Below are 72,089 nucleotides of genomic sequence, written 5' to 3'. Positions count from 1 at the left end.
CACACACACACACACACACACACACACACACACACACACACACACACACACACACACACACACACACACACACACACACACGGGCACACACACACACATGCACACACACACACACACACACACACACTGCCTCACACTGCTCATTGTTCGCTTCCTTCCACATACTTTACATCGAAATCCTGTCTCCTGCAAGACTTCTTACCTTTCTCTCTATGCCTCTCTGTCTCTCAATCCTTTCTTCTGTTACCTCAGGTACTCAATAGTGGTGGAAAACCAGAGGACTTCACCTCCACCCCCTCTACTCTTTTCCTCTCTGCTCTTTCTCTACCCCTCTACTCTCTCTTTCCCCCTCTCTACTCTCCCCCCCCTCTACTCTCTCTCTCCTCCTCTCTGCTCTCTCTCTCTCTCTTTGCTCTCTCTCTCTCTCCCCCTCTGTGTCTCCGTGTTTTGTCTCTCTGCTGCGCCACTTCGGCTCTGATGGACGTTTCAGCCGGGCCCCATTGTTCAGGCAAGCTCCCAGCATGCCACAGGGCCTGGATGTTTTGAAACTCTCGCCATGTCAGAGGGCGCCGATCCCTCATCCAAACCCAGACAGCAATGTATGTTCGGTAGGAGCTATGCGGCTAGTTTCTGCTCTGGACCACAGTGATTTATTTTGGAGGGTTCCCAGAACTGCTCCTCCTGCAAAAGGCAAGGGGAGTGAGTTATGGTGTGTGAAGTGATTTTTTTATTAGCCGTGCTTTGTTTGAGGGCAGCGAAAAAGGCAATTATTCAGATGGAGAGTGCTGTTGCAAGGCAAACTTACCACCATAACACTGACATATTGGATCTATCCAATTACGGAGACAAGTCAACCCCCAGCCAGACAATGGAGGCAGAGGCCTGAGCACCACAAATTCAGAAAAACAAAAGATCAATATTTAAAAATGAAAAAAAAAAAAATAGCCACAGTACTATGTTGGCACAGGTGCAAATAAACCAACAGGATGTTCAAATCCTCCTGGTATCCACATCCAGGTCATGTTTACTGGATTAATGGGCATATCACTTACACTTTCCAGCTTCAGAACCACACCGCTGTCAAGTCATTCTGGAGAAGCTTTTATTTATCAGCCATAGACATTAACATGCACCGGTTTTGAACAAAGGGACATGGAAACCCATGCACAGCCTCTGGGTAAACAGACATATTTGGGCCCTTTTGTGGCTACAGTGGAGTCTGACATCCGCGGTCGCTCACAGAAAAGCAGAACATTTAGTGCTGGCAGTCAGCAGGCTGCATGTGACTGTAGGAGACTAATCTAAACCTAAAGGTAAAAAGGTAAGTCTCAAGCTTCCCATTATGGGAGATGCACATGTAAACATGTGTACATACCACGCACCCCACCCCCTCACACACTAGAACATGCAGAAGCACAGATGCATGCACACACACTTATTCATGCACAACTCAAACCAGAAGAAAATAAAACATCTGGGAAACGAAAAGCCAATGTTCCAGTGTGCCGTGAGATTATGATGAACTGTAATTTGCTGTGTGTGTGCATGTGTGTGTGTGTGTGTGTATGTTTGTGTGTGTGTGTGTGTGTGTGTGTGTGTGTGGCTCTGACGGACGTCACTCTCATGAATATACAGATGAGGTTGCACCCTGCTGTGATAACGAGGTTCGCTAATGCTGGAACAAACACAAACAACAACAACCACACAATTAATTGGCAGTGACAACAAAACAAACAAATTACGCGGCAAAACTCACAGCTGATGTCTTTGTCTGAACAGTGTCCTCATCAGTTCACCTCCATCCTCCCCTTGCAGATATGCATCTCCACCGTGTACTTTGTTCTCTCTCTCTCTCTCTCTCTCTCTCTCTCTCTCTCTCTCTCTCTCTCTCTATGTCTCTCTTTCTCTCTCTCTCTCCAACATCTACTGTTCCCATTTAAGATGCAGCGAGTCCACGTCTGCTTTCACTTCTTCCTCAGGAGACAGACAGCTGTGGACAGACAGACAAACAACTACAGTGGCCCTGGAGGAGCGAGCGTGCCTTTTGTTGTGCGTGCTGATGACTCGGCGAGTCTGGCCGGGCCTCTGTGATGTGTGTTGGGCTGGCGCTGTGACACAGCTGCTGTTTCACTTCACCGTGACATGCAGTCTACGAGTCATTGTTGTGCTTATTGAAAAATGACCAGTGGTCAATTGGCTGTGGTTGTAGTCTTCTGTTAGTTTCTAGGGATTGGCCAAGTGAACCCAGTTGATGTCATTGTATTGTTCCCCTCATTGCTACATGAGTGATCGTATTTCAAAAATCTTTTTACGACTGTTTTGGGATGCCATATCATGTGGATCAAAGATCCCACTGATAGGCTGCTGCTGTCTCTCTCATGCTCTGTGAAGTGTGTGTGCTGGGGCTTACTATAAACTGAGGAAGGGTGTCCTCCATACCTCCATACTGATGCCCCCAGTGGATCATCTTCACCCCACAAATATTTGCTCTCCCTCCCCCATAATCAGCACTCTGCTGGGTGCTCCGTGGGTAGCTGCACCCCTCCTGCCCCAGCCCCCCACCCTAGCCCAGGCCGCTCCCCAGGGAAGGAGCTCTGAAATCCCCAGCTCATTCCATCATCACAGCCTCAGCCGTGCTCTGCTCTCCTGGCTGGAAAATAATCTCTGTCATCTGGAAGAGCCTAAATTTGAGACCCAGCTCCACTACCAGAGGGTGGTTGTGCTGTGCACAGGCCAGGTGTAGAATCTGCTCTATTTTTAGCACACCACCTAAGAGATGGAAGAAATATTGATGTTGGTAAAGAGAGTCCAAAAAAGAAAAGTAGCCTGTAAAGATTTTTTGGAGAGAGATTTTCCTATTTGACAGTTGACATTACGTAACAGAGCACAGCTCTGTCCTTTCTTCCTTCTCCCCAACTCAGTTAATTGTGGTTGACTCCTTTTCAGCTTGACATTTAACACTGATTTTATCCAGTTCCCCTTGAAACCACATGTTGGTTTAAAACAGCTATTTTCATGAAGTCAATAGTAGCTGCCCACCTCCAGGGCCCTGTGGCCAATCCTGCTGTACACCTGGCTTTAGGATGATGGATGGTGCTGAAACCTCCTTCATTAGGCCGAGCGTCCACCTCCTTTGATGGTCAGAGGGGAGGAGGCTTATCAAGCTCCTCTCCCAGAAATAATCTCTCCTGTGTGGACAGTGATAAATCACCCCTCCCTGAGTCCCGCTGGCACCAGGGATAAATGATTATTCCTTATCGGTGATGGGGACGTGATCTGATGACCCATGCTTCAATGAGGTTCAGATGCTTTGGGAAAAGTTTGATGGCACCCCCCCCCCCCTCACACACACCACAACTTTGAAAAGGAATTTTCTGGAGGGACATGAATTTTAAGTTTGAAAGTGAGAAATCAGAATGACTCATAACAGGATGACTCACAAGGTGGGTTCAGCAGACTGACTACCGAATGGAACATTTTAAATTGTATTCCAGAAGGCTGGTTTTTGAAATCACATTCACGATAGACGTACATATGGCATCCTCAAATGTCACCATCTAAAAAATATCAACCCAAATATTTAAGTTTTTGTAGAACATTATAACAAAACAATTATTATCAGTCTTCATAAGAACTCCACTGAACACAATGTGGCTTGCAATACACTCTAAAACCACACAGAGGCACTCTGTCTTTATGAAGAGCCACATATTAATGACCAAGCCAGTTTCAGAGTCCCTGGCTGCTTTGTCTTTGAACCGTTTTTGACCAAATGTGACAGAGCTCACTGCTTACTGTAAGTAAAGAGCTACCTGCCTGGAATTGATCCCCTGATCCCCTGCAACTGAATATGGACTCACACAAAGCTCTAAAGCACACTTCGGCATCATGCCTTTAATGTTTATTTATTTACTGGTCCGAGGTGATGACAGATCAGCAGTGGGACAGGTCCTTGTCCCCCTTTCTGGTGACCAAACCAGGTGCTGAGTGATACACAGCCTCCTCTCTGACTGAAGTATACTCCAAAAGATCACTTGGTACACTTGGTTATTTGTGTACCAAAGTATACTAGTTTTGCTGATGAGGATAGGCTATATCTCTCAGTGCACAAGCTCAATCACTCAATCAATGAAGTAATACAGTATGTCTATGTGGTGTGAATCTACAAAGCCTGATATTTAGTATAGGTCTATAGTTTCTGTGCTTTCATAATTATTTACTCCTCTCTCTGTCATTGTTGTTAATCTAAGCTCTGATTTTCTAAGACATGACACAAACGAAACTGTCATTTGATCAGCAGGTCTCCATTAGTTTGATTCCCAGGGAGCTCTGGTAGCCCAAAGACAAGATAAGCCCCTTCTCAACCACTCTTGAGCCAGTGGAGTCCCACTGTATCAGGACAAAGAGAAGCATGGCTTTAGGAATGGTGCAATCCTGACTGACATCCAGCCTCTGATAGGAGCTCCAATCCAGAGCTGAGCTGCAGACTCCCTGCTGCTGCTGCACACACAGCTCAGTGCTCTCAAACGGATCATATGGGGGTAGAGAGGAGAGGACAGGAGAGGAGAGAGAAGGAGGTATTTTATGGCATATCAGGCACAGATTTGGTCCTCATCTACAGTAAGTATATTATGCATTATGTTAGGATGTGAATTAACATTAAAAAAAGGGTGATGCTATGGGAATGTCACACACACTAAATTAAATGGTCAAAAGTCAAAAGTCAAAGTCTGCTTTATTGTCAATTTCTTCACATGTCAAGACATACAAAGAGATCGAAATTACGTTTCCTACTATCCCACGGTGGAGACAAGACATATTTTACCAATTAGGTCCACAGACAAACATTCAAGTAAACAATATAAAAAGTACAAATAAGAAGGCACATACAATGAAGAAAATAAGAGCAGCAAAATTTGAGTTGAAATTGTGCAATTGTGCATACAGTAGACAGTCAATATAATAGTGATAATAGTAATAAAAGCACATTTATGTACATTTAACACATTCAGTAAAGGTGTCAAGTCACCACATCAAACACCTCCTATCTCTTTAATCGATAGCAATGAGATGTTGCACCGCATAAATAAAATAAAAAATAGAGGTATTTTAAATCGTCAGCCCAGTGTCTTCTTGCCAAACTCAGCATAGACACTGCCAATGAAACTATGCATTCCATTTTACCCAAGTCATAAATGTCCACGAGTACAGATTTAAAGCTTTGTGATTGTAGAAAGTGGCCCTATTGACAGAGACAGGGATTGTCTCAGCTGAGACTGAAGTTCTTGTAGGGCCATTCAGTGCTCAAAGTCCAGGCCAAGGGTCCCTGGCGTGGTGAAGGGGCCCCCTGGCGGCAGATTAAAATGTACCCAAGGACAACCATATGCTGAATGGAGTGCAAAGAAGAAGTGTTTACACCAGAAAGATCTATCTGTACGGCTCTGGTTTAAACACTCTAAACTAATTTGGTAACATATGAGGATTCTATAAAGGATTCTACAGAAAACAGGTAAATTGCTCAGTGCTAAACATGTGCACAGATTTTACACAAAAAACGACCCTTGTTCTTGTTTAGATGGGAAATCAACAGTCATCTGACCAGTGTGTGTTTGTTTGCTCCACTCTGCCTCTCTGAAGGAGCATTTTTTCTGAAGTGACAGAATTGTGTTGTGTAAAAAAAAAACTTATTTTAATCTGCCTCCTTTGAGTGGTTGTATATTTTCATGTCCTATCTTGATCACAGGAGGAAAGGGACTAGTTTCTAAAAATCATTATAGTTCAATTTTAAGGAACTTTAGTTCCCCCATTAATCTGACAACACAATAATAATAATAATAATAATAATAATAATAATAATAATAATAATAATAAATAGATTTTAGATTATTTTAATTATATATCACCACAAAAATATATTTCAAAATGAAACAGAAAAACACTTCACTCTCTTCTTGTCCCAGAACACCTGACCATATGGGCTACCTTGGTTGCCACTTCCATTTAACTAGGACAATATACAGAAGATGAGTGACATTGTCAGATGAATATCAGTAAGTCTCAATGAGAGTATGTTAACCACTGTATCATGTCCTGTCTCTTTTTCTTTTTCCATTGAAAACTGTTGTTTCTTCAGGAGATTCAGTTTCAAAATGAAGAGTGACTGAATACCACCTCCCACTGCAGAGAATTCGAAGCTTTCAAATGTCCTCAGAACAGGTATAGCAAACACTATATGGCCACCCTCCATAATTGCACATCTGAAACTCAATCAAAGTGTGACAAAGAGAGTGGAAGGAAGTATATTTCATGTGGCAGCAAAGCACGCATCAGTGCTGAGAACTGAAGCTGAGGTGCCAATCGATTGTGTGAGAACATGTGTATGTGTCTGCCTGTGTTTGTGTGAGTTGTGGGTTGGTGCATCACTGTCATTAGCTCGGTGTAGAGTCCCCTGCCAGGATCTTGTGGACGACAAGATCTTGTGTACTCTCCAGCTTCTTCACTCCTGGTATAAGACACAGCAGTGCACTGATGGACTACTTCCTGTCTGCTCACATTTCAGACTGAGTCCTTCACACGACTTTCACTTCATGGATGCAGAGAAAAGAGCTCCTGTGCTGACTTATTACCAAGCCATTACCACATACATGCATGCCATGTCAAACCAATAACTGTGAGGGTCTTCTTGCTGTTAAAAGAACTCTTAAGGAATGAGATGGAGCCCCCCTGCCAAGCTATTTTCTCTGCAGGTTAAACCTTCCTTCCATTTGGAATGTTTTTAGAATTCACTTAGGGGTGAAGCCCAACATGGCCCTTCTTTGGTACAGCTGTATGTGGTAAGTGGTGAGCGGGAGCTCGAAATAAAAGTGTTAAATCGCCTGTGCTCATTTCCGGGGACGTGTTTGTTTTATTTGCGCCATCTTTTGGACTCCCTCGTGTGCGCCTCCCTATAATTTACCTGTATGCGGTTGTTACGGCAGCTGACTGCGAATCATCATTAGCGTTAGTTTTCCTTGACTGAGCTGAGCCCTGAGTCACCGCCCAGACGCAACACAACACAACACAACACACCAATGGGCGCTGATGGAGATTAAAAGGCACAATATGCAGTCGATTTTCACAGTCCTTTTTCTTCCCTTCTGTCTCAGAGTGCCGCACGATCCTGTCAACTGCACTGGTTTACACTGGACACTGTGTCCTTGATACAGAGTGGAACATACACCATAAAGATACTTGTCTACAAGACACAAGACATTGCTCACAGTTTCCAGGTTTCACACAGCAACACCCCAGTTACTGGTGTGTCCGAGGGTTGGGTTCCAATACCATGTTTTACAATGGTTTCTATCAAATCAGGCTGATCCGACTTTATTCTTTGCCATTTTCACTTTAAAAATGTGTTCTTCTTTGACAGGAGAGAGGAAATCTACTGGAGAACAAGGAAATATATCTCAAAAGTCAACTCCCAAACTCACACTTCTTTGCCCAAGATAATTTCCTACACACTTTGTGTCATCGAATGATGGTGTTTTCATCTAATAAAAATATATACTCAGCTGATAATAGAGTGTGGTAGCGAGAAGCAGGACCAAGTTCCAATAGGCACCAGCAGATGGCAGTCTAACAGCAAATCTAAATGATTGGAGTTAAAAGGTGCAGAGAGATTCGCAATCATTGTAATTATATGTACTCTGCTCAGAGTAGCTCACTCATAAGAAGACTCCTTTGGTAAATGTCGCATGCTCAGGTATCAGTCACATTGACTGAGATCATTGTGTCTCTGTTCTTTCAGACCAGCAGACAGTAATCTTGCCTCAGACTTCCACTGACTGCTCAAAGTCACCAGACGATATTTAATCTCAGAGTTGTTTTTCTCCTTCATGATGATACTAGATCTATCAACAGAAGGAGATAAATTATCAACAAATTACCATTTGTTTTTCCTCTCGCTTAAGTTGTCCATGACTAATTCTGATTATATTTTATTTATGTTTTTCTTTCTCTCTCTTTGCCAGACACACAAGCTTCCGTGTGGGTGTTGGAGACAGACCATGAGAGCCAGGTGCTTGCTTAAATCCATTGGTTGCTCAGTTGTAAGGAGTTTAGGTAAATGCTTGATCCACCATCATTTCACCCACGCAGCAACCACTCCAAATAGTATCTCTATGTATACATATGAGTAATGTGTTTCAAGGACCCTCCCAGGATAGACATCAGTCTAATGTCTGTCATGGTAATGTGAATTCAGACAAATTATGTGAATCACGTGAATTCAGTTCTTTCAGTTTTTGTCTCCATGGGAATCGATGTGATGTTGACACATCTGTGCACTTGAATGTTCCATCTTCACCTCTCCTGCCGCTGAAGTGGGATAAGTGGGGTGCACTGACGTTGTGATTGCCACCTAGATGAGCTCAGAAACAATTCAGGAGTGAGAGGAAGAAATATAAAACACACATCACATCCACACGCTTGCACCAGCAAACACACACACACATACACACACACACACACACACACACACACACACACACACACACACACACACACACACACACACACACACACACACACACACACACACATCAGTGACTCCCACAGCACTCCCACTGTAATATCAGGAGAGCCTTTCATGTCAGATGAAAGGTAGCCCACTTTGCTGTGCCGACTGCCTGGATACACACACCAGTAACCAGGCGCACCAACAGTTAAACAAGTGAATCAGCCACACACTTGAGAGAGACAGACAATGTGAGGGGGAGAGAGAAGGGGAGCATTTAAGGAGGTACTGCTAGAGGATTTAAGGAAGGTCCACCTTTAGAAAGTAATGCTGTTTTTTCAGAGAACCCACACCTTGACGATAGCAACTCAACATCCACATGACACCGTTCCACTGCTCCATGATGTGTCACCAGCTACCTCCGTCATCATTGCCAGCTAGATGGCTATCCTTTATTCTTCACCCACAAGCTGTGCGTAGATAGAGACCCCAGAAATCTCAAGGCAACGGAAAACCGATGGGTTGGTGTTATACCTGCCGGGCCTCAGTGGAGAGAGTGAAGTCCCAGTGGGGCTCCCATGTGTCCGTCCACCTCCTTAAGAACCAGCTCATTGGGATGCAGCCTGGGCACTGGCACATGGGGCAGCTGGGCCATCCCCACACTGGTTAAGTTCCATTTGCAATGCATGGCCACATGCTGCTGCTTGGACACCTCACAATAACATGATTGACATGTTTGTTTAGCATTCACGGATGGCATGAATTAAAGTGCATTCAGTCGTGGGCTGATCTCCCATTCTATATTGTGTTGACTATCTTGGCATGCTGTGGATAGCTGATTTAGTGGGAACGTTCACGTCTTCACGTATTGACAGAGTGACTTGTAACAGATGCTACACAGTTGTCAATGGAAAGTAAACATGGTTGTGAAGACACCAAGTAGTGTGTTTGATTGAGGTAATGTGTAGAGAACACATGGTGACAGACTCCCATTACAGCAGATGAGGAACTGAACAACTTTACAGCGAGTCACACCTTAACCCAGACAGCACTGTGGATACCTAAGTGACCATAAGCATGATCATCTGTTTGTTCATGGGGGAAAAGTGAAAATACTTTGTGGCTAGGTAAAACTTGCAGACAAATTTCCATAACAGCATATAAGAAAGGAGGATAAAAACACTGAAAAGGGCTGGATGCTGCATTTTACTATAAATATGGATGAGGCTGCATAACTTCTGTTGTTTTGTGAAAAACCGAGTTTCCGTTAAAATGAAATAGCGAGTTTAATCTGAGTTTAATCTTCAGAGTCAGAAAGATCTTTAGATTCATTTCCATTCAACCCATGTTTTTTCAAAGCTTTTCAAAATAAACAATAAATAAAACATGAACACAAGGATGTTTCCATATTCATGCACATTCCTGGCATTCCAGGGAACCTATTATGCCTGTAAAACCTACCTTGGCTTGTTTCTAGTAATGGCCCTCCCTGTTAATCTTTTCCATGCTCACTATCTTTGTGCGTCCCCTGATACTAATGAGGGAGTGAAGGCCTTTGCTCCTCTCGCCGAAAGGAAAGGAGAGGTTTCCTGTCTCTTGCCGTTTAACCTCTGACCTTTCTATTCCCTGGTGACGTCACACAAGCTTGCACTGGGCCATGTGAGTCAGTGTCTCTTTAAAGTTAAGCTGTCATCCGCAGATGTCATTAAAAACAATGTAAGGAAACATAAAAACGCTGCCAAACGCTAGGCAATTAGGAGAATCTACCTTTTGATCAGAATGTAAAAGCCAGTGGAAGTTTAGGAAAAGTGTAACTCCATCCTTAAACATAGAGATAGAATACCTGAGCTTCATGAGGTGATACATTGTGTCCGAACAGAACATGTGAGAACCACACACACACACACTGAGAGAGAGAGAGAGAGAGAGAGAGGGAGGGAGTATTCTTAGACAATCCATAGCCCTTGTTATGGAAATAAATATCTAAATGTATATATAAAAGAAGAGCATTCGTCTCTCAGAGATGTGTGCATGAGCAGAAAGCCATCAAAGTGCTGAGTGGTGTGAATAAAAGATCAGACATAGCTGTGAATGAGATTGACCTTTCGGCTGTGGCCCTGGTCCCCGCTCAGAGGAGGCGGATGAGAGATGACTGATGGAGGAGTGAGTAGTGATGGGAGAATGCTTTATCACACTCCAGCAGTCTCCGTCTTGCTCTTCTATCGTCTTTACCAAGTCTATTATTCTCCCCTGCTAGCTTTCTCTGTCTCTTCTTCTCTCTCTCTGTCTCTGTCTCTCTCTCTATTCTATTACTGAGTACCTTTAATCCTTATCTCAAAGGTATTACCATATAATTCTGACCTGTCAGAAACAAACTGACAGAACCGATGCCGTTTGTACTTTTGGGAATTATGACAGTCCAAAGGATGATACCATATACATTTAAGGACTTTCTGTTGCGGACATGTTTAAAGGAGGGGTAGAACTGAAACCTGTGATTTACAACCTCTTTCGGCATGGACCCCCATGGTGAAGAAACAAAGACCATTTGTTGGTTTGTTTTTTAGTGCTGGAGGGCCAGCTTATTAGGTGTTGAAATCCTGCTTTACAGTACACAATGGATTCAGCAAATTACAGCCAGCCAAATACAATAGTAGAAGGCCTAAGCAGAAGTATATACAGCAGACAAGTTACAGCAGGAGGAGCACAATGAGTGTTCTAAATTAACAGCTTAACATTCTGGTCTTGTCACCTTATATTACTACTTCAAAAGCAATAATCCTTTGCCTAATTCATTGCCATATGGAAAATCCCAAAATGATCATCATTTGTTTGAGGCCATTTCTTTCTTAAAAAGAAAAGAAAAAAATATATGGCCCCAACACAAATAAACCGAACAAGGCTGAAAGGAGTCATTACAAATCTCATCTCCCAGACACCATTACATGAAAGCCCTGCCCAACAACCTGCTAGCTATTACCTCAACACCTCCACAACAGCAGATCTTCAATTCTTCTAGACTTTCGCCATTGTGTAAAGAGCTTGGCTCATGTCAAAGCAGGCACTTCAGGTAACTGCACTGATGTCAAGTGCCCACCCACACACACACACACACACACACACATTCATGTCTACAAAATGAGGTCTAAAGACAGAATATGGAAACCATTGATTAATGGTGAGTTGGAGTGATTGCCACATGTTTATCTTTCTGCCTTAAAAGCTAATTTTCACCATTTTATTCTCAGACTCAGACATATAGAGTTGCAAACACTAGACTCTAGAGTACTATACTGACAGAAGAACAAATGAAGAGTTTGCTTCCAAAACGCTATATCTTTGTTTTTAAAAACATTACAAAGTCATGTGTATTTCAGGTAATATCAATCAAATTGCAGCTGTGTTGTTTTGATTGAGTTATTTATGAAAATTCATTAAAATGATGGATATAGCATTTTGGAACCAAACTGCAAAAGTAGACCTGCTGTATGAAGACAGAGAAATAGAGACAGCAGAAGTAGAAACCACAGTTCACACAGAAACCATATAGCCAACTCCTTGGACTTTACCAACATTCTCAAACTGTAGTCTGCGTCCTGCCCCATAGTTTTCAGACAAGCCTCCATGTTGGATAATTTGCCTACTATAGATTTGAAATAATGCAGTGACATGGATCTGATAAGTAAGACATGGCTCTGATAAGTGTGATCAGGCACCTCCTCTCACCTCCTCCAGGTGAACGTGCAAAGAGAGGAGCGTAGAGCCGAGTCTGGAAACAGATTTATGGGCAGACTCGACGAGCTGGCTGGAGATCAGTCAAGTTGCCTTCCAGTGGCAGTAATGAGAGGTGCTGATGCATCAGTGTATCAAGACATTCTGGCCTCCTGATGCCTGTGTTTAGGAAGAGAGCACCTACACGACAATGTCCTCCGAGTCCACGTGCAGCAGGTGCAGCAGGGCCATCAGAAGCCAGGGCGCTCTCAGGATCTGATCAGTGCCCGTTCACGTCAGCAGGACGTCAGTCAGCACATGATGTCTGGCTGGAGCAGAATCAGAAATGTTGAAATCATTTTGAAACATTTGATTTGCTCTGATTTGATTTGTAATTGTCGTTAAAGGCTTTCATATTTGTGTGTGTATGTGTGTTTGTGTGTGTGTGTGTGTCTGTGTGTATTCATGTTCCTGTGTGTATTTAGCCTCATTCTGCTCTCAGCCCAGATGATGTCATTTTAGCACAGAGCCACACATTTTATTGTGCACAATCTGTAAATGGTTTGTCAAAGCTCTCCAGTTTTTCATGAACTGAAAAATTTTGTCATTGTTCAAGGCAATCTGATGTGGTGACAGGCTTCACGGAGGACATAACAGATTTCCACAAATGGCAGATGGGCAAATGAATGTTTTCTGTCCCTCACACTCTCACGGAAAATTACAGTAATCACTCTGTGTTTCCCACTCTGTCTTTAGTACGCTACCAGTAATCACCTCAATTAGTTATAACACTCTTCATAGTGCACAGCTGTGCTGTTTAATTAACCTAATATCCTGTGCCTCGCTCCGACTAATTGCCATTAAAATCCAAACACCGCTCTCCACTTGACAATGGACAATGTCTTGCAGGCAAAAGACTTAATTTGCGAGGCTTTTGCCGCTGCAGATATTCTTGTAGAGCCTTGTCCACGTCAATGGATCCGGAAGAGACGGAGGCAGGAAGCTTTTTGCAGTCTTGGCAGAGGATCAAGCCCAGTTTTGTTGCTGCTCCTCCTCCACTGTCACACAGAGTTTAAAATAGGGCAGTGTTTCGTCTTCACTCGGTGGCTGATGCTGAACCTGCGCGCACTTATGCCGGAAGATTTCACATCTGGTGGAGAATGACCGCCATTTAATAAATGCTCTCATCCTTCCGCATGTTTACCTGATGGCTGCATGTCCCTTTTTGGGGGAGTCCTCTTATTGAATATATAGAGCCATTAGTTTTAGCATGTTCCTCTGCCTTCCCAGGTGGCCCTCAGACATTGTGGAGGACAGATGCAGAACCAGTGTGTCTTATGTGGCTTGGATTTCTCCTTTTTGTGGTTAGGGCTTTAAAGAGTGACCAATGTTAGCATAGCAAATGTTTTTGGTTTGGTATTGTTAGCTGTTGTATTGCCAGAGGAGATTTGTATTGTTTGCATGGACAAATGTGAGTTACTCAGAGACATGTTATGCTGTATGGTGAATTGATGATTTATGAATTGATGAAGCTGGGCTCTGTAAAGCTCCTTGAGATTTATTCTTATGTTTAATTGAATTGGATAATTAGAATGACCTACATGTACATATAAGGATGATACTTTGGTCTCAGGAGGAGATTTCAGCAGAATAAAAATTAAAGAGTTTTTCTTATCAAAACATTGAAAGCTTAATGTACTATTACATGGTGCATAATAATGGTGTTAACTGATAACTGTCAGGGTAAGAATATTTAATTTCTAAATTGGTTTTCTGAAGAAGAAAAAAATAGTCAGTCATATATTACAGGGAATCTAATATTTATACAGTGCTGGTTTCAAGAAACCGATCTGAACTGTCTCTGCTCTTTAAAAAGCCATCACAAATGAGTATTACCACTTTGATTATATTAGCAGAACAATTATATCTACAATGCCTCTTGGCCTTTGCAAATAATGACTAAGATAGATCAATATTAGCACAACTAAAGTAAACATTTTCTTAATGAGACATCATTTTCATGCCTGGCTCATTAACTTGTCTAGTGAAGACAAACCTCAATATCCCTAATATGACTGACAGCCCACTAGGTCTGGTGGTGGGCCCTGCTAAACACTCAGGAAAATGCCATTTCAATTATATCATGACACATTGTGTTTTGGTGAAATGAGTGAAATCTCTGTGGCCCTTTCCCATCAGCCCTTCGCAACATTATCAGCCGATTTCTTTAGGCATTTCGGAGAATGACGTTTGAGGCTACCGCAATTAAGATCGTTGTGTCTAAAGATCGTTGTGGTCAGCTGGGGTCACTCGCCTCACATGGCGACAAAGGACCGTCTAACGTCACTCGGGTGTCTCAAGTGAAGGTCTCTCTTTGGACTTCCAAGTGAAGGACTCTCTGTAGGAGGAAAGGGCATTGGACACACTGTGCTGACTCGGGGGAGGTGGTAATTGCGTGGCTTTTGCACGATGATGGTGACGTTTATTGATGGTGATATCTTCATTGAGCTGGTTGTTGTGTGTACACTCTCTCTGTGAGAGTGTGTACACTCTCTCTGTGAGAGTGTGTACACTCTCTCTGTGTTCTCAGATGAGGTGTGTTGAAGAGTGGGGGCAGTGTGAGCGGGGGTGGGAGTGAAGACAGCATGATGAATTAGAAATAATCACCAGCAAGGCCATTTGTGCTGTTTTTTTTCCAAATGAGAGTAGAAAAAAGAAAAGGGAATGCAAATATAACGATATGAAGGATTGTATTTTTATTGATACAATAGCAACAACAGGTTGCACTTGCCTTTCGGAGTCTGATATTCTTCGTCATATCGGGCATGATTAACTCCAAATCACAGGCTGACAAGCTCGCCAGTGGTGGTAAATGCAGCCTGTCTGCCTGAGTGTTTAGCCTAAAAAATAAACCCCCTCTTATTCTGTGTCTCTTCTGATCCAAAACACACTCATTACACTTCATATCCAGACTGATGGAGGACTTCGGCTTCCACGCCCGGCTGCACAATCTCATTTGGGTGGTGATAATATAAAGTATGGAGATGTGCCACCGCGCATATTCAGCTTTGTCACCATACACACGTGGTGGGGAGATAAAACCAGGTGCCTCGTGCTAGTCCACCCTGCCCCCCCCCCCACGCTGCAGTTACCCCCCCCCCCCACCTCACTTCACATCACTCTGTTATTTACTTTTATTTCACCGGTGACATCCTCCACTGATTGACCGTCCCGTCCAGCCAATAGCAGGGCAGTCCGTCATGTTTAGTGGGCACTGGATTAGCGTGGCCCTGCCAGCGCCGTGTGGAGTGGGGGTCTCTGGATAGAGAGGAGTCACCTAAGAGAATAAAAGAGAATAAGATGTAAATTAAATGACCCCCGCCACACACACACACACACACAAACACTGATTCTCCCACACCCACCACTCTACACAAACCTCTCGCCTTTAAATGGATTCCTGGACGTTTGACTGTTTTATTATGCGCGGATGCTTGCTGATTGTGGCTTGGCAGACAGCAGAGACTCTGATGGGCTGTAAGTAGTGAGGGCGGTAGTTATCATTGTTAAGTATACTGCTGCTGCTACTACAGTAAAGCAGGAAGGATTTCATTGCCTGAGGGAGGCATGTTTGTGCATAGGATCTCTTTGGCCCACAGCCATACCTCTCTTAGGGATGTGAGTCACAGTCATAGTATCCACTATATCTACAGGTGCTGCAAAGGATGAATGAGCTCCGGAAAAGCTGGAGCATTATGGGACTTTCTGACATTAAAGTTTGTGTTCACTTACTCAAATTTTCTATGCATAACAATACGTGTGGATATTGAGATGTGTTATTCTTTTCTGTTCCTAGTTTTAAACAACGGATGTAATTGCCTCTTTCATTCCAATTCATTTATGAAAAGAATTTAATCTCAGTTTGATCATTCAACATAAATGCCAAAAGCTGATGGGAGGGGGAGGTGGAAAGAGCAAATAATCAAACAGGCTAGTTAATATGGGCCAAGCAATAGGCCTTGATTCATTCACCATGTATGACTCATGTAATAGGATGTAGATGAAACATCATTTCCATAATTACCACAAGCAGGAGTGTTGTTTTGTTCTTTTCCCATCTAAAAGCATGACTTTCCCATCTGTCTCTCCACAGGACGCCATTATAATCACAGGCTGCCATGACTCCCAATGACCTACAGGGAATACTAAATGAATGAAGGTAATCACCTATTAAATGGTATTCTATTGAATTAATGATACACTACGGTATATACTACTGCACAACGTTGATTCTTTTGTTTGTTTGTTTTCAAAGCAGAGGATGGCATTTTTGTGTGGACAAATGATTACTAAGGACTGATTTGCAAAGTAAATCAAAATAAAAAGACATTTTCGTTTGGACACAATGGCTATTTTTCTGATGTCGGTGTTCAAAATTTTTCTGATGTCGGTGTACAAAGCATGAAGCCAACGTCTTAAAATGAGTCAACATATCAGCACCCCAATGAATCTACTACTGTAGCACCCAAATTCATGCCATTCATAACAGCATGGAGAGTTTTAATTTAGAGAAAGATGATGTAGTATTTGCAGGAGGCAAAGAAAAAAATAGAACTGTACAGTGGAGTTTCGGTTGCCTGTTGCCTCATTGAAACTGCTGGCCATAATCTTTCTGTTTCAGATCAAATTTCCCATTGAGGAAACCAGAGACGGTTTCTTGGGTCCCTAATAAGGTGTAAGTAATAAGTCCCTAGTTACCATTTTGGAGATGTAGGCCTACTCATGCATTAAAAGCAGATTTTATAGATAGCTGGCTTACCCACTTTCAGCTGAAGTTGTTGTCGTCAACAAATGATCTTAGCTTGGGGTGCCGAAGCAATTAAAGTTTATTACAGTCATGTGAGGGAGCGCTGTGCCACTCCCCTTCATCTTTCAGTGGGGAGATGCTTCCTCAAGCATGAGCAAAACAGGAGAAAATGTGATCATTATGAAGCACTCAATTAAGGCACGGACACACATACACACACAGACACACACAGACACACAGACACACACACACACACACACACACACACACACACACACACACACACACACTCACACAGACACACACATCCATACAGACGCATAAAGATTCACATTTACAGAAAAAGAAATGTTTGCACAACCCCGTCATTCCCTTGGGTCATAGAGTCAAACAGACTGCTACTGCTGCAGACCACAGACCATGCAAAGGGCTCCTCTGTCATATTATATATTATTCCATCAAACAGAACAATCATCAACCTTGAAATTGAAAACCTCTAAGTCTACAGTACAGCCTTCTTTTATGCTCAAATAAGAGCTGATTATGATAATCAAATGTATCAGAGTAATAGCATTTACATGTATGATTTGAAATGAAATCATGAGCTCTGGAGAGACCAAGTGGAGGAAATAATTTGCCTCAGAGCTGCAACAGAGACGGTTTGAAAAGGTGGCGCTCCTGTGCAAGGTTTCTCACCTCCCCCTGTCACCTGACAGGACAGGTGTGGATGACCTGACCATGTGGCCGTTAGGCGAGCTCCCAAAGGTTTTCGCTTCTCACCTCTTGAGGACGCATGGCATACGGACATATGGACGCCCCACAGCTGGAAGCCTCGCCACAGTAAGACTGCAACATCACAAATCACAAACACAAAGAGGAGCGTCTAAACAACATGGTGAACACACTGCACACTAAAAGGCAGGAAGGGCTGTTATTAGGCTGATCATATGTCAAAAAGGACGTAAAGTTAGGCACCCTATTCTATCCATCACAATAGAGGTCTATACTGGGACATTATCACCTCCCCTCTCTTCTGTTGTTTTGTGTTTGTGTGTTAGGTTTGAAAAGAGAGATGTCTCTTTTTGTTTTGCTCGTTCATTGTGAGCAGGTGTAATCTCACCATTTCATTCATTAGGACTGTTTATGCTTGGCACTGTATTCTCTAAGAAAAAGAGAAAGAGGAAGACAAAGACAAATACAGAGAGAGAGAGAAAGAGAGAGAGAGAGAGAACTTGGCAAAAGGAGGAAATGTGCATAGAGACTATTTTTCAAAGTGCCTGCATTAGTACAGTGGTCTCATACCTCTTCAAAGCCAAAGCTAGCGACCTGTCTGTCTGGCAACATCTTCACATGAAAGGACGAGCTCCTGGTCTGGTTTGCTTGTGGCGGCGGCGGCAGCCAAGGACCCTGGAGAGGAGACCGGAGTGGGTGCCGCACAAGTGCGAGATAAGCAGAGAACAAAGTCGACTGTACCCACCATGTCAAAACAAAGCCTTCCCATCAGCCCTTTGGAGGGGGGCTGAGAGGCCTTGAACTAGACACTGGAGAGAGCGGGAGCAGAGAGGGATATATGGAAACAGGACCCACGCTAGACATAACTATTGTCTGATTGTTTTGGTTTCCTGTGTGCCACGGGCGGGACTTTAACAGCACATGTTTCTCGCCCGGGAGAGGGTGTGAGATGAGGGCAGTAAGAAGGGGAGCTTGGTAGTGCCCTCAAGGGCACTGGGAATGGAATGTCTCAGCACAATGGCAGAGAAAGGTGTGTACACTGTGCTCGCTCACTTGATACCCCTCAAGCACATCCATATGTATAGTGTATAATGTTACTCATCCGAGTTTTATTAGCTTGCAGCACTAAAGCTAAGGTACATAAAGTGCTGGGCTTGGACTTTAGACATTCTCTGTTGCCAATCCCCAAGAGGGGGGGGGGGCATGCTGCCATAGACAATGGCAACAAGATTTACCATGTAGAGAATACTTGACCTTCTCATCACGTATCTGGTTTCTCCATTATTCATTCTGCCCATTTCTGTATATGCTGACGATGGCCTTTTACTGTAGATAATCGACCGTACAACTACATCACCTGCTGTTTACATTGATATGACATGTTGATCATAATTGCTTAAAATCAGTGAGAATTGGATTGTCTACACCAGTGTTTCTCAAACTTTTTCAGACCAAGGACCACTTAATGAATAAAAATAAACTCACGGACCACCTAACCAAAAAAAAGAGTAGACCTACTTCAACAGTATATTACACAATAGGCCTACTCAATGAACCACCTTGCATATAGTGTCAGAGGATTCATATGATTTGAACTGGCATAGCTTACATAGGCAGTGTTGCAGAACTGTTTGGATTTACATACAAGTTGGTTCAATATTGCAAACAACTCATCTATATTATATTTTAGCATGTCTGCTTGTGAACCACTAGCTTGCGGACCACCAGTAGTGGTCCCCGGACCACACTTTGATAAACCACTGGCCTACACCATGGAGCCCCACAGGAATGTAATTGAATAGAGTGAAAGCCAATAGCTTCCCAACCTTTACTCTGAAGGGTCTTCCAGATACAATATGCAATCTCAAATAACCATACAGTTTGACCTCCTCCCTCAGCACCTTAAGAGCTTTGACGCCCACACGCCCTCCTCAGAGCCGAGAGAAGGCGAAGGCCAGGGGGCAGAGAGCACAGGTGATCTTACGCATGGCTCGAGATAATTGGGCTTTTTTCCCTCGTCCCCCTTTGAAGCAAACGAGGCAAAGAATCTCAGCCAACAGGTAATTTTGAATGGAATCCCATGTCAGTTTAATGAAAAGGAATAGCCTGTTGAGCATGTAAGTCTAACTAAGGCTGTCTGAGGCCATGTGAGTGGATTCTGATGTATAGCGTGATGGTGTTGGAAGGGATTTGGCTGACTAGAGGAAGCCAATTTTGTAGCGCTTGGCATTGGTGGAGACGAAGCTGGAAGCAGCGAAGGAAGCCTGTGTTTTTAAACCTCTGTTCTGCTCGCAGTCCTCCTCCTAACTCAAAACATGACCTTTGACCGTTGAAAAAAGAACGTTTAAAAGGAGATTGTGCTCTGGACCAGGCAGAGGCTTCATGAGCCGCAGACCAGGAAGGGAGATACCGTAGGTGGACCGCACCTGCCCTCCATCTCGCAGCCTCATACCGGCAGCAAGAGCTCTGCATGGTAAACAATGGAGGGAGTTCCCAGCGTGCAATCAGAGCGGCTGGCCTCTGGTACCAGCGGCCTGATTGCGGAGGGCAAGGCTGCAGCAAGGGGCTGCTTTATGGGGCGGGGGGAGTGCTGGGCCAGTCATAATATGAGTCACAGTCACAGACCTGCCTTACCCAGGCCATATGAGCTGTGGGTGGTATGTTTATGAGGGTGGGTGAGTGTGTATGTGTGTGTGTGTGTGTGTGTGTGTGTGTGTGTGTGTGTGTGTGTGTGTGTGTGTGTGTGTGTGTGTGTGTGTGTTGTATGTGTGTGTGTGTGTGTGTGTTGTATGTGTGTGTGTGTGTGGGCGGGCGTAATGTGTATAGAGGTGGTGTCATGTAAATGATGCTGTTAGAAATTTGTAAGAGGAAATCATTTAATTCATTTAATGTGTGAATGTGTGCTGGTATCTATTGTTGCCTGTGTGATGTGTGTGCGTGTAATGTTGGTGTGTGCTAGTGTAATTCAGATTCTCTGTGAGTGAGTCTGTGTGTCTCCCACACACGGACGACCTTATGTGTCGATGCTGTGACACCCGTGCGGCCGGCACGCTGACCCCCCCCCCCCTCTCTGCGTCCACTCTGTGCGTAATCCGGCAGGTGTTCCCAATAACCCGCCTGACATCATTGCCACAGAACAAAGGGAAGATGCACGGGGCAGCGGCCAAAGAAAGCAGAGGCCCCCCACACACAACCATTAAAGGCAGAAATACATCCCTGATCACAGGATGCACAGAGCAGGGGCACAGCCACAGGAAGTCTGTTTCAGGGCCTGTGTGGTACCAAACTAAAGGACATGCCTGGCAAACCAAAGGGATTTCATTAGTGTCCAGATATAAGGGACCAGGCTACATGGGCCTGCTCCTCAGCTCCTCCCAATTCCTCACCCAGATTTGGGCCACATATGGCAGGTATTAGTGGAAACAGGAATGCTATTACAGTCAATTATCAAATTAAGGAGCCTACATTAAGTCTGTGTTGGAATGGTCTGGTAAGATCTTTTTTAAAATGACCATACCATACCAAGAAGACTTATAGCACTACTATATGTATGATACATAATCTAAACCAGAGACGACACACAAATTGGTGGGTCGATTCTTGTTGATTTTTTCCCTTCCTTTTGTACCCATTTCGTGGCAAGCTATGAAACAGAGAGGAAATACTATGAAGAGTGTATGGCCATTGTTCTTTGTTTTGTTTCCTCAATACTGAAATTGTTTAGAAATATGAAGAGATAATATCTTGTTTACACACATACATAATACACTTGGCTACGGGGAGAGCTCATGTTAGGAGGTCAAAGTTTATTCTCTCTGCCTCTCAAAAGAGGTGGTCAAGATTCAGACGTGAGTACTCCTGGTGTAGTACATTTACAACCAGACAGCCATAGCCCACTGAGTGGTGGTGACGGCTGATAATTATGAAAAACATGAAAATATTTTGCTTTTATGGGTCAAGTACAGAATCCATGAATTATCAAAGTAAAGTGGAAACACTGCAAAGTGTTATCTTTCCTCTAAATGAAATGCAGGTGTTACAGAGAACAAGTAACAAATCCTCCATTATAATGCAATTATAGTGGGAAATATACAATATGTGTAATAATACCATTAAAGGGATCAAGAAGGAGCAAAAAGAGAGTGAGAAAGCTCTCTTGGAAAGATATTAATCTCTGTACAATTAATGTACAACACCCATTTATCTTCCACTAGATATGGTATGATGGTTCATTATTAATTCAGAAGTAAAAGGCAGTTAAGTTCTGGGTTAGTGATGACAATCCACCGAGTGTTAGACAATCCACTGAGATGTGATGAGATAAACATAATTTATTTTCACTCAGAGATTAATCTGACTACATCACTGATTTGGTGACTTATCCAGACAATCTTATAATGGAATTGAAGATTTTGGTTCTTGTTTGCCAACTGTAGGCCTATACAGAGTGTAGCACATCTAATTCTTTTAGCAAAGTCTAAACTTCCAAAGACTCTCAAAAGGCACAAGAACACCCATGAATTCATGTTTTCCTATAGCCTATATTGCAATGCTTTTGTTTCTGTTTGAACATATTCTGCACATCATGTCACAGCATGGTTCATTGGGATTCGTCCACCGATCGACAGAAATGAACATGATCAGCACATCTGCTGAATGGTTGTATGGAAGTGAAGAGGGTTTTATCAATGTCCTGATGCAGGTGAAGGAGCACACGTCTCAATGGTGTGGGCAGCATGACAGAAATGTGTGAAGCATACTGGTGCTGGAACACACGGAGCTCAAATGTTAGCCTATGAGCACGGTCGGAAAGGCAGGCCGAGGCATTACCCCTCTCACCCCCTCTCCATTAGAAGGCATACCCCATTGCCAGTGACATGGACAGCCCCATGTGCAACCGAAGACCTACTTAAACCTTCGTGGTGCAACCTCTGGCTGAACCTACCTCCTGCAACTAGATCCTTTGCCTCAGATCATTTCAGGACAAATGGGGGGAATAAGTGTCTTGCCAGGGAGGATCAATGGGGAGCTATAAGTAATGAAAGGAGGTAGAGTGGTTCTCTCTTCTGGCTACAACCTCTCTAGGTGATTGTTTTCTCACACTAAAACAATGATGTCTCTGATTAAGACTGGCAATAGGATAGTGGTTGAATGGCATATGTTTTCTCAGCTGATTCCAAATCCCCATGGCTCTTTTTAAACGCTAATGCACCAACATGATCCAATGGCATTTGTAGAGGATGCTTGCAGTCTACCATACACCATACTGTATGGGCATTGTATTTGGTACTGGAATTTGTAGGTAGAAGCAGTTAGAACTGGCACAGGATTTTGGCACTGCCTCACGGATGTCATACTGTATTTGCTTCACTGGGGATTTTCCTTTTTCACTCAGATGAAGGTGTTTACTGCATTGCATAGACAATGTGGGAGTACTGACATTTTACCCCTATTTCATTTTGATGGTAGCAGATGAACAGCAAAGATTTAAAAAGCTGCGACTGTTGCTGTAGCTGCCAAATCAGCCATCAGTTATCTTGACACTGACTGACTTTATTGTATTGAGATAGCATATGATTTGATAACCGAGTCTGAGAGCCACTCTTAGCAATATACTTTATGGATTTTGCTCTTTGTTGTTCTCACTTGCTGCCCGGGTTGTTAAATATCTAGTTTTGTGGTCTAAGCATGAAGCCCTGTGAAAATTAAGTAAAGCTTTTACCTCCTGAATGCCACCAAAGTGAAATGTGTTAGCAAGAAAACTAGCTTATCTATTCCAGGTGTGGTGTTTGTTTTTGCAAAAACAAAAATTGATGGCTATTAGCTAATTAATTTGGGTACCCAAGATTTACCTGCTGGGTCTATGATGTGTTACCAACTAAAATTTCAACAGCAGGTTGTTGATGGGTTATTCAGGGAACAACATGCTAGTGGGAGGGGTTGGACTGCTTACTCTCGAAACTAGTAGAAGTTAGCAATCAATGTTAAATATAGTTAGGAGATTTGTTAAAGGAAAACTGACATGTCTTGCCAATACAGTTCTACAGGGATTAGAAAGTTTGTAAAATATCTAAATATCCTTGTGTTAATGCAATTAGCTCAAATGGATTTGCTCAAATGAAGATCACAAGTCTATAGTTTTAGCTATACTAGCTAGGCCTATAGTTATAGCTTTTTGGTAGTCAACATTTTTCCATTCTTAGAGATGTATTGTAATGTTTACATCTTTAGATACATCTTGTTGTGTACAAATTAAATAATACTGCTAGCAGCTGGTTTCAGTGTTTGACCTTATTTCAGTCAACAGGAAGGGACAGTTGTTTTTCCTGTTACATCTTTATCAGGTCTGTCAAGTAGACATGAAGATCTTCTGATACTTGCCCATATCCAACTGTGAAGTGGATCAGTAATTTTAGGATAAGAAAACCTTGACTGTTGTTATGACTGTTGTTATTTCACTTGGCAACGGCAATTTATCTACCTTTGGAGTCTTCCTTTCCGATAAAAACAAAAGCTTTTCCAAGAATTTTTATCCTTTCTCATCTCGTCTCTATTCCTATCATCTGTGAGTTAGAGGCACAGCACCCAGTGCTCCAACAGGAAATGTTGTCCAGGGACTCCACAGGAAGCCCCTCCCGGCTACCGCACAAAAGCCAGAGGAAAAAGCCCCTAAAACATCGGCAGTATCGCCTATGTGCACTGTGAGAGGAATGTGACCTATAAGCCCCCCCCCCCCAACATACACACACACACACACACACACACATACACACACACACTACCACTACCACCAGCAGCAGCAGCAGAACCACCCATGAGTCGCTTTACTAACGGCAGTGAGGGCTATTGAGGGAATGGCCATTGAATGGCATTCCATAGGCTCTGTCATAGAGGTTAATGTGTTTGCTAACCTGACATGTGTCAGAAATGCCATAGGCTGGAGTGGGTGGCATCATGAGATTAAGCCCCTCTCAGCTTTGACCCCTGTGACGGGGCCATTAAAGTTCCTGGGGAAAGTCTCATTTCCCTTTGTGGAAAATAGCACACTAAAACAAAATGTGTGACAAATAAGCTAGTATGTATTTGGGTAAGTATGGTGAGCAAGGTGGATCTAGACTCACTACTGCTGATTCCCCATTCATTTTTTTTACATCAATGTACTGTGATTCTCACCTGTTATACGGAGTTGTATGGTTATAAGGGTACATATTTGCTAAGAGATGGCAGAATGCCTTGGCAACCAACAACCCTCTGGGACCTTGACATTTTGGGAAAAAGGAGAAGAAAACAGTTAGCTTTGTTACAAGGTCCTCTGGTTGTTGGAATGCCTTTTATATTCTTTGAGAAAAATTGAGGCCTGCTTGTGTGGTATGTGGTGGAAATTGTTTTACATACTAACTATTTTTGCCACTGACGTTTGATTGTAAGCATGATGAAGCCTGTGATGGCCATGATTTATTTTCCTGCAGAGGAGATATCTTGGGAATGTCTTCTTTTCCATTATCCAGGATAAGGGCAACTGCAAAGTGTTTGCATATATTCAGTTGCCTTGGTAACCTGTTGGTTTAGCGCTAAAGAGTTCTGAGGAGAAGGGACTGCAGTGAATGAAGGTGGGAGGGGATCTTTCATTTCCTTCGGGGAATTAGTACCGTGTTCCATTACATTTCTATCAGAGTGGTATTCTTCCCAGTAAAGCAACAGGAAATATTGTATGTGGGCATTTGCCATTGTTGTAAGGAAGGGATTGGATTTGGTGTGCAGAAGCCTGAGTGGTCGCTGTAGGTCAAAGCTCCATGATAGATGGAGAGTCAATTAAAAGTAAAATCACATGAGCAATCAGAAGGTCCTTCAGGCGGAGGAGGAGGAGGAGAGGTGGCTGTCCCAGAGGAAGCTGACCGTTTGAGGAGGACGGTTGGTGGGGGAGGGGTTGGAGAGATGGGCAGGGTGGAGTGTTTACACAAGCAGATCATCAGAGGGGCCAACCAAGATTACTGCCCCCCTGAGACTGCAAGCGAGGCCAAAGGTGGTGCTGAAGCCCCTCATCACGCCTCTGCTCAGAGGAGGAACCTCACACACTACATAATAGGGCTTGGGGAGTGGAGCGTCAGGTAGCTTGTTGGAGCTGTTGATAAATTAATTCAACAGACTGCTGCGCTGAAGCATTCCAGTCACCAGAGGACCTCTATGGCAGAGCAGTTATTACCAGTATATTAGACAGGAGGGCCAGAGCACAAACACCTGCGCACAAAAGACCAGTGTCTGTCACCATCTGTGTTTACGGTTAAACCTCATTACAGTTTGACCAAATACCTCTTTCCTATGTTACATTATATTCAGAAGATACTTAGCTTTGTTGTCTGCTTACTTTGCTTGTTCATGCATCTCCTAATAACCGGTCTCTCCTTTTTTTGGTCCCTTTTTCCCTCCCTCCCTCCCTCCCTCTCTCTGTTCCAGAGGCGCCACCCTCTCTGCTCCTCGGCTTGCTATAATGAATAATGAAAGGCTTGCTGAGGGGTTTGGGCGCGGAGCTCTCCTGAACACCTGTGGCAAAGCAAACAGCCCAACTTGACTGATAGCAATAATAAGGAGACATTAATGTGTCAGGTGGAGGAGGGGGGCTACAGAGATAAAAGTGACAGTGTGCAGTCAAAATCTGTGGACCTGGACTTGTACAGGAGCAATAAATCAGACCACCCTTAGCGTGCGTGTGTGTGTGTGTGTGTGTGTGTGTGTGTGTGTTTATGTGTGTGTGTGTGTGTGTGTGTGTGTGTGTGTGTGTGTGTGTGTGTGTGTGTGTGTTTATGTGTGTGTGTGTGTGTGTGTGTGTGTGTGTGCGCGTGCCTGTGCCTGTGCCTGTTCAAATGTAACTGTGTGTGTGTGTGTGTGTGTGTGTCTGTGTGTGTGTGTGTGTGTGTCTGTGTGGGTGTGTGTGTCTAAAGCTTTATGCCCTGTTGCCTGTAGCAGTCTTGACATGTCTTAAGAGCAGGAGAGGGTGGCATCTGGGTGCTGGAGCTGGTTGGGAGCTGTGGGGTTGACCCTGAAGGCCTGTGTCTGTGACAGAAGCCATGCCAGGGCTCTGATTTAGGGCTCTTAAGAAACAAAACACACATACACACACACGTTTGAATCAGAACCAAACACAGTTAATCGTGCAGAGAGACACATAGCTTAAGTACTGTTTTTCGGGGCGTCAGCCCTTTTCTTCGTCAACAATATGACTTGCATGGAAACTGAGTACAAAAAGCACTTTATGGCATCTTATAGTTTTTGTTCAACCTGATTCTATAGAACTACATCACAGTAGAGTGAGATTTTTATATGGCTTTCATAGGAAAAAACACGAAAAGTCAGTTGATAGAAGAGGTTTGTCGAGGCTTGCCTTTTTATGTGTGTCAGACTGGGAAGTATTCTTTATAGACATAAGAATAATTGGTCGATCGTTTTGTTGTCATGACATGCATTGTTGAGATATGCGCCATTTTTCTGTTGCACGTAATACTGCTGAATGTTTAGAATGAGGATGATGCTGCTGTGCACTCCAATATGTGTTTACCCAACAAAAATATCAATTGTTTTAGACCAAAGTTGTGTGGGAGACCATGGCAGTTGGGGATAAAAGGCTGTATTAATTCATTTTTCATATCTTGATAATATGTGACATGCTTTTTCAACAAAGCAGCAAAGTTGTACGCTGTGAGTAATCAGTTGCGTTTTGTGTGGTTCTCTTCATCTCCCCCTCCTTTCATCTCTGGGTAATTACCATCCGTCTAATGATAGAGCAGAAAAGGTCCAGCCAGATTTCACAAAGACACATAAGAGTTTGTAATTGCTTGGCTTTTATTAATTGCTTAATCTAGTGCAATGTTTGCATGAATGCTCGAGTGTCATGCTTAAATTTGCCTCGCATTAATAAGAAGTTAAGCAGACACAATGTACTGTCACAGTTTACGCAACAGCCATATTATTATTCACCTACTTAATTATTCTGGGAACACATTGGTATGAAGAGAATTTGAGATGAATAAGGCTGATTTTGAAGTACTTGACCGTGCAATTTGAGCTGTGGCAGTTTGATGAGGTATTTAAAGCGGCCTCTCATGTTTAAAAATGGGGGCTGAAATGGCAGCAATCTTCATCTTCATAAATCGCTCACTTCTTTGAGGACAAGAACATGAAACCAACCTTACCTTTAAAACAGGGCATAAAACTATTTAGGCAGTATATCTAGTTTTTATAGAGAGCATATGATGTGAATGCACTGCACAGTGGTGCCAGTGCCCTGTGTGAGGTAGAAGATGAGAGAGAGAGCGCCTCAGAGCTTTGGTTCAACACAAGGTGACTCAGACTGGTTTGTGGAACCGGGTAGACTAATTGCCAAGTGTGAAGATGCACCCAAAGCAGGGTGGGGTGAGGAGGGGTAAAAAATGACGCGGTAATTGCCATTTTGGCCACTTAATTACCAGTCTTATGCACGTGAATGACTCCTGGCAGGCCTCCTGTTTTCCCATGATTGCACAGCATGGGTAAACAAGTTGCCGTGGTGATAGCGGCCGACAGGAAATCAGCTGCCGGCCCGAGACCCGCTGCCTGAGCAGGAAGTTCAGGAAGCAGACGACATACTCTGAACAAAACTCAGGGCTGGGATTTGAATGCAATGAAGCGTGTTGAAGATAATCAAGACTGTTTTTGGTCAATATTAGACCCCCCTAACAACCCAGACCTGGGTGAATAATCTTGCAGAGGCACCCAGCCTGAGAAGGCAGCTGGGCCACTCACGAGGCAAAACAGTTCAAGAAGACGTGGGAATATTTGCATCACAAGGAAAGGAAATAGTTTCTATTCATTTAGAAGTGAGCAGCACACAATGGCCAGACAACATGTAGCCCCTGAAGGCTTTCTTGGCGAGTCTGAGCCACTGCATTAAGTTGCACGGAGGGAGCGTTTTAATGGCCTTGGCTTTTTGTCCGGCCAAAACACTCAAAGATTACAAGTGGAGGGAGAGCGATGCGGTGATCACTGGCTGAATGGAGGTTCCCATGTGCCGTAAGCCCTGGCCCTGCCCAGAGGAGGGGGCAGAGGGGGAATCTCTTCGGTGGTTTGTTTTTTACAATTATGTGGAATTAATGGAATGAATGTGGTGTTATCTTGTAATGCAATAGCAAGAAGTAGTTTCAACCTGAATGCCTGAGGAGAGAGATGTGATGGAAGAAGAGAGGAGGAAGATTTTGATTGGATGATAGGACAGGAACAACCTTACTACCCTGAATACAGCCACAGAGGGAATTAAGTAAATGATTGCATCAATTGCCAACATAACATCACATTAAAATGTGTATTAACTAATAATAAATTGGTTGTATTTCTTTTATAAGACATTGTGTTGTTCTTCTCTTACAGTTAGCAACAAAATTATTCATACCCCTGTCAAATATTGATTTAATGTTTCTCTGGACTAATATGTTTGAGCTGTGATGGCAAATAAAGATGTTTCCATTGATTATTTAAAAAGGGTAGGAATAATTTTGGATACATTTTTAAAAAGATGAAAAAGCTTCTTTTTCTGATTCCATGTTTCTACCACATTGTCTTACAACCTTTTGGCATGTGGAAGTGTCATTTTCAGTCAGAACAAACTGTATTGGTCAAGAGGAAACATTAAATCAATATTTGCCAGGGGTATGAATAATTTTGTTCTTAACTGTATCTCATATTGCATTTGAGTTTGGGGACTGTGCCAGTATTCCTATTACGTCCTACAGTATGTCCTCACTTTAGCCTTCAAGTTTTTACAACTATTTTTCATACTCTACACATAAATTCACAGACATGATTCCACAACACTGCAATGCCAGTATACCCAATAATAGAAACACAGAGAAATGCAGTAATGGAACGTTTATTGTCAAAATATTGAATAGGAGAACAATATCCAATTTACCTGAACACCCATACTTGGATCCCTAGGAGCAGTGAGTAGCCTTTTCTTTAACCACACGAATGATGTGCATGAATGTGTTGATTGCTCTGTGTGAAATGCAGCATAGTGTGGGAGGCCAGACTCTGGCTTTCAGTTCGCTTGATGCATTTCTCATTTTTAAATATATACGATTTGAAACCAATACACTATGTTACACATATATAATGAAATTCATACATGGGTGGTATGTTATTATTGAGGACTTGTCAAAGGTTTTTGAATGTCTGACATACAGCTCAGCTATAGTTTATGCCAAATGTATTCACCAAAATCATTGTAGAGAAATATAAGAATATATTTATGAATTATTAAAATAGAATTTTACACCATCTTTGTAAGCAAACCATTGTACACATAACATGATTTTAATTTGTTGTGCAATGTATGATCTAAATCTGTAGTCATACGAAAATGTTTTAATATAAAACAATGTCAAATTGGAGAACATAAACAGTATACTTCACACTTCTTTCAGAACTCTAAACACTTTTGTATATTTTACACCATTATCTTTTAACAGGGAAATATCTGCAAAGCACACACTTTAGAATAAACATATTATGAATTAATAATTAGCATTTTGGCAACATAAAACAGAGTTTACATAAATGTTCCATTTTTAACTTTATAAATATAAATAGAGCTTCCATTAAATGTTTATGTTAGCGAAGGGGAAATACCGGTCAAAAGCTTTTTAGAGAACTGTTTAAGGAATGCAAAAGTTGTCATATTAGCACAAAAGACATACACTGATGCTGTTACATGCCATGCACATTTGCTTTGTATTTTATGGCACAATATATAGAGGTTGAACATCCTGGTGAATTTCTGACATCCTATGTCAGTAACAAGAAGCCTCACACCATACCATAGAAGCCTCACACCACACCATAGTTATGGATATGCCAATTGAGTTCTACTGATTTTAGGGAAGGGACATGCACACAGTACACAGAGCTGCACTCAGCAGTTTAAGCTCATATACAGTAGTTTCTGGTTCTTTCAGTAGTTGTTCCAAGTTGCCTCTTAAAACAAATCTGAAAGCAAAATATTTGCTTTCCAAAACCAGTTACCTCGCTGATTGCGGTGAAACTGCACAAACTGAAAGAATGCTTAGGACAACAGCACCCAGTCATTAAGATTACCCTATCACCCACTTTGTCTGCTTGGCTAACACTCAAGTGCTTTTTCCATTCTAGAGAAAGAAAACCTACACAGCATTCCTGCATTCAATACAATGACCTAGAGACAAGTGGCAGTGTTTGGCAGTGGTAGCACACTAATAGCTGCATACCTCTGTCTGACTACAGCAGGCTATATCATGAGATTTTTATTCCCCTTCACTTTCATTTACTTCCGGTATGAGTGCACAAATGTACTGTACATATACGGTACATCAAAAAACAGTTGAGACATAAAAACAGTTGAGACATATGACCAATGAAGTGTATTGCTCCATGTCAATCTGCATCTCTGTTATTGAGTTCACACGTGCTGATTTTTTTCTGTGCCGTTTAGACATCCGTGTCCAGGGGTGGCCGGCGGTTCACCGTGGGCGAGAGGGAGTCCTGACTGTGCGTGGAGCTGATGCCTGTGTCTGAGTCTGTATCTACGGTGTCCTGCCTGATCTTATCCTCTCCCAGTCCCTGCTGCTGCGCCACGCTGCACTTGCCCTGGCTCTTTAGGGGAGAGGGGCCCGGCTGCGGAGAGCCTTCCCCCAGCTGCAGTGCGCTCAGCTGGGCTGCGAGGACCTGGCACTCCTGGCTCTTGGAGAGCAGCGTGCTGTCGTGACACTGCAGCTCCCTGTCCAGATCCTGCGTCTGGGAGTAGAGCGAGAGTCCGGCCCGCATGCTGCGCTCCAGGTCGGCGCGGATGCTCTCCAGCTCCGGCGAGTCCAGGCCGAGATCGAGAAGCGCCGCTGCCGTCGCCCCTGCTGTCGCCCCTGCTGTCGCCCCCAGTGTCTCCTCGTCCTCAGACGGCCACTGGCCGCTGCGGAGCTCGGCGTCGATGTCCCGGGAGAGCTCCAGGATGAGCTCCTGGTGCCGGCGCAGCTGCTCCTCCAGCTGCTCCACGCTGCCATTGGTGGGCGGGTAGTCCTGCAGGCGCTCCTCGCACAGCGATTGGCCCTCACAGCTGTCTGTCAGGCTAAGGCGGGGCGAGTCGCTCAAGGCACCTGCCCCCCCCTCTGCTGCCCCCTCCCCTGCCGTCGCTCTGTCCAGCCTGGAGAGCCTTTCGGCCAGCTCGATCTGCAGGTCCAGCTCGCGCATGCGCTGCAGCTGCTGCCGGATGGTTTGGTCCTGCGAGATGATGAGCTGCACCATGCCGTCAATCTCCCCTGACCCCTCCTGCTTGACCGGCGTCGTGGCTGGCGACGACGTTGCCGACTCGCTCTCGCGGCGGATCCGCTCCAGCTTGCGGAAAGCCTTCTTCACCAGCCGCTTCTGCCGCTCGGCCGGCAGGGTCTTGGCGTACTGGGCAGGGCACTGCTCCCAGCGCCGGGCCCTCCCCCCGGCGGCCGCCGCCGCCGCCGAGCGCGACCTGGACGACCTCTTCCCGGCTTTGGCCGGCGGCGCGCACTCGCTGGTCTTGACCAGCACAAACTGGACGGAGGGCTTCTCGTCGCCCCAGGCATTCCAGAGACGCAGGATGCGGGTGAGTGGCGGCAGCGCCCGCTCAAAGCCCTTCCAGCGCTCCACCAGGCAGAACTCCTTGGGCTCGCCGTGCAGCTGCCGCCGGCTCTCCGGGAGGCTCCCGTGGTCGTCCAAGAGCGCCTGGACCATGTCGGCGCACGTAGTGTGTTTGGTGACTCCACACACCACCTTCTCCTCCTGGCACACACATACCTGGATCTCCTTGCCTGGGGACTCTTCCGCCTCCTTTGATCTGGTGAAAAGAAACCACCAAACACTTGCTTAGTGACTACTGTGGTTATGCAGGATTCTACAAGGTTGTTGCCTCTTTAACAAAGATGTCTGATCCTTAGTTAAAGTACCGTTAATGTGAATGCCTCAGTGAATAATGTTTCATGATAATTGGACATACATTTTACATCATTAGCCATCTGTGCCTTTATATTCCCAGGAGTGTGTTTCATATCACCAAGCTCAGCACAGCCTGTGCATCAGCATGTAACAATTACACATATCCCCATAAGCCTTTCTCTTTAGACATGGCACATTACTCTGTCCTGTCAAACAGGCTTTGAAAAAGTGCCTCAGATGATTGTTCTATTTAGGAAAAAAACAAAAAAGACACCCCTACAGATTCTGAGTAGCACATCAATTAGGCCCTCTATTATATGATCATTCATCATGGTCATACAATTTCTCATTTACTGATTTATTAAACGTGCTCACAGTGATTCCACAATCTGTCTCTTTAACCTCTCTGCCAGGATCAAATGACAGATCCTTTTTAAATATGTTCACATTTTAAGGACTATTTCCCAACAGGATGAATATAATTGGCTGAGCTAAATTAGTCACCTATTGATAAAAGGTTACTCATAATAAGCTTGAGCAAAGTCTATGATGTTATGAACCAAAAGTGATAGCAATGAATGAAAATGGAGTTTATGTTAAATGAGGGCCTAAAGCTAAATTCTTCAGGTTTTTTTGGTCTCTTAAAGCAAAAGGGATAGTCTCTCAACATGGATACGCAGCATATCCAATACACACACACACATACACACACACACTTTTTCATTTCCGCACTTCCATTAATCACTGGTACAAAAGAGGACCATGGTGAACACATAACATCATCGGTATGTGTATCAGCGTCTCATAGCCCTGTGCTGAGTGAGCATGGTGAGGCCGGTTGGGCTATAAGTCACTGCTGCATGTCTGACCAAGGTCATTGAGAATAAGCTCAGGAGACGTAGCAGGCTGCTGCCCCTTCGTCTGGAGGGCGGAATGCACCCTAGGGCAGCACCACACACCAACACAGCAGCACCTTGCCAAGTTACACTGTTTGGTTGGGCTGGATAGTGTTTACGCGTCGTCTGATACTGCTGTATTTTGGCTTGCACGGGCCAAAGGAGCACAAACTGGCCTTTGTGTGAGCCCTTGATGAGAGCCCTCTCAGGAATGTGATACGTATGCAACAATGCGAGCGGCAGGTTAATGGTTAGGGGACCCTGAGAGCGGTATTGAGCAAAAGTAAACAGCAGAGGAATGCAGGTGGCAAACACAGTCGCACCGCCTGCATTTACGCACAGCGACCATGACCACTTTCAGCCAACCACGGCAGAGAACCACAGCTGTCTCTTGGGGCCTCAAGCAACATTTATCTTTGTGTGTGTGTGTGTGTGTGTGTGTGTGCGTGTGTGTGTGTGTCTTATGTATGTGTTTATGTGTGTGATGCTGAATGGCAAAAGAAGCTCACATACTTACAATCAAACTCAGTTACTGTCTCCCTGTTTACATGAAAATGTTAGCACCTCTCACATTCCTCCATAAACGCTGCATGCACTTGACTGCTGTATGCTTTTGACACGTTTTATTATATCCCTCCCTGAGCAGCCATGCCTCAAGCTGTCTAACCTGCAAGAGAGCGCTGCGTGTGATGTCATTCCCAAAAGCTCAGTGAATGGGCGCACGTCCCCCCAGGCGACGGCCAGACACATATATTTAGGGATAACTGGGAGATCACCTCATAGCTTGAGAACCAGAGCTGTAAGCCTCACCAGGCTGTCTGCGTGCAGGCTGAACTACACAAAGGCGGATCAGTTCGCTGCAGGGCGACCGAGAGGCCCTCTCTCTCTCTCTCTCTCTCTCTCTCTCTCTCTCTCTCTCTCTCTCTCTCCGGCGTCTCTCTCATTACGTCTCGCGCCGTGTCATCGCCGTTAAGTCTTCTTCACACCGTCGGCCCCTTCAGAGGGCCGAGATGAATGAGGTCACGACAGCCGCGTTCTCGCTCTCCAACCACGCGGGAACATGCATGGTCACGCACGCCCATTACACAAGCGCAGGGATTTGCTCACATTCAGCCATAGGTTTTGACACTCGCAAACACGCAAGCTGATAAATATAGTGCTCCACAAAAGTACACCCACACACCCACATGCACACATAAGGTAGTAGTGCACTCCAAAGGAAACCAACAGAGAGCACGGGGAAGCACCTGTGTTTGTGTTCTGTCACAATCACTGGTCACTGGCTACGTCCTGCTCCAAACTTCCTGCTCCCAAATTAGTCTTATTGTGACCGTATGGAAAATGAAATTCCATCTTCACAGTCATATTGCCACAGAGGCAGTTCTGTAATGGAAGCACAAACACGACTGCCGTATCATTGTACACCTGTGTTTTTACTGTGTGTACTGATCTTTATTCCACTACTCCCAGCTATGATAACAGTGTTTGTAATTACACCGGTCAGTTTTAACCTGCACAATATGATTATACACCAGAGCATAATTCTGGTGTGTATTTGTGTGTGTGTGTGTGTGTGTGTGTGTGTGTGTGTGTGTGTGTGTGTTTGCTGTACAAATCAGAGTACAGAAATGTTGCAAAACTCTGAGGAGTGCAGTGAGTCTGAACAGGATTGCTGTTGGATGCCAGTGACCAGAGGGGGACCACAATGGAGGGCCTGACCCAAGATAAGCCCGGATGGAGCACAGGTCATATCCTCCCCTCCACTCCTTAACACAACACACACCAGCAAGCAAGCACAAAGACTTATGGGGAGGCATATTCATTTCACCTTATTTGACATATGACCAATAAGTCATTAACGATCTCTCTACTATTTAATTAGCTAGAATGGCATGCTAATTAAATGTACAGTCAAAGATGATGATGGACTGGGGAATATTGCCCTTGTCATTCCCATAAGCCACCAGAGGTTCATCACAGACATCGCCTGTAGTGATACCCAATAAATCTGTAGCTATTGATTTGGCAGGACAAGGAGAGTGTTTGTCACAATGGAGGACAGCAACTATTTGTGTGTCTTCATTCGTGTGTGTGTGTGTTTGTGTGTGTGTGTGTGCGTGTGTGTGTGTGTGTATGTTTGTTAGTGTGTTTGTATTTGTGTGCGTGTGTTTGGCCTAAGACTGCAGAATCCTAAATGTGAGGCACTGAACTCCAGGTGAACTTGGAAAAGAGTTGGGGAGAGGCAATGTACTGTAAGAACCCAAGCTGAAGGAGCTGTAAGCACTAATGAGTCCGGCTCAGGCAATAAAGCACAGCAGCCTTGGCCAACAGTCCACAGTCTGATCTACATCCACACCAACACACAGCCACTCGACCGGCTCACAGGTGACTCCAACTGACCCCCCCTCCTTTACCTCACAGACCACAGTGGGAGTGGACCCTCTTTGTGCTGTTTATCATACTTTCACTGAAAGGCCTTGTGCAAGGCAGAACACTCTACCAAACACAGTCACCTGCATGTGATTTCAACATGTCGTTACACGTGGGAGACCTGACATGTTCACACTCTATGCGTCACTTCGGATAGCTGTGTTTGCCTACCCAAAGAGACCCTGAGAGCTCATGACAACATTTGGGAGAGAAAAGACTGTATCAATTATGTTATGTTCACCTTTTATGAGTATTTATAGTCTGTAGAGACCCTGACTATCTACATAGCCATATGTAATGAGAGCTCCCCTCTGTAATCATGTATGCATGCACTAATGCTGTACAATATACAAGTGTCTGCAAGAGTATTAGATATGGATGATTTAGCACATAGCCTAGTTGATGCTTGTTCCTTTTCCGAGAAGTATTAAAAGACTTAAAACTGGTATTGTGTAAACATCTCTTATGATTAAATGAGAGATTGAATTTACATGACAGATAAAAAGGAAAGTATATAAAAAAATATAAAAAAACTTGTTTGTGCCTAATTCCTGCTTAAACAGCTTGGGTCCCAGTGGAATACCAAAGGCAGTGACATCAACACCACAAAAAAGGGATTTCCTGACTCTTATCTGGGGAGGATGCAGGATTTTGATGAGAAAAACATAACATTTTTTCAAGAGGCCCGTTATCTCTTGGGAAACTGCCGTGATAGGCATCTTCATAAAGACAAAACACACACTCTTTCCCCCCACTCCCATAGCTGCAGCTCTCTAATGAGCTGACACAGGGGTGGTGTTCAAACACTCATCCAATTGGAATGATTTTGATGATAAAGTCATCACCATCAATGGTTCTCAATGATAATTGCTTGAGACAACACTAATATTCAAAATGTAAACTGTTCTTGAAACCAAATCCAGTTTTATCAAGGAAAAAGGAATTATTTTGATAATGCTAATTGATTATTTTTAACCGAACAAGATAGTTCTGTTAGCTTTTGCTAAACTCTTACATTTAATCCTCTCTATTTGTATGATACACACATAATCATGTTTACTGTCAAATCCATGTATTGTTAAAAACATTTCTTGCTGATAATAGTCTCAGTGGGTATGTTGTATCTTAATGATAATCAGAACTTCATGGCCAGACGTATCTTTGAACTGTACCACTCTAGCACTGTGCAGCGGACAATCCCTTCTGTGGTCAGGATGAAGGCACACGTTCCAACAGAGAGCACACTGCAGTGCTTATTATCACTAAATTATCACTTACTAAAATGTCCATCATCAGAAGATAAATGGATTCTTATTGCAGATGAGCAGATTCCACAGCTTCAATTAACCTGAGACTGTCTGACACAGTGAGCAGCGAACTGTGATCTTATTCATAAACCACAAGCAGTTGTTAGGGAACCTTTAATGTGGGCCAGTCATGGAGTCAGCTGGCTGTCTTTTCCACTGACACCACACTTTTCCAGACAATATCATGTCCAGCACCGTGCTGCTTAAACAAGCTACGGCAATTAACTTGTTTGAAATCACAGATATTAATTAGCCCCCTCAGTGGGTATGGTAGATCACATAGGGAAAGCTGTGCATATAGTTCAAAAGCATACCAGTAGATATGATAAAACAAACCTGAGCAAGTATGAGACTGTTTTCCAAAAACATATCTGAGAGCAAAGAGGGTTCAGTATAAACTGCCTCTGATATGCCTTTAGATCCCGGCACGATAATTACAGTTGGCTTCGGCAGCAAAAGGCAATTATGTTGCAACTTGAAAACAAACACAATTTCCCAAGCTATGAAGACCATTTGCAGTTATCAAAGGTGTGGAGATGGGGGCGTTCAGAAACTTCAAATATTGATGTCCACTGAGACAGCATAATCTCATTTTGTATCCTAAAAACAGTAAAAGCTGAAACTTCAAATATTGATGTCCACTGAGACAGCATAATCTCATTTTGTATCCTAAAAACAGCAAAAGCTGAATGGGATGACATGACATGAACATGACTGACTGACATAACAACATACATCCCGAGCGCTTACTTGGCAGATGCTCTCTGAATTTATCAACACTGATTTAATTATAGGCCATCCATCATTTATGACTCCCAAACACATTCAAATATTCAGACTAACACTGAAGCAAGTACATCTCTGACACCCTCAATAACCCCAATGGCTCTTGTGGGGCCATGAAACATCAAAAAGCTGAATTCAGCCAGGCATACAGGGTACTCCGACTGCACCGTATTTGTGAGTTCCATCTTAAAATAAATCAGCCAGTAATTACAGGCTTTGTGCTATACAAAACAAGCAGGTCAGCTTTCATTAGAAAGAAAATACTAAATGTGCTTTTGGCATACAGGGATATATGATCCTTGGTCTAATGTTTCACAGGGGTAACAATTTACTTCATCTTGACAATTAACAACCCCCAAAAGCTAAACTTCAGCCTTGAACAACAACTTAGGCTATTCAATATACCTTCAAGAAAAGGACCACTGACACGAGTCTGGTTATGAGTGATGCATTTGTGATTTTTATAGGCTGCAGTGAATCTACTTATTTTTGTCCCCTGAAGAATGGACACACACACACACACACACACAAACCACAAACAAGCATACAAACTCACCCACATGCATGCAAATGCTGTAATTATATTAACTACATGCAGATAGCCTTCCTTTACACTACATAGAACCAGTAACGTGATACTCAGCTACCATAACCACCAGCTTTAACTTAAGTAAGTAGACAAGAATACAAGAAGGCGTTGCTGCTTCTATGTTTAAACTAAAGTATACTTCTCAAAACAATACTGAAATAAAACAAAAATGCTCCATCTATTTCCAAATCATTAGTTTATATTGGCTGAGGAGATAAAGAGTTATTCTATCCATCTGGATGAACTCTTCCAAAACACACTGTTAAAAAACGAAGACAACACATCTGCTAAATATTGCCTAAAGAATCACATTCGCTTAAAAAGGGTAAATGTTAAAAGTTGACATTATGTCAAACTACGTTTTCATAGCCTATACAAACTTGACAAAAACATGGCACCAAAAGACGATGAAGTTGGCTACCTGTTTTTCAATCGCGCTTTTAAAAAATTCCTTCCAAACGGAGCCATTGCAAAACTCTGCTGTCGAGGTCCAAGGAAATTAAGTTTGTTGCATGGCGTAAAATCTGCAGTGACCTTAACTTCACGCGGGGTTACGATGAGCAACTGAGAAAAAGTTGAAGAACTCCTGAACTTCGAGTGATTAGGTTGTTGAAGCGCACTTTTCGGGAGGGCCGTCCCACATGAGGGTGGCGATGTCAGCGAAGGACAGAATGACTTACATCGAGTTGGTGCTGAGGACTGCCTGTTATCTGCCAGTTAATTTTGGGTGTTAGACTGTCATGTTGAAATCATACCTGAACAGACATTTTAAACGTCGTAGCTATCTAAAGTCCATTTTTGTCTCGTTTTACGACGATAACATCATATTGCTAACACATGTGTTACCACAAGTTACCATGTTGTTGCAAACTATATGCATAGCAAGTTTTACGTTTGTCTTCTCTCCACTTAATTATGAAATTCGCGTTTGATCGCAGTAATTCTGTTGCCAACCAATGAGTACATGTCTTCACTCAAACAAATGTAAGGTTAACATGGTACCTATGCTTGGAGTCGTTGTGGGCTGACTGAGGTGCCATTATTCATCTGGTCCATCTCTTTCTCCACTTGACATGCAGAAGCTGCTCACGAGCGACGTCCAGCGGGCGTGCCAGTGCACCACGCTGTGGAAGGAAATGTGGCTCTCCCGTCCCTGAAGGTGTCAGATGTGACTAATTCAGTCCACATTCACAACATCATTGTTTCATAATTTATTGTAAGTGAAAATGCTTATAGTAACTTTTCCCCTCTGGATTCTGTAATAATGGTATGAGATGACTTTGTCTTGAAGTTGCCACTGGCAATTGAATTGTTTGAAATAGCCTTGCAAATTCATTCATGAATTTATAAATACACAGGTACCATGCAACAAACACATGCTTAGTGTCCTTTTTGTCTCTCATCACTATATTCTGAAATTTCTTCCAACATTTTTAGGTTTCATGATGATAGATCTGCCCTAGCCAGTAGTTACACACCTTGCGGATTCTTATAATTTCAGACAACTTGGTTTCACCATAACCTTCCAACACTTTTATCACACCCCTATACACACACACACACACTTGGACAGAGAGAGAGAGAGAGTCAAGAAACATCAGAAAAGAAGAAGTAAAAAAAGAAGTAAAAAAACTGCAAGCGGCTGTGTTGATGAAAGTTATTAAAGTTTTGACGTCACTGCAACGCAGTGATGATGTCTGATGTCACAATGACACAGCAGAGGGCATGGAGAGCAAAGGAGAGAGAGAAAGATGGAGATGAGGTGAAATGGAGGGAGAGAGAGAGAGTTAGGGAGGGGAGGGATGAGGAGTGGTGTAGCCCCCAGAGATTCTGTAGGCTCTTATATACTGGGTGGAATGGAACCCTGAGCACTGCTCTCCACACCTGCACTGGCAGAGAAGACCAGGGACGCCACTGGATAGGACTCACAAGGACAACAAACACCCTCAGCGGCTCTCTCCTCTCTCTTTTTGTCTCTCTTTATCTCAACCTGTCTCTCCCTCACCGGCTTTTGCTGACCTCTAAACCTATGGACTTGGGCCCAGCCTAGTTGTTTGAGAATTGTTGGATGGTCACCAAGATGCGGATGCAGATAGTCTTTGCTGTTCTCCTGGTGTTCGTGAGTGATGCCTTGGGTTCAGGTAAGCACAGCCATCATTAAGATGGATTTAATGAAGATGTGAGATGAGAGCAGCAGAACTCATGTCAGCTCCCTGTGCAAGTTCAACTTGGAACTCTAGCATTAGCCCAGCTTATAAGGAAACAATATAACAGCATTATATTATATATATTATATTTTATATAATATTTAGATGTATTTTCATCTTTCAAAAGTGTAATCACATTTTCTGTCTACCAAAATGAAAAATGATTGTGACTAATTGAAATAAGTAGAAGATTTTTGAAGCCAAAAATATGTCTCAGAGGTTAGCTTAGAGGGTAAAATTTCACAGATATAACTTCCACTGTAATTATGAAATAGACCGTGCGATTAACAACAAACCTTTTACAGCACCTGATCAGAAACTACGTGTTGTGAACTGACAGCGTTGCAGACAGCAAACAATCAGTGTAGTTTTAAAGCGTCACGCGCGCTTGTGGATTACGCCACAACTTTGCGCTTTGAGCATCAAATAAAACTTTACAGAATGTGTATTTGTGTACTGTTTTAAAATCGCTGTGGTGACATTTTACATTAATCGTTCTCCAGATATCACTTGACATACACTGACATGACACGGAAAACTGCTTCATGCAACTTGGCACAACAAATCTTTGATTATTGTATTTGTGGAAACGCTCTCGTTCTCTTGTTTTCCGTGTTTGGGCATCTTTGAAAATGAGGTCTTCTGTATTTTAACAGATGTTGACCAGGAGAAGCGAACGATAGAAGAGGAGTTATTGAGCAATCTCATTACTTCAAAGGTACTGTGATCTATTTTTGCACCACTATGCTGCCGTGTAGGGTGCAGAGAACAAAGGCGGCAATGGCAGTCCGAGCGCTGCGTTGAGCGCTTTTTTGAACACCGAATATAGATTTGCTCTTTGGATACATTGTATGATCCCTTGCTCACTGCAGATGTTGTATAAAACACTAGGAATGTTTCTTTGAATGTCATTAATAGAGAATAGGTGGCTGTCAACTGCCAATATATTTTCTTATCCAGGTTTAATTGGATCACTAAATTTCAAACATGATTTATTGTATAAATATTAAACATAATTAACGTGAATAATGAAACATCCTATTAAAGCACACCTGATTTCATCCTCTGGCAGTGACAGAATAAAGGGAATCAGAGAGTGGAGTTAACTTCACATTACTTAAGATTTTATTACCAGAGCAAATGTGTTTAAGATGACAGTCTATGTTCTGCCTTTTTACTTCCACACTTACATTATGATAAATGACCAGAGTTCAAGGCATGTCACAGACCCACCAGCAAGACCAGTAAGAAGAGATTTATAATTCTGACCACTCACATACCTCATATCTTAATAATTCTGCAGGAACATGATACTTTGATATTACACAGACATGCACTAGCCAAAGAATAAACTGGCAAACTGATAGCTATATTAAGAACAATGCCCTCAAAACAATGCTTTGGCCTGAAGGACAGTAATTGCCTTGGACATTTTAACAAATTCTGAGCTAATGAGTTGTGGGACTGTGGGAAGTGGCACTTGCTGTGTATGTTTGAAAGCACTCTCTCGTTCATTTGCAATTCATTATTTATCCACTATTTACTCTGGCTGCTGGAACGTCAGCTGGCAGCTCCGATGAAACAAATGGCTCTTGACACTGGCACCAGCCATGGGCAGCTTTTTGGCGAGAGCTGGTGAAAACCGAGCGCTGGGCCGCCTCAATGCGCAGGCTCATCCCCACTCTCCCCCGGCGCCGTGGACAAAGACCAAAGTCATCATGAGCTCCATTACGCCAGATAACAGCAGCAGGAGTGGTGGGAATAAGAACTTCACCCATGTCCCTTCCCAACCCTCACCAGAGAACAGACCCCAAACAGCGCCGTGCTCTACCGCAGAGCCGAGGCTGATTAATCAGGGCTGGGGACAGACACTTGTAATGGTGCGATGTAAAATGTTATGCTCTTTGCTCCTTTACGCACCATTAAATTGGCTGGAGGGAAATGTTAGGAGCTGTGCAGTAATTAGGCATGGGGGGGGGCACAGTCCTTTTAAATGCCAGAGGTGCAACCGAGCAGCCCAGCTCCTGTCACCGATTGTCTCCAGGGAGCCTTTTGATTGGCTCCGCAGGACGATTTACACCGTGGCATTTCCCTGTCGATGGTTCCTTCTGTCTGTTCACTCTCCGACTGAGTATTTCCTCGTCAAAGATCAAGCCATTCGTCACTCTCAGCAACTCACAGCCACTTGATTGAGGGCTGAGGGAAAGCTGGTGTCTCTTGAGATCTTGAAAAAAGCCCATATGTTCCTTTGGAGGAAAAGAGAGGTGGAGAGTCTGAAAGAGTAGTTTCCGTGCTCTGTGTTCAGCTATTAAGGGGGAGGAGAGGACATTACATTTAGATCATGTTAACTAGGACATCCTAAATACTTAAATATCACATATGGTAGTTTATCACATCAGTAAGGCTGGTAGTCTGCTGTTTTTCTCTGGTCTGTGAGGTCTGACTGAGCTCTCTCCCTATCTTCTCTGCAGTTGAAGCAAAGCAAACACAGCGCCACCTTGTGGCGGCTGACGCTACTGAAAGTTTGTGCTGTGCTGGACAGTCTGGATGAGACGTGGCAGCCGGAGAGTGAGATCCCAGCCGAGGAGGAGGACGAGGACTACAGGTTCCGCCTACCACCTGTCAGCCAATCAGTGGATGAGCTTTACAACCTCCGCAACCTCTGTAGAGTACTGCAGCCCAGAGAGGTGAGAGGTTACACACAAATATGCATGTGCACACACATGCGTCCCCTCACACACACACACACACACAGTCCCTTTTGCACAGGGTGCTTGGTATAACTATTTACAGTATCCACTGCACATGCAAGAGACCAAGCAGATGCATATATGATCAAAAGAGAGCAGTTACAGTACAGTATGTATAAAACAATTGTATATATAACTGTGTGTAACTATTTTCTTGCTTGTAAAACACACACACACACACACACACACACACACACACACACATACACATACACATAGATTTAAGTGCCAGCCCTAACATAACACTTCTGTAAGACCTGTCTCTATGCACGGCAGACTAGATGTTATGCTTGCACACCATTTTCTGGCTTATTTATCATTTATCATTTTGATGCATGGGTCTCTGGAACACAGCCGTCAGGGACACTGACACATGGCTAATTGGAGCTCGGGGCTGGGCACGGAGCAGAGCCAGATATCTGTTGTGAACCTCACAGTTAATCATACTCACCTGCCCCCCCCACCCCCCTCACACACACTCACATAATACACATTGAGTATATCCATAGCAGTGGGCCTCTGAGGATAAGCAATGTTTACAGACGGCCATGTTTCTGTCCCAGGTCCAAGATGTGGAGGACTACCTGGACCTGGACCAAAGCAGCGACAACCCGCTGAAGAGGAAATCCCCTTACATCCTGAAGAGACAAGTGCACACCAGCAAGCAGGCACGGAGGCCTTACATCCTCAAGCGAAGCAGCCTACTTTACTGACACCAACACACACACACACTCTCTCTCACACACAGACACACACACACACACACACACACACACACACACACACACACACACACACACACACACACACACACACACACACACACACACACTTTCATGCAAAAGAAGAGACATTTTACATTCTGTGAATATGTACCTGTGCTTAATGTGCTAACATCGGCAACAGCTTTTTCGTTTCCTCATCCGGTTTGGTCTGTGTGTTTCATCCCTTAAGGCCTTTTAATGTGTTCTAAGATGAAAATGTCATTCATCTCATTCTCATATCAGGCTATGTACATAAACAATAAAATCTATAAGGCAAGAATAATATGTATGTATCAATATGAATATATTTGTCCATTGTATGTATATTTATTTTTCTGGTAATGTAATTAAAGACACATTTCAAATATTGTAGACCTTCCAAATTTGTTATTGAAATGACACTGATTCATTCACAAAGATTGCTGTGGAATATTAACATTAAAAAATATTCCTCAAATACATGATCCTTGATGACTTTGGCCTATTCAGTGAACAAAGAGGATGAAGTGTGTAAGTGTAACTAAGGCAAAACTGAATGGATGTCTGACTGAAGTAAGACTGAAACAAGCTGCTTTAAGAGAGGTAAGCCAACTAGCAACTTACATTTCCATCAGGTGAGGCAGTTAGCATCAGCTATGAGAGGTACAAGATAGATCCATGCCACTTCATCAGAGGACAAAAGTAAAAAGTGTCTCCAAATAAAACAGAATGAGACAAAATATGTTCACCTCGGGTTATGGTGGGTTATGGTGGTCATGTGTTGGGTTATGGTGGGTTGTGGTGGGTTATGGTGGATTATGGTGGGTTTCGGTGGGTTGTGGTAGTCATGTGTTGCATGTAGTTTCACAGGGAGCCACTAGAGTGGGCCACAGGAACAGCACAATTCTCTCAGTGACGATGCAATACTGGATGCAGTGCCTTTCTGTGGACACACAATCATATGCGCTTCACAAATCTACACATAAGTGCATGACTACATTTGAACGACTGGACATGACAGCTGTTGATATTTTTTTTTTTTTTGATAGTCTTTATTGTTATTGCCACTTTTTACAAATATACAACGAGATTGAAAGTGCTGTCAACTCATAAGGTATGCATAAGAACAATAAACCGTTTTTAAAAAATACACATATATAAGAATATAAAAAGAATATAAACATATATTGCACTGGTTATGAACAGGAATGGTTCTGTACAGATTTCACTGGTAAAAAACATACTCCACAGTAGAATTTGCACAATGGGTTAGGGGCCAAGAACAGACTATTTAAAATTTGAAGAATTAAGGGCCATGATTAACCTGACTCTCGCCAGATGAATTTCGTTCCGCCTAGCTTCACTCACATCCATCTGGGACCTCTTCCGTTGAGAGTGATTTCTGCACCAGATTTTATGGTAGAGCCAATCAGGATGCAGGGCGGGAGTTTCATAGATGTGACATAGCGTAGAAGCGACTGTGAGACTGTTATCAGCGTCACGGGTTGGCTTCGATGTGAGTGGTTGAAGTAGCACGTCAATAGATGACGGACAAGTGGCTTATCCAATCATATGCAAGCATTTTTTGATTAGGCCCAGCCTTCTGAAGCAACACTTTAATGGATTAATCCCAGATGGATGAGTGGAGCTAGGCGGAACGAAATTCATCTGGCGAGAGTCAGGTTAGGCCATGATTGCCTTCGGATAGAAACTATTTTTTAAATGGTTAGTCCTGGTTTTCATTATTCTGTATCTCCTGCCTGATGGCAAGAGCTGAAAGTGACAATGACCTGGGTGTAAAGGGTTCTTTGAAATGTCCATTGCCTTCTTGCGGCATCTGGAAGTGTAGATCTCTTCCAGCGTGGGGAGGGGGCAGCCTATGGTCTTCTCTGCTGCCTGGTGTCCCTGTGAAGCGCCTTCCTTTCTGAGGATGTGCAGCTACCGTACCAAACACACAGTCCGTACGTGAGCACACTCTCTATGGAGCAGTGATAGAAGGTGAGAAGCAGATTCTGGGGTAGACCGCTCTTCCTGAGAATTCTCAGAAAGTACAGTCTCTGTGGGCAGTTGAGTCTTTGCCTCCCAACAGCGTGTTCATATATGAACAAAAGAATCCCCTTCAGAGGAAATCAAACAGTTTGCATAACTAAAGAGTGTGCACAAATATATGCTGTCTCATATACTATCTCACAGAAGTTCGATAAACATAATTAGCTGGATACATCACATGCCTATGATGTGATGTATTAGTATTAGTATTAAACATTCTGTAATTACGTAATTATGGTAATAGAGATAAATCCTGCAGGTGAAATTATCTTTGTTATGATGCAGTTACCTTATCACGCCTTACACTGGATACATCTCATCAGGCCCAGAGACCTCACCACCAGAGTGCAGCATTGGCTCACAACTCACCAGAGAGGACCCAACCAAGAGGTGAGGAGCTGCTTTTGTGTGTGTGTGCGTGTGCGTGTGCGTGTGTGCGTGTGTGTGTGCGTGTGTGTGTGTGTGTGTGTGTGTGTGTGTGTGTGTGTGTGTGTATGTATGTGTGTGTATGTGTGTGTGTGTGTGTGTATGTGCGTGTGCGTTTGCCTGTGCGTTTGCGTGTGTGTGTGTGTGTGTCTGTGTGTGTGTGTGTGTGTGTGTGTGTGTGCGTGTGTGTGAAAACCCCTCTGAGGTGCTGAGGAACACTCACATCTATACACCTGCTTAATCTCCTTCCATGGCACACTGGCTCGTACCTCTGACAGGTTGACTCTGCTGTGAGATAGAAGTGCAGCTAATGCAGAGGGCAGTTTCCCTTACACAGGTGAACAGGACCGGATGGTGAAATGCGTAAAGGCATTATGCATCAAAGTTGTGTTGATATGATGGCATCCGTTTATGCCAGACGGGTATGTAAATCCAAAGAGAGTGGTGAGCTTATGGAATAAAACGAGAGAAGGCTTAGTTTGAATGTGTGATGCTGTGGAAAAGCTTAAAACATGTTTTTATTATAAAGAGATTAGACATAATTACTGAATTTGTTAATAGAAGCTTGAATAAATCTTAATGATAAAATGTTTGGGGGCCTGAGTCAAATGGCTGTTTCCATTCAATGGGTAAACAATTGTAATTAGCAAAGAGTTTATTAAGTGTTTCACAAATCCCACATTATTCATTTATCGTTTTCATTGTTTATTGTTTTATTTTTTTATACATAGTTTTCCAATATTCAGCACAAACCGAAATCCTGCCTAGCCTTTCTAATATACATGGATTCCAAATCCCAGTGTGTCTTTCACATCAGACTTATAAATAACACACATCCATTGAAATGGGGACAGCATTACCCAAACAGCACTTGAATGTTGGCTGTCAAAACATAAACAACAAATTCAGATGTCATGAATGAAAGGAAAGTGGAAAGGATTCATGACTTGAAAGCTTAATGGATTTTTACAACCCCAAATCAGAAAAAGTTGGGACGTTGTGTAAAATACAGATAAAAACAGAATGTGATAATATACAAATTTCATAAACCCATATTTAGGTGCAACATCAAATGTTGAAAATGAAAATGTTGACTATTTTAGGGCATTTTAGCATCTGGATTCTTCCTCTATGGGGACATAATCTTTAAATAAGTCATTGCCTGGATGGTAGTATATGTTGCTCTAAACCCACATCATTCAGAATTAAATAATTGTGCCTGGCCAGATGTGCAATATGCCAATGCTGTAGGCACTAATGCACCTCTACACAGTCATAGATGCTGGGTTTTGAACTCAACACTATTGGATACGTTGGATAGGCCATGCTTTTCACAATCAATGGCAAATGTTGATTGATCTCAACACAGGACCTTTTTCCACTTTACGTCTATTCAGTCTATTTAGCTCAGGCCCAGATAAGACGGTGGAACTTCTGTATCACCTCTAAATACAACTTATTATTTTGCATTAAACACTAGCATGAATTGAGTATCAAGCTGTGCTCAGACAATGGTTATCAGAGGTTTACCTGAGCCCATACAATGATTTTCATTACAGAAACAGGTTTGGTTTTTAATCCTGTGCCATCTGAGTTCCAAAGGACCACGGCCATATTGTGTTTCAGCTCTGTCCCTTGTTTGCAAGGATTTTCTAGATTCTCTGAATATTTTGATAATATAATGTACTGTAGATGATGAACTCCCTGAGAACTGATGTTTACACAGTGTGATGAATACCCATACATCTTTACTTCTAAGAGACTCTGCCTTTCTGGGATGCTCTTTTTCATACCCAATCATGTTGCCAGTTACTCTAATTAGTTGTAAAATATTCCACCTTTTGTTTTCTTTATCATCACACAACTTTTCCAGCATTTTGTTGGCCCCATCCCAACTTTTTTTTAAACGTTTTGCTGGTATCAAATTCAAAATGAACATATTTTCCATGAAATAATCATTTCTCATTTTCAACATTTTATATGTTGTATATGTAATTTTTGCAGCTAAATATGAGTTTACGTGATTTGGCGATTATCACATATGTTTTTATTTGCATTTTATACAACAACCCAACGTTTTCTGATTTGGGGTAGTATATTGGGCCCATAACACATAATACATATATCCATGCTGGAAAACATATCCAATAAAACAGTCTGTGAGAAATAGCTTGCTTGCTGGTTGATGCAAAGCTTCTGTCGCCTTCATCTATAGTTGCGTTGATAGCGAGATGTATAATTAATTTGTCCTCCCTCTCTCAGGCCTATAAGCGGCTTCGATTGGGTTCAAATTGGAATGGTGTTTGAATGCCGTTATGCAGTGACAGTGGAGCCTCACCGCAGGGCACCCGAGTATCTCCGTCCTGCCGCTAAATGAAAACCATCGGCTCCATCTGCATGGGGCAGCGCGTTTCGCTCACGCCAGTCAGATGAGGATAATTGCTTGTGAAGGACTGAGATTACTTCCTTTTGTGTGAAATTTGCTCGTGTGAATTGGCGGATTGGTCTAACAAGCATGACCTTGTTCGGTGGTGGTGGAGTAAACAATTAGGCTTCGCCGGTGCATACGGCCAGTGTTTCTGAGGGGGAGTGGGGGCTGGAGGGGGTTCAGGGAGGCAGGCCGTCAGCGAGGATGAGGTGTAGCAACTGCGCGCTGCCGCTATCTCTTATCTCCTCCATCTCACTGGCTCCCACACAGACACCTTCTCCCTGACAGACTGGAATTAGACAGAGGGAGAAATAGAGAGGGGGAGAGAGAGAGATACAGAGGGAAATAGAGATACACAGAGAGAGAGATAGAGAGATAGAGAGAGAGAGATACAGAGGGAAAGAGAGATACAGAGAGAGAGAGAGAGATAGATAGATAGAGAGAGAGAGAGAGAGAGAGAGAGAGAGAGAGAGAGAGAGAGAGAGAGAGAGAGAGAGAGAGAGAGAAAGAGAGCAAGAGAGAGAAAAATGCCTCCCAGTTGTGATAGACCATTCAAACATACCTGGAGATAGGAACATTTATTTAACAAACATAGCCGCCAGTGGTATGACATTCAGATGGAGCTTTTTTTTTTTACAATTAGGCCTAGAAGGTGTGTGCTAGATAGAGTGAGAATATGACAAATAAATCAGGTGGTGAGATTACATAAATAAATAAACAAATGACACAAACATCCGACAGGGAATAGGCTCTGCGGCTCTCTCTTTCTCACCAGCAAAATTCCTGACAGTTGTCAGGCCCTTTATGCCTGCCAGACAGCCTATACATTTACACTTCATTATGGCATCAAAACACACACCACCATGGCAGTTACACACCCAAAACAACAGCAGGGACACCCAGCGCCCACCGATGTGTCAGCACCACGCCGCAGATGTGGGGAGATGCCATTTCAGCAGAGTTGCAGCTGTGTTGTAGAGTGCTGATATTACCCCAACCCCACACCCACCCCCACACCCCATCTCCTCTCCCTAGTGCTCCCTGGAGGAGAGAGAGGGGGGAAATGCTGATATTCTCAGACAGCAAACCACCCTCTGCACACACAAATGCACACATACAGTATGCACACCCACAGAAATGCATGCACGCACAAGCAGAAACACAGAGACACTGAAATGCACACACATGCATGTACAGAAACATACACACACACACACACACACACACACACACACACACACACACACACACACACACACACACACAGATTGCCACTTGCAAGTCGGGAGGAGAAGATAGTGATAATTGTTGTAAGGGAAGGGAGGCAGGAGATGAGGAATGACTTAAGTGAGCTGATTGTGTCTCTATGCCTTCCGTAATTGAAATGAGACACACACACCACACACACACACACACACACACACACACACATACAAGCCACTCATGTCAACACACACATGTAGAGGCCCTGTGCAGTTATTGCATGTCCTTCAGCCAGAGTGAAGAACTGGAAGATGGCAGACGGCCTTTGTTCTTTCTAGTGATCTGTTCACTCTCTCTCCCTCTCTCCTCCCCCTCTTCCGTCTGCCCTCTTTGCGGTCAGGCGTTTTTCAAAGAAGCACTGAGGGAAATTAGTTATCTTTGCTCTCCAAGCAGGGAAACCCTGGCATTAATCTTTAATTAAGGGCGTTACAATGGAGAGGGACGCCACTGCAATCGGTTGAGAGAGAGAGAGAGAGAGAGAGAAAGAGAGAGAGAGAGAGAGAGGGAGAAAAAAGCGAAAGAGAGTGAGAGCGTGAGCTAGAGTACAGATATGACAACTGGGAGGAAGCTTGTCAGCGAAGCGGATGGGGCAAGAATAGCGCATTAGCCAGAGCTCATCGGGGCCCTAATCACAGAGCCGGCACCAGCGATCCAGCCGAGCGCAGGAGGATATCTGGGCTTTAAGCCGATGGAGTCCATGCCAAGCCAGCGATGCATACGCACACTCAAGACAGCATCTCTCCTCACCATTGAAAACCTATGCAGCACAGTGAACCATTAGGAAAACACATTAAGTGGAGTGGCTTATGCCAGGGAAGCCATTCGATTCAAATCTGTTTTCATCTAGACAGCGCTGTTAAACCGGTAGCATCGTGCCAAGGCATTTTTACAAAGCCAAGGGTTTTACAGGGCCCAAATCTCAAGAAACGCAGATGACAGTGAAAAGATTCTTTCAGGACGAACCGATGATCAGAACTCTAGAGGAGAGACCCATCTGACTGGCTGAGCCAGGAAAGGTCTGGAGAGAAAGAGAAGGGAGGACAGGAAGAGAATGTACAGAATATCTGAAAAAACACTGCAGTCAGAGATGTCATAAAACACACAATATCCAAGGCGGGAGTTTTAAATTCAAAACTGTCAACAGTGTTTGCCCTTACACAAATGTAAACATGGCATCAATTAGCAAAATTGGTAAAATAAATAGATGCCAATAAAGCTAAATATCTCTTTGCCTGTGGCTCACCTTTGCATAAGTTTAGTTTGTTGTTTAGTTTGTCACACTTTTTTTCCTGTGTGTGAATAGTGATTAGTAGTACATCAGGCAGAAACAGTGTCAGATTACTTTTTTTATTTGGGATTTGAATTTTTATGAGCCAGAGAACCCAAGGGTGTTTTTGTAGCTGTTCAGTTATTCAGTGATAAAGAAAACAACCTGTGAATTTGAACTACTGTGCTCACCTTTCAAGGCAGAGTTTCAGACTGTTGGTTGCATGCTTGTGTATTTAAAACTACATAATGTATTTTCAACTTACAAAATGCTGCATTAATGCACTTCATTTCATTCAAATAAAAAGAAGAAAAATAAAAATAAAAAAATACAGAGGGCATGACACATGATAAATGTATGACTATACAGTATACACTACACTGTACTGTCATGGCTACTTGAAGTGTTTGTGAAATAAGGCAGCTCTCTTGTTTGGTAATCACAGAAAATTTTCCACATGCTCAGACGCAGGCGTCAAGTAATTAGCTGACAGCTTGTTGAATGCCCACATTTCCAAGTCGATCTGGCACAAAAACATGTTCCGTTGTTCCTCCAGAAGGCAGAAAACATGAAGACAAGGTCCCAGTGTGTGCCTACGGATTTGGCTGTTTAGACAAAAACAGAAAAGGCCAAAAACAACACACAACGACAATGACTTACCATTTGTTTAAATGTGGTTTGACACAGCGTGATGTTTTCACACTTGCGGCATTTGATGTTTCTCCCTCCTTCCCTGCCCCCGCTGTTCCGCCCAGTCGTGCTGCGAGCGGACAGACAGAGTCTGTCAGAAAACAGGCATGTATGAGTGTGTGTGTGTGTGTGTGTGTGTGTGTGTGTGTGTGTGTGTGTGTGTGTGTGTGTGTGTGTGTGTGTGTGTGTGTGTGTGTGTGTGTGTGTGTGTGTGCTCCACTGAGGCACATGCCATCAGAATGTAGTTAATGCTCATGAAATGTTAATTGTGTGGAGCCCGAGAGGCAGAGAGAGTGCGGAAGCCCTGCGATGCGTTCCGGAGGGAAAGGGGGGTTAGAAAGCGAGAGACAGGGAAAAGGAGAGCGACAGAGGGAGGCTTAAATGGGACTAATTAAGATGGAGGCAGCTCCAGCTCCTCTGCCTCTGGCGGAGCCACTGACAGCTACACCCAGGATGCAGATGTAGATCCATAGCTCAGCCATCCTCCGTGATGAAGGGAGATTAGGACACCATCACCAGAGAGCCACTGGTCACAGGAAGAACCTGACAGTGGTACACAGACTCACACACGCACACACACACACACACAACCACACACACACAGACACACACACACACATACTGTACAACCACACACATACACACAACCTCACACACACACAGCCCCCCCCCCACACACACACACAACCACACACACATACCCCTGCTGGTGGCTGTAAAGCAAGGCGTAATTATGTAGTTGGGTGTTGTGTGATACTGCAGAGGTGCTGGTTTGGGTGCCATTGTTTTGTTGTTGTTTATGAGCAACGGTGCCGGTGGCCCAGCTCTGTGTGTGTGAGGTGAGGGGGAACTCACAGGCTCTTTGAGGGTTCTTTGCATTCCTCATGTGTCTCCCTGTGGCACCATTACCAGGCGCACCTCTCTTCCCACGCCGCCCATGGCATGGCACTACGAGACACAGATCACAGCCCTGTCACCACTACCTGCCGACCCCTCCGCCCTCCCCCCACACACTAGCACACACGCGCACAGGCAGGCGAGTCTAATCACAGTGGGGCCTCACGTCAGTTCCCGACTGACAGTTAAGACAGTCGCCAGCTTATTACAAGTAATTCATCACCTCCATCCTCCTCCTCGCCTATAGTAGCTCCCCGAGAGAGACGCTTTTACAGCCTTTTGTTTACCCATCAATCTGTTCGTTCACTACTTCTCACTCAACAACCTAAACGCACCCCCACCCCCACCCGACCTGTATCTACAACCACAAAAGCTCCCCTTTTGTATTGTGTTCAAGATTCACAGTGTTTTGTAAAACGTCTTGACTAGCACAAGGATGGGGTCACGGAAAAAATGCTGTGCGGATTTGCCGGTGACATTTGGTGACACTAATGAATGGGCACCACGGATAACCCAAAGGGGATCGGTGCGTCTCTCCTCTCCTTCCCTGAGGTCGACTTTCTGGGTTGAGGCTCCCGGTGACAGCAGCCTCGGCGCTGCTGCTTTTTTGTTCTCCAACAGAGCTCCCGAGAGTTCACAGTTGCATCAGCTTGACAACGCCCGAGGAGCAGTCGTACACAATGAACGTTCTCATTTCCCCTGTTCTATTCTGTTCTGTTTTATTCTGTTGTGTTCTGTACCGCTCACACTCAGCCAGCTCTCTTCTGAGCCCCGCCTGTCTCCTGCTCTTTAATCTTCTCCATGTCTCTGCCCCGGGCGCACACACAGGGCACACATGGCACAGCAGAGGTCCAGACCAATAACCTCCCAAGCTAACCAATATCCAGTCAGCTCATTTTTTTGTCTGGACTTGTTCCGTTGTGGAGCAACTATGCCCGAACCAGAGCTGTTTGAACCAATCAAATTGGGCCTGTACGATGATGGACAGATGAGCAACAGTGTCTCGTCTATCACGTCATCTGAGCCCACTTTGGTTGATTTTGTTTGCAACAAAAATGCTGTGGCTAGAAGCTAGACACATGGCTTCTAAGACCCCATATGGAAAAATTATTTCCATGTGATTTGGCCTTTCATTTACACAAAAACAGAGGTTATATCACTGAAAACGATTATTTCTGAAAACTTTGGTCAAAGTGGATATGTGGGAAAACTCCAGTTTCACTTTCATCAAGGGAAAAAAGCGTGTTTGCATGTGACATATTGTTCCCTCCTTTGATTGAAATCTCTGACAGGCCACCTGTTTACTCGAGGGGTTTGCGACACCCGTCCCCAGCTGAATAGCATGTGGTAGCATCGGTGTGAACAGAATTATTTTTAAAAACGAAGGAGGGGAAATATTTGCTATGTGTTTCTTAGATTTTGCTATCGAGTGTCATACAAGATATTGACTTTTTGAATAACTTTTTAAAAAAGACCAGAAAACAATGTTAAAGGAACCATATCTAAGAAATGTATTTCAATTAATCATAAAATGGCCCTGATATGTCACTAGACATTAAGAAATCATGTTCACTTATATCACTGACAACAGTAGTCCGGCCAGGATATTGTCATTTAAAAAGTGAAGTTGCAGCCCTTAACTGATGTTGATGTTGTCATGTTGTGTTTTGGCCTGATGCGCCACCCTCCACCTATCTATTAATCACAAAGTCAGTAGTGACCCTGCAAGGCGAAACCAGTCGTTTTGGTGAAATTTACAAAATTAAGTTATTGTACTCACACGAACGGCCATAAGCTTTCCAACGATAGTGATGGTATTGCAAAATTTATAGCTAATGTATAGCTTTACTGTAGCATGACTTTGAAACGGATGACTGACTATGCAGTTTCAACCATAGTGTAGTGAACTGAGCCTAGCTGGTTCATGACTGAACTCCCATAATGCAGTGCAGTGTATGTGTGTGTGTGTAATGTTGATGTTGGTTTTAGTATGAGTAATTGCGTTTACCTTGTCATGTATGTGTTAGCTGGTGTAGTCTTTCTTTATGTTGTACCTCATGTGTTTACCCCGTGTATTGTATGTGACTACCCTGTTTGTGTATCGTGCTTGTTTATTTGACCTCCTTTGTGTTGCCTGTGTAATGACGTTCGTGTTTTGGTGCGTAACCAATAAAACCATTCTGAGACAACTTTGCAAGATTGTTACAATAGTTTCAACTGTGCAAAGAGCTGTCCGTATCTTTTACTGTCTTTGGCAATGAGTCTTTTTCTGCCCCCTAGTTAATACCTGTCATAAGGTGTCACTATAGAATATAATTAATGTATTTCGGGGGAAGTAAGCAGAGAGGAAGTTCTGTGTACACAGATTGTGTATACTGTAGCCTAGCCTGCATTTAAAATGCGCTAGCTAGAAAACGTCTCCTGGTCCCTAAAATGACGCCAGGATATTTCTAAAAGTTTGTGCTTTTGACCGTTCGTGCCCTGAAAGGCAAGTCTTTCACATTCATATTCGGTTACATCTGCCAAGAACAATATAGAGCTGATACATTGAGTAAAGAGTAATGAGTAGCTTAATGAGTAAATTAGCTCTACCCTAGGCCTACCGTAAAACCTTATAGCAGCGTGGACAAAGGGAATGACTGCTGATGTGTTGAATCTTCACCTAAATAAAGTAAGGGTTTAACAGTCAAAACGTATGTTTATCCGTGAAATTTGTTCACAATATGAAAGTGTAGACCAGGGGTCTCAAACACCCGGCCCGCGGGCCAAATCCGGCCCGCGTCCGGCCCAATTCCAGCCCGCGACGTATGTCAAAATAATAATATAATTCGGCCCTTGAGGCTATTTTTAATTGCGACAAACAACGATACTGATTAAAATAGACGATAGATACAATTTCAGTCCAATGAGATGCAGCTTTATTCTCTGCGATCATGCATGTTTAAACGATGTCGTGGAACAAATATAAGTTCGCCGACCTTGCGACTCGAACGCCTTCAGCTGCGACGTGTGCCGATGTACAAGACAGTTAATATCGGGGTAAGTTACAGCTGACAATAATGACGGATCTTTACTTAATGCTATTGAGTCTATTAGATATGGATCTACAACGATTAAGTTAATCTACTCTACTCGAGATGAAGCCGTTAGGCTACTGTGCTCTGCTCTAGCCTATAGAACTGGAATGTCATATCAACAATATGGCTGCGGCGGTGTTGTGAAATTCGACATTTTAACCTGTATGTTTGTTTATCGTGGATTTTCTTAAAATAGCACCGTGCGCAAAATGACTGGTTTTGCCTTGCAGGGTCACAGTAGTGTTTAGGCATCCAGGTTGTCAGCTCTGCCAGGGGGAGGGGGAGGGGATACACCGCTCTACAGTAATTTGAAAGTGATTGCAATACCAGTTTTGGCCACAATCTTACATACGGTTCCTTTAAGGCAGTGGTCCCCAAACTTTTTCTTCCGAGGGCCAGCTCACTATGCCTGGCTCTAAGAGAGGGCCAGAGACTCGGAGTATATCAACCATAAATAACTTAGTGCTGTGAACAACAGCAGTCTACCTTAGTTGAATATTCCAATACATTTAATCATAGGCTACTGCAATTTAATACCATTGCTAGCTGTGTTTATGTTGCCACCATGCCATATCAGTGTAAAATGTAGCTCAAATGAAATAATACTAATAAAAAGACTGTTTCTTTGCATACATAGCTCAAGTTGTGAACAAGCAATATCCTACAAATAATTTAAAGTTATCAAACTATGAGAGTTTTATGAAGCGCTGGCAAACACATCTGAAATGACCACTCACCTGATGAGAACTTTGAACTCTGTATGAACATTTGAACGTGTGAATAAAAAATAGAAATAATTATCCCAGAACGTCCCAGAAATATGACTTGAATAGAAGTTAGTTAGTTATTAACAAATAATTGATAAACGTTTAGAATGCTTTGAGCACTGATGCAGTCAGCATAGGCCTCTTACATTGTTTGCAGGTAGGCCTACATTTCATTCCGTTTTCGATGGCAAACGCGAAACAGCGCCAAAACAAGTGGACAAAAAGAGTATTACATGTGTACTGTTAAAGGAACACGCCACCCAAAATCAGTAGTGATATATGTTCTTACCGTAACTTTCACGAGTTGAGTCGTACCTCTCCCGCGTCGGTAGGTGCACTCAAACGCGCTGTCGCGCGGCGCGAATGTGTTAGCATGTTGCTATGCTAGCGGGCTCTGCCGTGGCCATAGAGAGAGGCACATAGCAGTATTCAAACACCTCCACGTTTTACCTACTTAAATACAGTTGCACGAGTAGTTGATGAAAAATGTTAGGGCACACAACATGAAACGTGACGATTTTCCAAGCAAATAAACATGAGAACTACAATGTGTGGCGCAATAGCACTTGGGAGTACTTCGACCTAGCGTGGTAATATTATTAACACCTAATTGTAGATCCTATCCACCACAGAGTTTAGAATCCATGCTGGATCGACCCTCAGCCTCTCCCTCCCCTCTGAGCGAGAGAGGCACACACACTAGAGATGCGCTGATGGGCTATTATTTCAACCATAACTGCATAGCAAAACTTATCATCCATCAGCCATCCATCAGCACTAAAGTTTGTTGACCAATTTTCAAAACTGCACCCGCCATCCGCTGGTTGTTTTAATGTAGGCTATATGGGTGATGCAAGCGCTGCTGACGTGAGGCTAGAAAGCCCTTGCCTGTTCTAGAAAGACTGATCTAATGCAGCAAATATATTAAAAGGCAAAAGTCGTACATTGGCTAGGCCTATCCCCAGAATTCACCTTATTCAGCCCCGCCCATTTTTTAAAATTCCACATTGTCTTTAAACTTCCGGTCGGTTAGCTACGTCTAGTTAGCTTCATTGGGATAACACAGCAGAAGAGGATAGAGAGGCTATCTTGGGAGGAAAACGACAAATGCCATCAGGAGGTCAGATTTGCAATTGTACTTCGCTACCCAAGGCTATTCACCCCTATGGAGTGGGTAGACGATATGCGGCAGTGGCCGCTGTATCATGGAGAAACTCGCAAATCCGTATCTGTTTGGTAACTATGGTAACTAGTTTAGAAAGTCATTACAGAACAGCCGCTCCAAAGTCTGTGTTTTCCTAACTTCAGATAGGAAAGGTGTATAACAGAAATGTCTTAAGTCACCAAAATCCTAAATAAACGTTCCTAACTTTAGGATGACCCATAACATATGATGCCCGTCATCTCGATAGAGCTCTGCTATCTCAATGTATCGCAATGGATGCTACTGCTCAAACGGAAGTTCGGAGACAATGTGGGCAAAGCTAGCGCCCCCATGTATGCGCGCGGAATAAGGTGAATATCAGCAGCAAACTCCGTTTCTGTCGCGCAAAACAGTCGCACATCGCACATCGGCCTGTTGCCTATTCTGCCAGCTTGTGACAATATATCGTCCAAAATGCTTGATTGCATTGCATTCTCCACATTTTTAGCTACATTTCCATGTACCACATCAGCATTTTTGTTCAGTGAATCTTTTGTAAATTGCTTTACAATTACCGTCGGGCCCTTGTCAGCAGACTTCGGCTTGCCTCTTGCCATATTCACTCCTTGTCTTCCGATGTCATTTCTGAGTCATCTACAGATGTTCACCTCCCTAAATAGAACCAACTTCAACCTGTGTTATATCCTAGATGAGACTGCCTGGAATTATTTTGCTTAGATATTAACCTATATATAAAACACATAATTGTAGCCTACCATTCAGGGAATAGGCATTTAAAAGAGAGACAGAGAGTGATATGACTAAGAAATGACATCGGGCGATGGCAGTGCGAGATGTTCAGAACGTAAGAGCTAAAACTTCTACAAACTCACTAACATCCACAGCGGAAAAAGAAGGTAAGAAAAATAGTCGGAAAACTTACATGTGTAAGGCAAGCAAGCAAGTTTGGCGGTTGTTACTAAAAATGTGAACATGCACGTTGCATTGTTGTGCGGTGGACTTTCAGAATGAATGGAGTCGGAGTTTCTTTAATATCGAGGCGTCATATTTGTCCGATGGCCTGCTAGGCTATAAAATGAATTGCGATGTCTGAAAAAGACGCGCTCGTGCAGTCAAAATGAATGGGAGTCTTCAGAACAGGCTTGTCAGTCAACCTGACATAACAGTGTGTAAAGTAGCCTATAATGTGAATGACTTGTTATTTTATCAAGGATTTCTTTCTTTTTGCAAAAAATAAAGTAGCCTACAATAGGCATTAATTAGTAGGCCAGGAGCATGCTGAAATTATGTGGCAAATTGCGTTTTTTATTACAATGATAAAATTGTAAAAGGACGTGACCGAAGCTGAGGCAAGCCAGGCAATAGGCCTATAGGCCCGACGGTAATTGTAAAGCAATTTACAAAAGATTCACTGAACAAAAATGCTGATGTGGTACATGAAAATGTAGCTAAAAATGTGGAGAATGCAATGCAATCAAGCATTTTGGACGATATATTGTCACAAGCTGGCAGAATAGGCAACAGGCCGATGTGCGTTTTATTTGGAGACTGTTTTGCGCGACAGAGACTGAGTTTGCTGCTGATATTCTGGGGATAGGCCTAGCTAATGTACGACTTTTGCCTTTTAATATATTTGCTGCATTAGATCAGTCTTTCTAGAACAGGCAAGGGCTTCTAGCCTCACGTCAGCAGCGCTGCATCACCCATATAACCTACATTAAAACAACCAGCGGATGGCGGGTACAGTTTTGAAAATTGGTCAACAAACTTTAGTGCTGATGGATGGCTGATGGATGATAAGTTTTGCTATGCAGTTATGGTTGAAATAATAGCCCATCAGCGCATCTCTAGTGTGTGTGCCCAGTGGCGGTTTTAGGTACGGGCGAACCGGGCGGTCGCCCGGGGCGGCATCTTGTAGGGGGCGGCACGAGCGCTTAAAAAAAAAAAAAAAAAAAAAGAATAATAATAATAAACGTCGCAAAACGATTTTCTATTATCCATCACTTGTGTGAGGAATTAGGGAATTGGCGCCCCTGTTGCTCAGAAGGTAGGCCTACTGCACTGCACTGTGCAGAGGAAGGGGCGAAGGGAGGGGTTTGCGGGGGACAGTTCACCTCTGGGTCTCCTTAATGAAACGGGAAAGGGGGGATGAATGGGGATCCACTGTATAGTAGCCTACAACAGTCTATTAGTGGGCTAAAATCAGTCACACCTTGACTTTCTTCCAAACAACGCACATCTCATAATGTTATGAATGCAGACCTATGATTCCTGCACATTTAATTAACTGTGTGAAATGGCTAATAAAAATAGGTGACAAAACGATTAAGAGGTCACCCAGGTGAATTGGTTTGGTCTTGACTGTGGTCGCGAGTGGATCATGGGAATTTGTGGATTGTTGTCGACTGTCGAGTGCCAAACACGATGGACAGAAAGCGGTCAAAGCCATCAGGTGCCCAGTTCCAAAAAAAAAGAAAAGTAGAAGAGGAGAAACGAGCAAAGGATAAAGGTATGTAATGTCCTAATAATAACAGTATCATGTCATGAGTGAAGGGCTAACGTCAATGTTAATTGATAGGGCCTAGCCTAGTATAACTTTTACGTTTGTTAGCCATCTTGCAATGATACCTATGCTTAGCCTATAAAATAATAATTCTGTTTTAACAAACACAACAACTAATTTCACCATGAGATGGATTATGCTTTGCAACAAAACGGTCAAAACCTCAAAAGTTCTGATTATTTATTTCCATCATTTTGGTTAACGTTGCTGTTTAAAAAAATGACTGTTTGAAAAAAAAGAATTTTTTTTTGTTGTTGGGGGGGGGGGGGGGGATCTCGCCCAGGGAGTAATTGAGTCTAGAACCGCCACTGTGTGTGCCTCTCTCGCTCAGAGGGGAGGGAGAGGCTGAGGGTCGATCCAGCATGGATTCTAAACTCTGTGGTGGATAGGATCTACAATTAGGTGTTAATAATATTACCACGCTAGGTCGAAGTACTCCCAAGTGCTATTGCGCCACACATTGTAGTTCTCATGTTTATTCGCTTAGAAAATCGTCACCTTTCATGTTGTGTGCCCTAACATTTTTCATCAACTACTCGTGCAACTGTATTTAAGTAGGTAAAACGTGGAGGTGTTTGAATACTGCTATGTGCCTCTCTCTACGGCCACGGCAGAGCCCGCTAGCATAGCAACATGCTAACACATTCGCGCTGCGCGACAGAGCGTTTGAGTGCACCTACCGACGCGGGAGAGGTACGACTCAACTCGTGAAAGTTACGGTAAGAACATATATCACTACTGATTTTGGGTGGCGTGTTCCTTTAAGACTCGCCATAGAGAATGAATGGGGAAATTACGGAGGTTATAGTTTGACGATGTCGTACTCCCGTGTGGGCCAGATGCTATATACCACGGACATGTTTTGGGGGGCCACCCAAAATGAGTTGGCGGGCCGTAGTTTGGGTTTAAAGTTTTGTAGCTTTAAGGTATTTGTGGAGAAGTAGGATGGTTTGTGTGTTCTTCATACAGCTCACGGTAAGCTATTTTGTTGTTCTGATTGGTTAAGTCTGCCTAATTGAGTGCAGAGGCATTTCCCCCCCTGTATCGGTTGAAACACGCCCCATAATTACGTCCCAATGGAGCAGTATCAGACTCATATTCTGACTACAATTTGAGTATGACGTCAGCCTAATTTAAAGGTGCAGTCTGCAATTTTGGCAAGGTTGTTGATGTTTGCGTCAACAGTCAATCAAATGACACCCCTCCTCTCTGTGCTCCTGAAGTGACATGTTGACTGGCTGGAACTGAACTGGAATTCAGACCAAGCCACTTTGGCAGAACCAGAGATGTTTAGAGCACACACAGAATGGCACCTTGAAAGACTGAGAATAGCAGACTGTGCCCATTAGATGTGCACTTAGGTAATTTCCTGTGTATTAGACGCATTGTATATAAACCGCAGGACAGTGTTTTTATGCAAGTTAAAAGAAACAAAACCATATTAATACCATATTAATTGCCCCCATGTATTAACCTCATAGCTGAAGAAATTTTGCAAAATCAATGTATAAACCGCGGCTAATAGATGGGAAATTACGGTATGCAAATTCACTTCTGTTGGTACTCACATAACTGTTTATCATAAAACAATTTAGCAACCCTAGCAGAGGCAGATGGAAACAAATCACTGATGTGACTTTAAATGTTACTGCACCCAAAATTCAAAAGAATGTAACACATAGTCTTAATACGATGGATTAAAGGTGCTCATTGAAACGTTTCAATTTACACTCGCTTTATCTCTTGTGCCCACTAGTAAAAATGAAACCACTTTGCAACATCTTGAGTGTGCAACCTGGAATCAATAACTGCTTTTCCTCCAGAAAAATGAAAAGCAAAGAAAATGAGGAGTTGTACTAAGACATGAAAGTAAATGTCAGGAGGCCAAAGGAAGGAAACAGCAGAAGGTTTAGCTATTGCAAAAACAAGCCCTAACGTGTCCTGCAAAGACAGGGGCAAGGAAGCAACAAAAGGAGAAAGTAAACGTGAGACACCTTTTGGCAAAAGCTCTGTTCTGCAATGTCTGCTATACACAACTCTTCATCACCGGCCCAGGTCTTGACACTTGCACAGGGAGAAAGCGGGGGTCAGCGAACACAAACAGCATGTGCGAAATAAACACATCTGTTTTACCTTGCCCCAGTCGAACCTCAGCCCAGGTACTTATGCACCTCTAGCAGATACCTGAGGACAATGACCTAATTCCCTTCCCCCCACCCCCCCTGCCCCAAAAACCTGTCCGGGCATTGTGACCTCATCATGTGTCAGATGGGCTGGGATACCGACACTGAAATGACATCCCCAGAACACACACCGGGGGAGAAATTGTGCTGCTGGGAAAACATCACAATGTCACTCAACAAGGTCCTTTTCAGGCTCTTTTTTTCCCTCAATATCAACCCGTGCTATCCTCTGGACTGATGTGTATCAACAGTCTTTAGAAACGTGTAATGTCTTTTCTTAGGCTCCACGATGCGGCGGTGTATATTTCATCTTTTATTGGGTGAGTCACATTTGGTGCCATTTTCTGTGCATCACGACAAATGGAACCCAGCCATTTGAGCGACTCGATTGTTTCACTGTATCGCCCGCGGGGTTAATCATTTGTCGCTGCCAAGCCAGTCAGGGCTGGAATTACTTTCTCGGGCAAAACACACCCAAACTTTAAGAGCAAAAAAAACAAAAAACAAATCGATTAGTTCACACTCTGCCTGGTCTTATTATATGTCCCTCTCTCTCTCTCGGAGGGTGTTAACATCTATAATGAGCGCCGCCGGACCGTGATGGGAGGATCAGCGAGGGTGCCGATAGGAGCGGCAGATTGAGAGAGCCGCACTCGCAGCCAGCCTCTCTCCCTCCCCCCGTCCGTTCACACCGTAATATGATTGTGTGATTTTGCACCTCTATTTACGCAAGGGCCCCGGCGCCATGGCAACCAGGAATCGATTCGACAGCGTTCCGTGCAGAGGCCTACTCCTGAAGTTATTAAGGGAGTATTGGTTTTTCTGGACCATTCTGACACCTTTTAGAATGGGCATTAGGTATGCTTTCCCAGATATCATCGCTCCCATATGGACTCACCTCTCAGAGGCTCCACTTGACTCTGAGACACCAAACAGGTGTATGGGCTCAGGGCCAGGCCTAAGAAACTCTTAACCTACACTCAGCACTGCCCACACAGATTAACATTAATAAATGTTGAAATATAAATAATATACGAAAACACATTAAGACTATCAATAAACAACAAATCCATAGTGTAACTATTTAAATAATTGGAATGAAGGTATGGGCCTCCTATACATAGCAGGTGTGAGGTGGAAGTAGTGTTCTGACACTTATGACTACTGTAGATCTACCTCTGTTGAGATCTCTCTGGCTGACTATAAAATGCTCAGGAATCACTTAAGCGTTTTGTTTGCTCTTTATGTCTGGTTTCCACTTTCAAAGAGTATCAAGGATGTCACAGTGGCATCTGCAGACAGTCACCGGGATGGTAAACAGAGCATTTTGCACGTGTGAATCTGCATCTTACAGTTACTGTGTGAGAGAGGTGAGCCTTGGGAACAGTATACACGAATAGAATATGCATGAGCTAACGATCCATTTTCAAAACAAAACAGTGAGCTCTCTGGCTCAATGTATCAGGTGACGCAAGTGACGTGAAACTAGTGCATGTCACCCAGACATCTCCATCTGCAGCCCTGTGGAAAATATGTCTTGCCTTCCATTGATGCTGACCTTGTTCATGTATCTTTAATATGGAGTAACGCACGGTGAAGGATCTTGTTTGCACTCCGTTGGCAGACTGGGGTTTCACACATTTTAAAAAGCGTCCTGACAGTTTTCAATTATTATAGCCCCGAGTTGCATCAAACAACTTTCAACCTTTTACCGTTGGGATTAGATGCATTTTGTTGTTGCGGATTTTCAGTGGGCTCTGAAGAGGCGGATGCATAACTCTGTGACTGTCCAAACAAACAGAGGATCCGAAATCTCTTGAAAAAGTCCTATAAATTCATTATGTATGCATTAATGCTGCTGAAAGCATATGAATATTGCCATGAATAATGCATGAAACTGTGCTTGCCTCGGGTCCCAGCGTGATAAGAGTCAATGACATTTGAAATAGCTCCAGGAGTTCCAAAACTACTTCAAATATCACACCACTTTACATGCTTTTCCACTCACACTCATGATCCTCAAACTGTGTGCACTGAATTTCCCTCCTCGTAAGCAGTTGTATATCAAAACAAAATCATGTCTTAACATAGATCAGAATGACAGCAAACCTGTGGATAAACGTATCATATCCCCATCTCACGCAGTTATGAGTGCCCTTATACCAAATAACATGCCAGCTCGTATTGCAGCCGACTGTTTTTCAAGTTGAGCCATCTGGAAAATCAGACAAGCAAGATGATTATCTGATGATTTCTATGAAAACTGAGGAAAGAGAAAGAGGAAAGAAGACCGACAACCACAAGATTGTAAAGGTAGAAACGTGTAGATTTAGCATTCCTCTCTGCTCAAACACTGTATTTATGTACCATATACAACACAAACATTTTGAAATGATATAAAAAATATATGTCATTTTACAATATACATACAGTACTATATGACAAACAGAGGGCTTGGGGGGCCAGGGAATGAACATGGACACAACACTACACTGTACAATACCTTCACACGCTCAGGTCAGCTCGGCAGCTATGCACATAGTAAGTGAGATGTAGGCTGTTGTAAGGTAGTACTGGTCCATGTCAAATTACAAACCAAATACAGAACATTGCCAGAAAAGTTCAAAAGCAGACACTGATAAACAAGCCATAGATCCTAAATACAAGAGGCCTCTGACACACTGTTAAAGTTTCTTCTTGAAGTGCATGCATCCAGTCACATGATCATAGCCGTACAGCTCTTGTTGAAGACAGTAAAACCCCACCTTATCAGTTTCATGTCACCGCTTGAGTCTTGCATACCATACGGTACCTTAACGCTGACATGATCTAAATGGATCATGTCAACATGAAGGTATATATATTGTACAGTCTGTGCTTTGTGCAGAAAACAGTGAACATCACAATACAATGCAACCAACGTATGACATTATTCTCAGTACCATACTTATTCACTCTTACAGTTAAAACTTTGCCTTAGTACTACAGAAACATTTGAACTTGGCTTGTCTGAGTGTACATGTGTCTGTTCATCCCACGTGTGTGTTTCAAACAGTCGACACACTGACAGCAGAATACCTATGACATGATGCCCACCACCCCACCCGCCACAGTGTCCTGCCTCCAGCAGGCTTCCCACGAGCTCAGCTCCCACGCGCTGCGGGTCGGATGTGGACAGGGCGAACGCAGGTCACGGCGAGGCATGTGATCGTCCTGGTCAGCAGAAAAGTGGCGTGTGTGTATGGGATTTGAACGGGCTGAGTGAGCGAGTTCATGAGCCCATCAAACAGAGTGACCACTAAGGCTCTGCTGTCCCGAGGTGCTATCAACTGCTGGTGGCGTACTGCGCACCAGCTTTTGGATTACTGGATTAGCACTGAACACTTGCAGCACATACACAGCTTGGTGCCGTTCAATGTAATGCTACTCAGTAGTATTAGGGATTTGATGTGTTCCATCCTGCCTACTGTGTACTGTACAATATAAGAGGAAATGTTTAGTATCAGTAAAGGCCTGTATTAGCCCATTTGAGCCTATAGATGGATTACTGACTAATTCAGGTTGGGAACATCAATATTGCGGATGTTATAACACTACAGTCTGACTCAAGATGTAGCTGAATGCAACCACAACCTTGAACCTATTTTCAAGGTTCTGCAAACCATGTCCATGTGAAGTTAATACTGGAAAGGTTTGTATGATATAGACAGAAATGAACCACGGCAGCAGTGACATCCACATACTGTTCCACTCTACACCCTATGTGTGCTGGTAGGAGGTGGCAGGGGTATGGGCTAGAACCAAAAGTCAATTCCAGTAGCTTGTGCAATTTTCACAGTATATTTCTACAATCAACTAAATCTCATGTAAACATTGATATGGTTATTGCATTGTCAGTTAAATAAACTTGTCCTCCAAGAAACAGGTTTTCTGATTTTACTTTAGTGTCACATGCATGTAACAACCCTAATTAATTGTGATTGTGGTGTAAATAGGATATACTGTGTATAGACAGAAAAAAAAAATGTGTCTTGTTTTTTGTCTATTGTTTAAAACTATGCTTATTTTTTTTGTTATTCATAAATAACACCTATCACATTCTCTTTCATAAATCTCACAAACACAACGGCCACGGTACTAAAACAGAACCTCTAGAGGTGGCTGAAAGAGGAACAATTTAAAATTGTGTGTGTTGTGTGCTGTTGCTGGTGCAATATTGGGGAAACAGAACCAAACACAATCCAATTTACTCTTGTAAAATTGTACTGGGGTTAAAAAAGCAGGAAGAGCAGGTCTACCTCATTTGTCACTGTAAGCCTGAATCACACTTCCTGGTATGATGAGAGCGATGGGCTGGGGGGGGGGGGGGAGGGGGCAAATGCCGTGTTCCAAGATTTGTGTCTGAGCAAACACACCAGCAAACTAACATATGGCACTCAGAAAACACTGCTCTCAAGTGACCTCTGTGACTCAAGGCTGATTCAATAAACAGCCTCTCTGGCACCACGTGAGAGGGGACAACAGGAACCAAGTCTGTTGACTGAATTCATGCCACGACACACTGGATATTCAAGGCAATATTTACCCTGTGCTAGCTGACAGGAACAGTACCTTCAGAAAAATGTTGAGGATGTAAAAAAGAAATGTACAAAAAAAATGAATTAGCTAGGAGGAGCTGTTCAAATGTTCAAAGCGACAGTACAGTTCTTCCCAGTACTACATCATTCAGGACCCACAACACAACTGGCTGGTTCAAAAGAAGAAGAAAAACAATTTACAAAACAATGTCGAGTTCATTATTTTGAAAGCTCACTTGAATAAAAAGAAACAGACAACTACAAATAAATAAGTCAGAGACAGATCAAATGAAAACAGCATAAATAAATAAATAAATAAGAGGCAAATGACTTGTGCCAGCGAGTTTCAGCTTGTCGGTGTCCTCACAGATTAGGTGGCTGTGTAGTCCAAAGGCTTATACTTCTAATGATCAGCCACTCTTTCTGACTGGCTGTCACCACAATACGGACACACTCGATGTCAAATGAGATCTTGCGGTCCACGTCCTGGACCTCGATGTTCCCGTTTTTGAACTCTCCCAAGGTCACGTATGAGCTGCACTGCCTGCCCTTCTTAGTGCCCACCAGTTTCTCTCCCACCTCCAGCGCCCCGTGGTGCAGAATATCATTCTGACGGTCGTCCGTCCCCGTGATGATCTTGATTTTGCTGATTTTGATAGACTTGTGGAACACAATGACGTAGAAGTCCCCTGTCGAAGGCGCTTTGCCCCAGAAGTATTCGTCCACACTGCTGTAGGCCTTGGACGCGTCATAGCTCTCAAACACATTGATGTTCGTGTACAGAGTGGCCGGCGGGTTGTCCGGGAGATCGAGCGAGTCCTCCTCAAAGTCGTCGTCCTTCAACTTGTTCTCAGCCCCCTTGTAGGACGAGTAGTAGCCCATGTGTTGGAACAAGGAGGGCTTGAAGCGGATCACGTCCTTTTGCGCCAGCAGGCCCCGAAAGTGGATCAGGAGCCAATCGCACGGCATCTCCTGGTAGAACATCAGCAGAAAGTGGGCCAGCCGGGGCAGGTCCCGTGAGTGGTACAGCTTCCCGATGTAGCCCAGCTTCGAGAACTCCAGGGTGACCCAGTAGGAGCCTTCCCTGGACGTGATGACCTTCTTCAGGGCGGTCAGGAAGTTGCGCGAGCAGCGGACATCGTCTTCCAGCATCATATAGAAATGGGAGAGGTTGGTGCAGAAGTTGAGCAGGAAGGCGTAGTCGACGTTCTGCTTGGAGCGGAAGCGGACCCTGTCATCAGGGTCGTTGTAGTTCCTCTTCAGCCCCTCCAGCGAGGGGTAGTACTCCTCCGGAGCGTGGATGACCAGGAGCCGGCCAGCGATGATGTGGTGGGCAAACTTTCTGGAGATCTCCTGGACCAGGCTCTCACACCAGGTCAGGTCAAAGTCCGCCAGGTGCACCACCACCACAATCTCTTTGAGTTCCTCATAGCTGGACTGGTCAAATATGGACTTAATGGTCTCCATGAGGTAATTGCCCCGTTTTCTCCTCACAGATGATAGCCCAATGGTGAGGTACTCTGTAAAAACACCAGAGACAAATCCTTACAAAATGGATTGAAATGATTAATAATTAAACATTCAGATAATTAGTAATGAGTCTTTGATTTTCAAATCAATTCACACTCACTTTTTCTTGGCAGGGGGGTGCCAGCTAGATATCGATAGGTGACATTGATGGTTCCTGAAAAGTTGGTGAGGTCTTTGAAGGAGTGAACGTATCGCTCAGAATTCAGAGGATGCAGTGATGTCTCTCTGAGCTGTCTTTTATCTTCCTCCTGCAGAGGACAAGAGACTTCTTATGCAGACAAGTGTGCAGTCAAAGATATTAATTAAACTAAACCCGGAATTAAGCCTATTAAAACGCATTACAACTGAAGGGATCTAGGTTGTTCTCTATCAGTCGGTGTCTACAAGAGGAGTAGGCTTTGTATAATCATTTAAACAGCAGGCAATGAAACCAGTGACCAAATCATTTCATTAAAATTAGGAAAAACACTAGTAAAAAAATTGGTCCATAAACAGTGCCATTATATTAATCAGAATCATAGCCATAATCATAATTAAATAACCCTGCACCCAGTGTTTATATAAGCATTTAGGGACTGAGAATTCACTACTACATTTTTATCAAGGTCAGTCAGAATATTTGCCACTGTTACTATAATGTTGCAGTGATCCCTTAAGAATGAAGCTCTCCTATTTGCTTTCTTTCCAGAGATATCTCAAAATTATGATTTAATATTGATGTCATTAAAGGTTAGGTCTGTAATTCCAGTGTAAGGCTGTTTGTATTTCAGCTCAACAGCTAATCAAACCTCACCCCTCTCAGCTGTGTTCCCAAATGTCAACTAGTTGGAGGTGTGTATGGCTTGGCTCGAGCCACTAGGTTTCCCATTTACAGAGCCTGGATTGTGTGCAAACACCAGAGTTGTCTGAGTGCACACAAAGAACGGCTAGAGGAGCAATTTACAGATTTAAAAAATGCCAACTGGAATAGAATCACATGCCATAACTCAGTATAAAACATTTATAAAGGGTTATGAAGTATTCATAAAGTCTTGTTATGATTGACATGGGTCAGTATAACAATACTGGACACGCCACCCTTTAATTATTGATAACAGTCTTGCTGCTCGAGTCCAAATAATGCTGGGTCTCCAGCTCTTTAATGAGGGGGAACATGGAGTCCTTCTCTAAGATCTCCAAGACTTAACACTGCAGTGCAGAGTCCTCACCAGCACATAGCCGTCCTCCATGTAGAGGTTGATGAAGAGCAGGAAGGTGATGAGGACCACCAGGAAGGGAATGGTGGAGCGCTTCCTGAAGCAGCGCATTTTGTCCAGTGACTTCCACACCAGTCTCATGGCTCCTTACTTCCCACTGGACCCTGCAGAGACACAAGGCAGAATGGCAACATTATTCATCACCTGCAGGACTGGACACCACCTATGGTGCAGCAATGCTCTCCACAAACACCTGCACAGGACACTGTGCCCTCTCACATTCATTTCAATACATACATTTTTAAACAGTGCTTGAGTGGATTTTGCACTACAGAAGTTATTTTTTAGAAGATGAGAAGAAGAATTTTATTGTCAATCAGGCCAGTCTGCGAGCATTAACAAAAGGTTTACAAAGCTCTTTCTACGAATTCATTACAGATTCAGATGCATATTTTCCTTTTGATTTCCAAACATGTGGGGCACACTATTAAACTTGATTGTGATGTGTGTGACCAAATAATAGTGGGGCAGTCATATTTCTCTAAGCTAATAATCCACTCAGTGCTGAGGACACAGCGCATTAGTGGCTTTGGTGAATAGCAAATAGAGGTAATTTCATGCTAAAAGTTTAATACCCCATTTGAAAATATTTTGCATGAGTGAAGGTTAGTTTCATTTCCATTTCATTGAGTGAAGTGGAATATGGTGAAGAAAAATCTACTTAGTCAATCTCAGAATATTCATTGGTGTGTCAGTGGTTTACATTTGTGTGTCAATATTTTAATCTCTGCCTAATGAAACATTCATGATGACTGGTTTTGATAAAAACAAAAATTAGCTATAGACTATTGAGCATATGGACTACATTAGAAGATGTGAATTTATCCCATATTAAGGATCGCAGGACATTATTTTGACATAAATTAGATTTCAAGTTTGTTGGACACAAAGCTTGAAGCTGAAACACACTGTAAGCAGATCCAAGGGTAGGATGCCTTCAAAACCTCTCCTGTGACTATCACATTTGGCCTTTCTGTGGACCAGGGCAAACCACTGGAGACATCTAATGGAATGCAAAATACCTCAACAGCAGATTTAATGACCAGGGCCTTATCGATCATAAAGACCACAGGCCTCTTTCACTGAAGACCCGGCCAGTCGATAGCTCTCTGTGCACAGCCAGTGCTTAACAGTGTTCAACATGTCTGCATGTCTTCAAAACATCTGGTGCTACTAAAAGACTTTGTATAATTATGCTGACGTATAGTGGATGCTTTATAATTACAAGCTGAAGTGGCAAAATGACACAATTGCTGCCTGCTGCGATTCAAGTTAACTTGTGGCAGTTGAATGGTATGCAGGTGTTTAATTGTTCAGAGAAAACATTCAAATGTGGCATAGAAGGTGGTAATTAAGAAAACGCTATTTGTTTAATTCTATTGTTTAAAGAAAAAAACAGTGTGGGTTTGTTTCAGGGACGTTTTTGTTGAAAAATGCACTTTCCCTTTTTCCCCTGTTGAAAGAAACAAGGTCCTTCTTGCCGCCAAATCCACCATAACACAAAACCCGCTCACCCCATCCCCACGACAGAAGTACAA

General features: G+C 43.4%; 3 protein-coding genes across 3 annotated transcripts; 1 reads left to right on the top strand and 2 right to left on the bottom strand.

Moving 5' to 3' along the window:
• Positions 1–29,627: 29,627 nt before the first annotated feature.
• Positions 29,628–39,344, bottom strand: rassf9 (Ras association domain family member 9). The gene is made up of 2 exons (XM_076266119.1): positions 39,135–39,344; positions 29,628–32,607 (listed from the first exon to the last, which is right to left on the bottom strand). The coding sequence occupies exons 1-2, from the start codon at positions 39,179–39,181 to the stop codon at positions 31,239–31,241; spliced, it is 1,416 nt and encodes a 471-aa protein (XP_076122234.1). The 5' UTR covers positions 39,182–39,344; the 3' UTR covers positions 29,628–31,238.
• A 1,449-nt stretch (positions 39,345–40,793) lies between these two features.
• Positions 40,794–44,611, top strand: nts (neurotensin). The gene is made up of 4 exons (XM_076300834.1): positions 40,794–40,832; positions 41,558–41,638; positions 43,392–43,607; positions 44,234–44,611. The coding sequence occupies exons 1-4, from the start codon at positions 40,794–40,796 to the stop codon at positions 44,381–44,383; spliced, it is 486 nt and encodes a 161-aa protein (XP_076156949.1). The 3' UTR covers positions 44,384–44,611.
• Positions 44,612–68,128: 23,517 nt separating this feature from the next.
• On the bottom strand, positions 68,129–70,632 carry mgat4c (mgat4 family member C). The gene is made up of 3 exons (XM_076273132.1): positions 70,504–70,632; positions 69,396–69,543; positions 68,129–69,285 (listed from the first exon to the last, which is right to left on the bottom strand). The coding sequence occupies exons 1-3, from the start codon at positions 70,630–70,632 to the stop codon at positions 68,129–68,131; spliced, it is 1,434 nt and encodes a 477-aa protein (XP_076129247.1).
• Positions 70,633–72,089: the final 1,457 nt, after the last annotated feature.

Source organism: Alosa pseudoharengus, unplaced genomic scaffold (genome assembly GCF_046254945.1).
Source record: "Alosa pseudoharengus isolate Yale_2024_CS ecotype anadromous, Long Island Sound unplaced genomic scaffold, YU_APseudo_1.1 YU_APseudo_1.1_scf_10, whole genome shotgun sequence".
Taxonomy (NCBI): Eukaryota; Metazoa; Chordata; class Actinopteri; order Clupeiformes; family Clupeidae; genus Alosa; species Alosa pseudoharengus.
The sequence above is the reverse complement of the archived record's forward strand: the minus strand, read 5'-3'. Positions and strand labels throughout refer to the sequence as shown.

Coding starts and splice junctions, on each gene's coding strand:
- rassf9 (XM_076266119.1), bottom strand. CDS start 39,181: ATGGCTCCGTTTGGAAGGAATTTTTTAAAAGCGCGATTGAAAAACAG. Junction 32,608..39,134: donor AAAGCGCGATTGAAAAACAG/GTAGCCAACTTC, acceptor TCTTTTCACCAG/ATCAAAGGAGGCGGAAGAGT.
- nts (XM_076300834.1), top strand. CDS start 40,794: ATGCGGATGCAGATAGTCTTTGCTGTTCTCCTGGTGTTC. Junction 41,639..43,391: donor GCAATCTCATTACTTCAAAG/GTACTGTGATCT, acceptor TCTTCTCTGCAG/TTGAAGCAAAGCAAACACAG. Junction 43,608..44,233: donor GAGTACTGCAGCCCAGAGAG/GTGAGAGGTTAC, acceptor TTTCTGTCCCAG/GTCCAAGATGTGGAGGACTA.
- mgat4c (XM_076273132.1), bottom strand. CDS start 70,632: ATGAGACTGGTGTGGAAGTCACTGGACAAAATGCGCTGCTTCAGGAAG. Junction 69,544..70,503: donor TGGAGGACGGCTATGTGCTG/GTGAGGACTCTG, acceptor TGTCCTCTGCAG/GAGGAAGATAAAAGACAGCT. Junction 69,286..69,395: donor CACCCCCCTGCCAAGAAAAA/GTGAGTGTGAAT, acceptor GTGTTTTTACAG/AGTACCTCACCATTGGGCTA.